Below are 67,192 nucleotides of genomic sequence, written 5' to 3' on the forward strand. Positions count from 1 at the left end.
CAGGTGCTGTCTGTGCGTTGTTTACACGTTCTCCCTTTGACTGTCTGGGTTTCTACTGAGTGCTTTGGCTTCCTCCGACATCTCAAAGCTGTGTGTGCTGGGAGGTATATACTTCAAGAGTGTAGATAAGTGGTAGCATCTGGGGAAGTTGAGGAAAATATAACAACAATAAAAATGGAGATTAGTATGAATGACTCATAGAATCAAAGAGTCTGTTTCCGTGCTGTGTGACTCTGTAAAACTCTGACTCTATTCAATATAAGTGGACTTGGAGTGGATTTGTTAATAGCAAAGGCTATCAGTGATATAAAGCAATCCAGCTAGGAATGTATAATTTATATAGTTTCATCTGTACAGTAATATTGTATCTTTTAAACAACAGCAAATCGAATTTTGATATAGCTTTTAATAGAATTTTAATGGTGAAACAGTGCCGGAAGTGGCGGCGCTGTTAACAGCTGCGGCTCACCTGCAGTCCGTCTGTCTTTACTTTTTTCTATTGTTTTTTTTGTCTTGTTTTGGTTAAGTTTTAGTTTGTTGGGTTGCCTTAGAGGGGGTGAAACATGTTCTCTGTCTCTTCCTTCGGGGCAATGCGACTTTTTTGTGTCGTATCCCCCTTCTCTGCCTCCGTCTGCGCTGAGGCCTAATGGCAGAGCTGGCGGCCTCCAACCTGCAACCAACCCCGAGGCTCCGGAGGCAGAGCCAGCCAGGACTTACCAATGAGAGGCTGGCCGTCTTTGGGGCTAAGGCAGCGGTGGCCCAACTTGCTGGTGCGGCGTTCTGGCTTCGGCGGTGGCTTGGAGCTGATGCAGCGGGGCTCGGAGCTGAGACTGCGGGACCCGGAGCCGGGGCAGCGGCCTGGAGCTGGGGCGGCTGCCCGGAGCTGGGGCGGGGCCCGGAGCGGAGACTGCGGAACCTGGAGCGGAGACTGCGGGTCCCGGAGCTGGGGCCGCGGCGTGGAGCTGGGGCGGCGGCCTGGAGCGGGGGCGGCGGTCCGGAGCTGGGGCGGGCGGCCTGGAGCTGATGCTGTGGCGGGCTGTCTCGGAGCAGAGATGGCGTTCAGGCTTTCAGCGGCGGCGACATCACCACGGAGGTCCGCTGGACTGGAGAGCGGCATCTTCGGCCTGGATCGATCGCCTCAGCGCAGAGGGAGAACAAGGAGGGAAGAGACGGAGATTAAGACTTTGCCTCCATCACAGTGAGAATGTTGTTGGTGAACTCACTGTGGTGGATGTTTAATTTGTGTTTATTGTATGTTTTGTTATTATTGATTCTGTGTATGACTGCAGGCAACATAATTTCGTTCAGACCAAAAGGTCTGAATGACAATAAAGGATCTATCTATCTATCTATCTATCTATCTATCTATCTATCTATCTATCTATCTATCTATCTATCTATCTATCTATCTATCTATCTATCTATCTATCTATCGATCTATCTATCTATCTATCTATCTATCTATCTATCTATCTATCTATCTATCTATCTATCTGAAACACGCCATTAAGAGCATCCATCACAGGTATTGTTGAGCAAACACAGAAACAAAGTGGAGACACAGTATACGACCATAAAACTCTCTTAACCAATCACAGGTCCAGGAATAGCATCAGTGCCTTCGAAGACCTACATAATCCCAGACTCTGTAGCAACAAGAGCTCAAGATTTTGCAACCTCTGCAACACCCAGACTTAGAGTCTCCGGTCTGTCACGTGGTTCTCCAGCAGCACTTTGCAAAGCATGGTCACCCATCTGCAAAGCCAAGTTTTCACAGAAACCTGCCATTGTCCAAAGCACCCAAATCCAGGCATTTCCACAGATGCTGCCTGACCTGCTGAGCTCCACCAGAACTTTATTTGTTGCTCAAGATTCTGCATCTGCAGTTTGTTGCATCTCCAATAATATCAAATTTTTAGATGAATGAAAAGAGATCTCATTGAAATCTACACAACCCATGCGGACTTAGTGAGTTGAATAGAGAAATAATGTTTATCTTGATTGAGGAACCTGAAGTCAGGATAATTTAGGACTGAAATGAGCAGAATTTCTTCCCTCAAAGGATGAGCAAAGTGTTGTGGCAGCACCTTCACTGACCATTCAAAACAGTGGTTAGATTTCTGCATCTGAAGGAAATCAAGGCAGGAAAATGGCAGAGATGGAGTCATGATTTTAATGCATAGCGGAGCAGGCTTGTTGGGCCAATAGCCTTATGAACACCTCTCAAGGCTCTGCTGCACCAGAATATCCTTCCTAATCCTATAATCCTCTTTATATTGTTTGTTCAAACCCTATGACCAATATTTTGCCATAACAATAGATTTGGGTGATCCATGCTCCTGTGATACACCTTCATTGTTAATAGAAAATAGGTGCAGGAGGAGGCCATTTGGCCCTTCAAGCCTGCATAGAAACGTAGAAACATAGAAATTAGGTGCAGGAGTAGGCCATTCGGCCCTTCGAGCCTGCACCGCCATTCAATATGATCATGGCTGATCATCCAACTCAGTATCCCGTACCTGCCTTCTCTCCATACCCCCTGATCCCCTTAGCCACAAGGGCCACATCTAACTCTTAAATATAGCCAATGAACTGGCCTCAACTACCCTCTGTGGCAGAGAGTTCCAGAGATTCACCATTCTCTGTGTGAAAAAAGTTCTTCTCATCTCGGTTTTAAAGGATTTCCCCCTTATCCTTAAGCTGCGACCCCTTGTCCTGGACTTCCCTAACATCGGGAACAATCTTCCTGCATCTAGCCTGTCCAACCCCTTAAGAATTTTGTAAGTTTCTATAAGATCCCCTCTCAATCTCCTAAATTCTAGAGAGTATAAACCAAGTCTATCCAGTCTTTCTTCATAAAACAGTCCTGATATCCCAGGAATCAGTCTGGTGAACCTTCTCTGCACTCCCTTTATGGCAATAATGTCCCTCAGATTTGGAGACCAAAACTGTACGCAATACTCCAGGTGTGGTCTCACCAAGACCCTGTACAACTGCAGTAGAACCTCCCTGCTCCTATACTCAATCCTTTTGCTATGAAAGCCAACATACCATTCGCTTTCTTTACTGCCTGCTGCACCTGCATGCCTACCTTCAATGACTGGTGTACCATGACACCCAGGTCTCGCTGCATCTCCCCCCTTTCCCAATCGGCCACCATTTAGATAATAGTCTGCTTTCCCGTTTTTGCCACCAAAATGGATAACCTCACATTTATCCACATTATACTGCATCTGCCAAACATTTTCCCACTCACCCAGCCTATCCAAGTCACCTTGCAGTCTCCTAGCATCCTCCTCACAGCTAACACTGCCCCCCAGCTTAGTGTCATCCGCACCGCCACTGATTGTGATTGTGATTGATCATCCACAATCAGTAACCCGTGCCTGCCTTCTCCACATTTCCCTTGATTCCACTTGCCCCTAGAGCTCTATCTAGCTCTCTTTTAAATTCATCCAGTGAATTGGCCTCCTTCTGTGGCATAGAATTCCACAAATTCACAACTCTCTTGATGAAAATGTTTTTCTCATCTCAGTCTTAAATGGCCTCCCCTTTATTCTTAGACTGTGGCCCCTGGTTCTGAACTCCCCCATCATTGGGAACATTTTTCCTGCATCTAGTTTATCGAGTCCTTTTATAATGTCATTCATTTCTATAAGATATCCTCTCATCCTTCTAAATTCCAGTGAATACAAGCCCACTCTTTCCAATCTTTCTTCATATGACAGTCCCGCCATCCCGGGGATTGAACCTACACTGCACTGCCTCAATAGCAAGGATATCCTTCCTTAAATTAGGAGACCAAACCTGCACACAATACTCCAGATGTGGTCTCACCAGGGCCCTGTACAACTGCAGTTGTTAAATTTATTGTGTATGAATTTCGGTGCTTCAGAACCATTTTATCTCAGTCACGAATAGAAGGGGAAAAGGATGCAAAGATTGGAGAGAAGATTGAGAAGGAAATTATTTCCGAGTAGATCTTCCGAGTAGCTCCCTAGTGGATCTTCAGGAAACACTTCACCTATCTGAATCGTGTGAGGGACCTATCTGAATCTTGTGAGGGACCTATCTGAATCTTGTGAGGGATAACTTAGAGATAGGCAACATGACCGCAGATATTTTGCAACAGATATTTTCAAGGCTGCACTATGTGACTTCAGTGATAACTCCTGTCTCACAGCCCTTCCTTGTATCAGGGAGAATACAAGAATTTGTCAAATAAATTGATTACGCACAATTGATACATTCTAGAAAAGTGGAATGGGCTGAAAGTGCTGAACTGCCTATTACTGTTCCTATGTCTCTATGTTTCTGATTCTAATGAAAGGTCATAGACCTCATAACTTTCATGTCCTTTCATAAACATTAGACCATAAAGAACGTTTTGTAAGACGGAGGAAAATGATGAATATTCCACAGAGAAAACCTGAATGAGATTTGGAGTCAATGGAATTATAAATATTTTAATGTTGATTGGAATGCACAATCTTACCTGTCTAGAATTTAGTTTGGAGTAATATTTTCCAATTCTTTTTGGCATATTTACACAGTGACGTGCACAGGAACATTGTGAAGAAGGAGATTTATACATTATTTAAATTACCTATCGGCATCAATGAAGAAGGCATTCTTATTATCATTTCTATCTTGTGCAGAGCATTGATTTGTGGAAGAGAGCAGGAGGAAAACAATATTTACATGGTTTAATAAAGGCAGAATACCAGTTGTATTTGTGCAGGGCTTTATTGTACTCATGCATCTTATAATAATAATAATATATTTTATTGTCATTGCACGTTAGTGCAACGAGATTTAGTATGCAATCCAACCGATGAAAAAGAAAGTAAAATAAATAAATAAGCTGTGTGTCGTGACCATCCGAGGGAGACAGTCCATGGGGGGTAGGGGGCTCTCAGCAGGGGTGGTTCAGAGCTGCTATAGCTCTTGGAATAAAGCTGTTTCTGAGTCTGGAGGTTCGGGCGTAGAAGGCCTTGTAACGTCTGCCGGAAGTAGTTCAAACAGTCCGTTACAGGGGTGTGATGAGTCTTTATGGATGCTGACGGCCTTCCTGAGGCACCGTGTGTGGTAGATGCCCTCCAAGGCTGGTAGCTCAGTCCCAATGATCCTCTGCGCTATGTGGACGACGCGCTGAAGAGCTCTCCTCTCCGCCTCCGTGCAGCTGAGATACCACACAGAGATGCCATACATTAATATGCTCTCTGTGGTGCAGTGGTAGAACGTTGTCAGCAGCTGTTGGGGCAGACCAGTCTTTTTTAATGTCCTCAGGAAGAACAGTCGTTGCTGTGCCTTCTTGACCAGCGCAGCGGTGTTGGTGGACCATGTGAGGTCCTCTGAAATGTGAGTGCCCAGAAACTTAAAGCTGGACACTCTCTCCACACTTTCCCCATAAATGGGACCTCCTGAAGTCAATATTCAGCTCCTTGTTCTTGGAGGTGTTTAGTGACAAGTCGTTACGTGTGCACCAGTCCGCCAGGTTCTGCACCTCCGCCCTGTATTTTATTTCATCACCGTTGGTGATCAGCCCAATCACTGTTGTGTCGTCTGCAAACTTCACGATGGTGTTGGTGTTGAATGCAGGAACACAGTCGTGAGTGAAGAGGGAGTAGAGCATGGGGCTTAGTACACAGCCCTGTGGTGTGCCGGTGCTCAGGGTTATAGTGGAGGACAGGTGCGGGCCCAGTCTCACTGCCTGCGGTCGCTCCGTTCAGTTCCATGGTACCACTGACCATCAGAGGGGACTGTGTAGAGAGGGTGGCGGATTTCCGCTTCCTGGGAATCCACATTGAGGAGGACCTGACGTGGAGCGTGAACACCACTGTGCTGCTGAAAAAGGTCCAGCAGAGACTGCACTTCCTGAGGGTGCTCAGGAAGAACAACATCACTCAGAGGCTGCTGCTGTCCTTTTATCGGTGCTCCATTGAGAGCATACTAACATACTGTGTATGCGTGTGGTACACCAGCTGCACAGCGGCTCAGAGGAAAGCGCTCCAGAGGGCCATTGACAACGCCCAGAGGATTGTCGGCTGCCCTCTCCTTACCTTGGAGGACCTACACAGTTCCCGCTGCACCAAAAAAACCCAGAATATAATAAAGGACATCTCCCACCCCGGACACTCCCTGTTTGAACTGTTGCCGTCAGGCAGACGGTACAGATCCACAAGGACAAATAGACTAAAAAACAGTTTTTACCCCACTGCTATAAAAGCACTAAATGTGGCCGCCAAGGAACGCAGGGGCGATACAGACTAAGGGACTGTGGTAACGGTGAAATCGACAGAAGGATGGAGGGTTGGGTGTGTATGCGTGCTTTGTCTGTGATTTTTATTTATTTGCTTATCTTTATTATTTTACCGTGGATGTTTCGTTAGCTTTAGACATGTTTGAATGCTGCACTGACTGGCTGACATTTTAAATTTCGTTGTACATGGCCCATGTTACAATGACAATAAAGAAACTATTCTATTCAGGATCCAATCGCATATCGGCGAGCTGAGGCCTAGCTGGTGGAGTTTGATGGTGAGCTTGGTGGGGATGACCGTATTGAATGCAGAGCTATAGTCAACGAAGAGCATCCTCACGTACGTGCCCTGTCTGTCCAGGTGAGTCAGGACAGTGTGAAGAGCCAGAGAGATGGCATGCTCTGTTGATCTATTTGCCCTGTATGCAAATTGATGAGAGTCCAGTGAGGCAGGGATGCTGGATTTGATATGGGAGAGGACCAGCCTTTCGAAGCACTTCATTGGGATTGGAGTTAGGGCAAACGGGCGGTAGTCGTTCAGGTTGGTGACTTTGGACTTTTTCGGCACCGGCACTATGATTTGACATAGCATGCAAACAAAGCTTTTCACTGACAATAATAAAGGAATACATTTAAATAGGCATAGCCAGTGCCCTACTTACAATACGATATGATAAAACTTTATTTATCCCAGAAGGGAAATTAATTTGCCAACAGTAAAACCCCCGGGGGGGGGGGGGGGGGGGGTCTCAGTCTCAGTCTCTGTCTACCCCATGACAGAAGGGGGAGGAGTTGTAAAGTTTGATAGCTGCAGGGAAGATGAGTCTCCTGTGGTGTTCTGTCCTTCATCTAATTGGTTCTATGTCGACATATTTTTCTGGAAAGAAATATGAGGAATTTGATATACTGCGGAGATGCATCGGAATTGGATTTGAACATTAATAGAAATCGAACTTGACGTGGTCTACATGGACTTCAGCAAGGCCAGCATGTACGTTTCAGTAAGGTTAAGCTTGATAAGCAAGCATGTTAAGCTTCTGAACGGGTTCAGCATGCTAGGCTACTCTGGAAGTTAAAATTGCATGGGGTCCAGGAAGAGCTAACTGACTGCATGGAAGCAGAGGGTGATTGTTTTTAGGTATGGAGGCCTGCAAGTAGTGGTGTACCTCAGGGGTCTGTGCTGGGCCCATTGCTGTTTGTGGTTTATATCAACAATTTGGATGAGAATGTACATTGCAAGATTGATAAGTTTGCAGATGACACTAAAATAAGGTGGTATCATCGACAGTGAGGATGGTTATCAAAAATTCCAACAGGATCTTAATCTGCCGGGCAAGAGGGCTACGGAATGGTGATGGAGTTTAATGAGATAAGTGCGAGGTGTTGCATTTTGGGAAGTCAAACCAGGGCAGGACCTTCACAGTGAATGGTAGGGATCTGGTAAATGTTCTTGAGCAGAGAGATCAAAGAGTACAGATACATAGTTCCCTGAGAGTGGTGTCACAGGGAGATAAGGTAGTAAATAAGGTTATTGGTACATTGGTCTTTATCAGTCATGGTATTGAGTACAAAAGGTGGAACATTATATTACAGTTGTACGGGACATTGGTGAGGCCCCAGTTTAAGTATTGTGTCCAATTTAGGTCACTCCTCTTTTAGAAGGATACGATCAAGCTGGAAAGGGTGCAGAGACGATTTATGAGGATGTTGCCAGGATTTGAAGGCCTTGGCACTAGGGAGAAGTCGGGCAGCTAGGGCATTCTTCCTTGGAGCACAGGAAGCTGAGGGCTGATCTTATAGAGATTAGTTTACTGTCACGTGTACCGAGGTACAGTGAAAAACTTTTTGTTGCGTGCTAACCAGTCAGCAGAAAGAGATGTATAAAATCAGGAGAGGAATTGATTAAGGTGAACTCATAAAATATTTTACACAGAGCAAGGCAATCAAGAACCAAGGAACATAGTTTTAAGATGAGAGAGGAAAGATTTGATAGGAACCTCAGGACAACCTTTCCACTTAGAGGGTGGTGGGGTAATGGAACGAGTTGCAAGAGGAGGTGGTCGAGGCAGGTACTATAATACATTTAAGAGACACTTGGATAGGAAATGTTTGGAGGGCTATGGGCCAAATGCTGGCAAATAGGATTAGATTTGATGGGGCATCTTGATCAGCATGAACGAGTTGGCCCAAAAGGCCTGCTTCCGTGCTGTATAACTTTATGACTATGACACTAATGGCAGTCAGGACACAATTGCAATGTTTGTGCCTGGTGGCGTGGCATAATTAGTGCAGGTGCATCAATTTAATGCAACATTTAACAGGACATTTAAATATAGATGAGAACATTTTCAGTCCATTTAATTTACTCTTAAATCTAACATTTAGCAGCATGGGCTTCCCAGGTCCCTGTGAACCCATTAGTGAAAGTGAGTTGAGTTTCAAGTGCAGATCATGAGGTTCGTTGTAATTCAGACTGATATTGCTGACTGTCGCTTTGTCAATACCCTCTGGTAGTTGTTTGACAGGGAATTCATAGTCGCTTGGAAGTGATTGATAAATTTACTGAGGTTACATATGTCACATCCAATCTGCAGGAGTTCATGTGATAGGAGCAGAATTAGGCCATTCGGCCCATCAAGCCTACTCCGCCATTCAATCATGGCTAATATATCTTCTCCTCCTAACCCCATTCTCCTGCCTTCTTTCCATAACTTCTGACACCTGTACTATTACCTAATTGATAGAATTCTGGAATAATAGCCAATTCATTCACTATTTGCTTTGTTACCTCCTATAGTTTGGCCATGTTCTTGTGGCTGAGAATCTCTCAGGTGTAGGGGGGCTGAAAGAAGAGAAGGGGTATGAGGTCATATGTGCATTGCTCTTTAGGGTGCCAGAAATTCCATTGAAGCCAGAAGTTTCAGTTAATTTTCCAAATGGGAACAAATGGGCAGCACAGTGGCACAGTGGTAGAGTTGCTACCTTACAGCGCCAGAGACCTATGTTCAATTCTGACTAAGAGTGCTGTGTGTATGGAATTTGTATTCTCCTTGTGACCACATGGGTTTTATCTGTTTTCCTCCCATATTCCAATGACAGGTTTGTTGCTTAATTGGCTTTAGTAAAATGTCCCTAGTGTGTAGGATAGGGCTACTGTACAGGGTGATCGCTGGTTAGCGCAGACTTGTTGGGCTGAAGGGCCTGTTTCTGCCTGGTATTTCCAATGTCTAAATTCTAAAATCTAAAGTATAACTCTCCAAAGCCTAAATAAATGAGAGCTGCCAGCACAAACTCTCACCATTGTGATAAATAATCCTTCAACTACATGTCCAGGCATTGCACATCCATGTAACGAGACTCGATAGTACTCGCTCTCATCATGAAACAAATGAAAGGCAGAGCTGGCGACCCATGGCTGCACCATAATATGCGGCTCCATATGCAATGTTACAGGGTCTGACTTGGCCTTTGTGAGATAATTATGTTTACTGCTAGAATCAGAGGACCAGGTGAGAATTGGTGCTTCTTTGAATGAGTTCCATTTCTCTTTCAGCATCATCTCTTTCCCAAAACAGCAACTCGCCCCTCCTATCATTCTGCTATAGACCAGCTTGGTGGAGATCAGATATACACAAGAAGAACTAGGATATGTTGCCAGTCATCGTGCTTGGAATAGCAGTTGAGCGATATCCAACTGTGATTGTGGCTTTGTTGAGCTATTTTGAGAGCTGGTGCCCGAATCTTCCTGGAGGTAATCCACTCTTCCATGACAAACATTCTCACATTTCCCTGCACTTTCTATCCAGTAAAGGTTTATTTGTACTCCTCCCACACCCTTGCTATTGTGCATTATGTACCTGTTGTGGTCACTGAGGTTCAATGCCTAAATCCATTTGGATTTTAGAGAAAAATGAGCAAACATCAAATTACTTTAAGAACTCAAAAGGCCAAGCAACATATGAAGAGAAATGCAACATTTTGGGTTGGAATCCCTTTTTCAGATTTGCCCTCTAATGTAGACACTCCACAGTCACCCCCACTGTCGGAATCTACTTGTGCTTATTTGTGAATTAAAATCAGATCTTTGAGGAGATTCCAAAAAGTTGCCAAATATCCTATGGAATTTCTACAGCTGTATGGTAAGGAGCATTCTGGTTGGTTGCATCACACGCTGGATTGGTAACTCGAATGCCCAAGAACAAAGGAGACTACAGAAGGAGACTACTATCATTGAAGGGTTCCTAATGAAGCGCTGCCTTGAGATGGCAGCTAATATCATCAAAGGCCCATACCTCCCACCCTCACATCTCACTGCTTCCATGGGGGAGAAGTACCTGAGAACCATGACCTGCAGGTTCAAGATCAAGTTCTTCCTATCAACCATTAGGGTCTTGAGCTGCCCTGCACAACCATACTTCAACAATGATCTGCAATGGGCTTTGTATACATTGCACTATGTATTTTGGTTTGCACCATTATGGCCTGGCAACCTCATATTATTGATCATTTATTTTATTATTGATTATTGTGTATTTATTTGTTGTGTTGTTGCATTAATGTGCCTGTCAACCTGCAGCAAGTAAGAATGTTGTTCTGTTACCGATGCCTATGACAATTAAACACTCTTGACTTGGCTTAATTGAATTGTGAAAAAAAAAATCCAACACTGCCTACTAATTACATGTATTTGCATTGTGGTTTGATTTTACATCCTGGGGTTGGGTACCCTTATGAAGCATTGATCATCCTTGTGCATCTCTGACTATATTTAACATACACCAAAAAAAACAGGTTCATAGTGCAGTCGTTTCAAAGCAGGCACGTGCCGTGAGTAATTACTCAGGGTAGGCAGTCATTCGGCTTTAAAAAAAAATCTTAAACCATGAATGTGCAGATTGTTCTCCTCTCCGTAAAAATCTATATTACTAAACGTTTCATCTTGACCACTTCCTGTTGCACTGTTTACTGATTTTAGAAAAATACGCTGCCACTTATGGCTGTGATTCTTGGCCATCTTACTCAGAGTCCCCCTCCGCTGTGCAGGATTTTTCCTATCGATGAAAAATAAAAGACATAATGTTTGAAAAATGTTGAGATTCTCTCCTGAAGGTCATGCCCCTTCTGGAGGGACTATAAAACCCGGAACTGTTGAGTGCCTCGGTCAGTCTCTGCAAGATGGGGGAGCGAGAGGGTCACGTCTCTCAGCCTGAGCTGTGAATAACACGGAACACATGTCTACTAAACTGTGAGTGCCCTTAATGTGGTTTAGTAATGCAAAAGTTGCCTTTGGTTTTAGAATGCTAAAGTTGCCATGCCAAATTAAAGTTGCCTTGCCAAATGCAACAGGTTTGTTTTGAAAATGCGCCTTTTAACTGTGCCTTATTGAAAAGTGTGCAACAGTTTTTGGGAGGAAAAACCATGAATTAACATTTTATCAGATCAGGACTGTGTTTAATGCAAAATTGCCCCTCATTACGTGACTTCCGCTTAGTGGAGAGGTGGTGCTGAGTGCATCATTTCCGCTTAGTGGAGAGGTGGCGCTGAGTGCTTCATTTCGGCTTAGTGGAGAGGTGGCGCTGAGTGCGGAAGGCCTAAAGTGGAGATGCCACCCTGAACCGTTTGAGCAATTCAGGAGAGCTTACTGCCATGTATATAATGACTGTGTTTGTTGAACGTTTTTTAAAGCATGTTTTTGTTGTAGCAGCAGCTGTTGAGGAGTGTTTCAGAATAAAAATGGCTTTAAACGTTTGAATCATTCTGTTTAGCCACACCTGTGTTCTTATTTTCAAACTTCTTACATAGAGTATATGGTTAGTAACAGGATTCAGTATGCTTATCATGTTTTGAAGTTACTTGGCATTTTAGTATTGGTGCTGTGCATGAGTGAGTGTGTGTGTGTCTGTGAGTGGAAGAGCCACTAAGAGAGCATGGGGGGAGGTTGAGGGGAGATGGACTGAATGCGTGGGGAAGAGGGGAATGGCAAGGAGCAGGGTCGGGGGGGGGGTGAAGGCAGGAGGGATGACTGAGTGAACTACCACCACACCAGCCATGGGTGACTGCACTGCCAGCCATATGTAACTGAACTGCCAGTCCACCAGCTGTAAGTGACTGAAGTGCCAGCCCACCCGCCATGACTTAGTGAACTGCCAGATCACCAGCCATGACTCACTGAGCTGCCAGCCCAATAATCCATTTGGCCCTCAATTTCCATACTAGCCCTCTGGAAACCAGTCCCTTTGGTCCACAAAACCCAATCTAGTACTCCAGAAAGCCTCCTCCCTCCTCCCCACTGGTCAGCAATATTGGAATTGATGAAGAGTTGGAATATTGCATTGGGGGACCAGCCCTCTTGTGTGAACATGGGGCTGTGTCCCACTTAGTCTAGTAAAGAATAAAATTAAATAAAGTAACAATTCAATTTGTCTCCAAATCTCCTTAATTCTGAATTACTGAATGGGTGGGGGGTGGAGGGTGATGGCAGGTGAAGAGATGGTGAGAAAAACTGGAGCATACCTGGACAACTTGAATCAGTTGTGATCTTATTGAATGACAATACTAGTTCAAGGGACCATTTTTTTGGGGGGGGGGGGGGGGGGGGGGGGGATGGAGAGCATGGTGAATCTGGCCAGGGGTAAAGTTGCAGGGAAAGCAGGAGCGTTGGGAAGGAGGGGGCTGGGGATCATGCCAGTAATCCACTTGCTGCGACGCTCCAGGAGCGGAGCCACCGCATTGTGGCCGGGGAGGAAAGCAGCTCGCATGGCTACGAGTGGCCGCCAGACGTCAGCGCCTTCTGTCGGCCCGCTCTCCTCTGGCAGTGCTCTCCATCTGAACAGTGAGGGGACCAATTTGAAAGCAAAGATCATAGTGCGGAGCGGGTCAGCGGGCGATGGATAACAGGATATCGGGCAGTGGACACTCCTGTGTCAGCGTGAACAAGGGACTAATTGAGGTTACTCGCACTGACACATGGAGTAACTCCACCGCCCGCTGTGCTGTTATCCATCGCCCGCTGACCCGCTCTTGAGCTGATTGCTGGCATGATCCCCGATACCTTCGTTCTCAACGTTCCTGCCCTCCCGCCAATTTGCCACTGGCCCGAGTCCCCAAACGCTGTGAAAGGAACTCTTTCCCTCCCTCCTCCCCTGCGCGCGGCGCTGTCCTTTTAAAGGTGCAACCCACTTTACAGCCACTTGCGCTGCACATGGGCAGTACACAGTCCACGCTGCAAAGGCAGAATTTCAGCTGCCTTCAGCTCTGCTTGAAATTGACGGCTTGAAGCAGCATGTGGAGCTGCATGGCACGTGGGCTGCACACACTTTCCCGTATTACATGTACTGCGCATGAAAGACACGGAGAATTATGCCCATGTAAGAGATCGATCTCTTCAAAACATAGAAAATAGATGCAGGAGGCCATTCGGCTCTTCGAGCCAGCACCGCCATTCATTGTGATCATGGCTGAACGTCCCCAATCAATAACCCGTGCCTGCCTTCTCCCCCTATCCCTTGATTCCACCAGCCCCGAGAGCTCTATCTAACCCTCTTAAATCCATCCAGTGATTTGGCCTCCACTGCCCCCTGTGGCAGGGAATTCCACAAATCTGCACATCCTACCACCAACCTATCCCCTTAGCATATTCTCCAGTTCCTTAAATTACACCCCTCACTTAACTGTCAAAAGCTTTGTTAGGAACTGAGGGATTGTTTTATTTGCTTGCGTGCATGTATAAAACCGATATCTTTGTACTATTTCTGTTGGTTTTGGTGAGAAATGAGCAATTAATGCCTCCTTACATTCCTCGTACGTTTTACTAGCAGGCTTCGCTGGCTGCAGCAACGCACATAGGCTGTGATAACCCTTGCTTCCTAAACCTGTAAAGACCTCTTTTCTTCTCTTCTGTAGTGATATCATTTGAAGTGAACCAAGTCTCTCATACTTCGGTCCATTCCTCAAAAGTATACCCAGATTCTAACTGGGGCACATTCCCTGCAATTGAATTAGCCATGGCTACACAATTGCTATTCAGGTACACTACGCGCTGTCCTCTTACACAGTGATCTCTGCAATGGACTTAATTCCTTTACACACTGAGCAGTTATCTAGTAAATTGGAAAGCGTTTCAGGTAAGCAGGCACCGTCGCTGTTCTGCTGGTTAGGCTTCTAGCTTCCAGCCGAGTTATTCGGTGAGCTGTGCTGTCCCGCTACAGCACTGCTTGTTGCCTGCCGATCTTACGTTCCCATTCCAACTTTTTCTTGCCGTTTTGCCTGGTGCCGTTCCAACTTGTTGCGCCAAATACAAATTCTTCCTTAACTTTCCTTTTGATCTTGGGAAAACCTCAAATCGATCGCTGTTCTGTTCCTGCTAACGGAATCGACATCCTCATCACCAAATTGTTGTGTATTTGCGCTTGAAACGGAATTAAAATAAGACTTGGACACAAGAGTAATTAACAACCTTCTTCTATTGCAATCGCCATCTTGTGTCTCCTCTGTGCATGCGTACAATTGCGCAAGACATTAAATATGCTAATCATAATTTCATACACAACAATTTTCTTAACAGCGGTACTTCCATGCCGGCCCCCTTTCTCCCCCCCCCCCCCCCCCCCATGCTCATAGACCACTGATCGACTGCGAGGCCCCACTGCTACTGAGGCTCCTGCCACCACCGCCATTGCTGCCGCCGCTCCTTCAGCCTGGTCAGGCCTCACCGTCCTGCTTCACCGCTGTCCCCTGGGAGGCATGGGGGGCGAGTCGGGCCTACCAAGGTGCGTTCCTGTCGGCAGAGAGGTTGTTCAGTGGGTGAATCGTGTTTGCGCGGCTCCCCGGGACATCAGCTGCCTCCGTGTTGTTTCCGTGCTCTATTGCCCCGTGCAAAGCACAAAATGTGAAGTAACTCAGCGGATTAGGCAGCATCCATGGACGAAATGGACAGGCAACGTTTTGGGTCAGGACTCTTCTTCAGTCTTCAAGATACTGCCGGACCCACTGAGTACCTTGTTTTTTGCTCTAAGTTGTATTTTTTGCTCAAAATTCACGCATCTGCAATTCCTTGTGTATCCAATTTTAGATTAGAGATTCAGCGCCGGAACAGGCCCTTCGACCCACCGACCCCCACACATTTACACACTATCCAACTCTAGGCCCAATTTTTACATATATACCAAGGAAAACAGAAGATCTCGGAGAAAACCCACGCATGTCACAGGGAGAACTTATAAACCCCGTACGAACAGCTCCCGTGCTCATGATCGAACCCGAGCCTCTGGTCCTGTTAGGCAGCAACTCTACCGCTGCGCCACTGTGCGGCCCTAATTGCGACCATTGTTCATTCGTTATGCTATTTCTTTGCACTTCCTGGCCGCTCACTGAGGGGGAGAGGGAGGGAGGGAGGGGAGAGAGGGGGGACACGACGCAGTTGCAGGCCATGTTTCCCAACACAACCGGGCTCAGGGCTGGAGCGGGAGAAGACTGGACTCCTTCAACCAGATTTCGCTCACCATGGGCGGCCTGTTCCCTCTGACCTGCAGTCAATTCCCGCTGAAACTGATAAATCGCTCGCTCACTCACTCACTGTCTCTCTCCCTCTCCCTTGTCTTTGCGGGCATTCTCGGGAGAAGCTACCAGAAGGCGCGGTGCCTGAGTTCGCCAGAAGGCGCGCGGGTGCAGCGAACGGCGTCGTCAAGCGCGGTTCTGTCTCGCCTAGTGCGCAGCCGCGGCGCCAGAAGTTTCCAGCAAAGACCATAGAGCGTAGATCACTGGAAACCAAAGATCATACGTTCTATGATCTTTGGTTCCAGCATCTTTGGTTTGGAGTGCCAGCAATCTCCAGTTTCCAGCAAAGATCCTCCGCTATAGCATCTTTGGTTTTCAGTGTCTGCACTCTCCTAATGCGCAGCGCCAGCAGTCTCCAGCAAAGGTCTCCAGAGCCGCAGCAGTCTGCAAGTGCGCAGGCGCATTGCCAGCAGTTTCTAGCGCCAGCAACAAGCTCCAAGTGCGCCTGCGTATTGCCAGCAGTCTCCAAACGCGCAGGCGCTGCAAAACGTGATCCTCGATCTTGCCAGTCGCGCAGGCGCAGTGAGTCAGGCTGTCGGGCGCTCAGACCAAAGATCCCATCGCAAGGGCTACCGGAGATGTCGGGCGCGCAGGCTCGGTGTGATGGGTCCTAGGGAGCGGCAGACTTTCTTCGGTTGCCGGGTGAGTGGCGGAGAGTCCCCCGGCCCGCCTCCCCCCCTCACTGAGCCCGGGCCCATTAACCTCAGGTTCCACTGGGCGGCCGCTCTCCCAGCATCTGGAGGGCCGCTGGCAGCATGTCTGAGAAAACACGCGTAGCGCACGCACATCTGAAATCTGTGCACTCACTCGCAACTTTATCCTTGCAACCACTTTTTTTTTCTCTTTCTGTTTACCACTGTCACATTTAAAGCACTTTGCATGGTGTTCGTTCATATTGCAACTTCTCAACCTCGGCCTCGCCCAGCTACGGATTTTGTTGGCTTCACGCTCGCATGTTCGACGCCGATCTGATCACATCGAGCAACCAGCTGTAACATTATCACGTGTAATGTCTGGAAAAGGGTCCCGACCCGAAGCGTCGCCTGTCCATTCTCTCTACATATGTCGCCTGACCAGCTGAGTTTCACCAGCACTTTTTATTTTGTTTAGGTTCTAACATCTTAAGTTCCCTGTGTCTCCGTGTGCAATAGTAGTTAGGAACAATATTCAATGTCACAGAGTGAGGAAAATTGGAGGAATAGCACATCATATTTAACTTGAGAAGCTTACAACCTAGGGGAGAATATGGAATTATCTAACTTCAAGTAATCCTTGTTTTCCCTCTCTCACTCCCCCACCCTAGTTATCTGACCAGTTTCACTGTCCTGATTAATTTCACTGTTCATATGTCTCCTTGTCACCTTCCCTTCAACATTTCCTTATCGTCGTCTGCTTTGATTATTTTCGCACCTTACCCCTCCATATTTCCTTATCGTCGTCTTCACCCATTCTTTGTCTCCAGAGATTCCTGTCCTGCTGAGTTGCTCCTGTATTTTGTGTCTATCTTTGGTGTAAAACCAGCATCTGCAGTTCCTTCCTACACATTAGTTAGGAACAGTTTTTAAGCTGTACTCCTTTAACGTTTGTATTAATTTAGTTATTAAATGTTGTTGCAACAACGTGAGGCTAAATAAATATGTTGTTTTCATCATCATTGACCAGGAGAATGTTATGTCTGGAAATATTTAAAAAAATTGAAGATTGTACAGTTAAAAGTCACGATGGGATCACAAATGGTTATAACTGATAGTTTCTGCATCCAATATTTGTAGTGCGTGTAGATGTTTTTCCCCCAAAGAATGTGGAAACCAGAGGGTGGATATCACCTGGTTCTTGATGAGAGCTGATTAATCATTTGTGGGTGCATATTCTAGTAGCTCACCAGGAGAAAAAGAGAACTGAACAGGAGAGACTAAAGCAGTCTGAGTAGCCCAAAGTAGATCCACCTACTCCCAGGAGAAATCAAGCTCAAGTCTGCTTGGATCCATAAGATGTTGATGGAGCTCTAAATACAGAAGATACTTTGCCAGGCTTGTCAAGGGAAAGTTAATTAATTGAAAACCAAACAAACTTGATGCTGGAAATGGAGTCATATTTGCCTGGAAACAGTGCATATGGTTCACTAACTCTAATCTAGTTATAAAGTACCCATTTTACACATCCTGTAGCAGTCACATTTTATTGACCCCCACATTCCTATCAATATTTCCTCAGCCCCTTTCATCTCTTTTCCTTTTATATCTTGACTTTCCAACACCAAGAGCACGTTACAGTGGCAAATTAACCTATGAACACGTGGATATTGGGAAAGAGGGAGGAATAAAAGTAGAAATTGCTATATTTTTCTCCAAATATTTTCAGTGTCTCAATACAATGATGTATTCTCTCAAAATTCTCACGGATGTATTCAAAGATGTATTCAGGCAAGAGAGCTTGATGAGATACTCTATATTTAACCTGTTTCAACATATATACCATTGGGATGGACACTGCTGGGAAAACACTGCTATTTGGAATTAACGCAAAATGAAAGAAGGTGTTTAGAAGAATTGCATGATTGGTTAAGAAGGAACTCCAGATGTTGGAAAATCGAAGGTAGACAAAAGTGCTGGAGATCCTCAGCATGTGCAGCAGCATCTATGGAGCGAAGGAAATAGGCAATGTTTTGGGCCAAAACCCTTCTTCAGACTGATGTAGGGGGGGGGGGGGGGGGGGGGGGGGGGGGGGGGGGGCGATGGGGAGAAGAAAGGTGAAAGGAAGAGGAGGAGCCCGAGGGCTGAGGGAGAGCTGAGAAGGGGAGGAGACAGCAAGGGCTATCAGAAATTGGCGAAGTCAATGTTTATGCCGCTAGGGTGCAAACTGCCCAAGCGGAATATGAGGTGCTACTCATCTAATTTCCGGTGGTGCTCACTCTGGACATGGAGGAGGCCCTGGACAGAAAGGTCGGATTCGGAATGGGAGGGGGAGTTGAAGTGCTGAGATCAGGTTGGTTAATGCGGACTGAGCGGAGGTGTTCGGCGAAACGATCGCCAATCCTATGCTTGGTCTCACCAATGTAGATCAGCTGACATCTAGAGCAGCAGATGCAATAGATGAGGTTGGAGGAGATGCAGGCGAACCTCTGTCGCACCTGGAACGACTGCTTGGGTCCTTGAATGGAGTCGAGGGGGGAGGTAAAGCGACAAGTGTAGCATCTCTTGTAGTTGCAAGGGAAAGTGCCCGGGGAGGGGGTGGAGCGGGAGGGAAGGGAAGAATTGACTAGGTAGTTACGTAGGGGGCGGTCTTTGCGGAAAGCAGACGGGGGAAGATGTGGCGAGTGGTGGGGTCACGTTGGAGGTCCAGCAGGGGGTTTGTGATATATTTCAGCTTGGCCAGCACAAGCCTTTCGAGTGTCTTCATGACTACAGAGGTCAGTGCGACAGGCCTGTAGTCATTAAGACAAGTAATCCTTCCCTTTTGGGTACATGGACAATAGTGGAGACTTTGAAATAGGCAGGGGCAGTACATGTTTGCAGGGACTGGTTAAAAATGTCGGTATAGACCGGTGCCAGCTGTTTGGCACAGAGCTTAAGAGCAAAGGGGGAAACATTGTCAGGTTCTGGAGATTTCCGTTTCTTTTTTGTCCTCTGAGAAGGCTCTCCACCTCCTCTATTTTTGTTGTCGATATTGGTTAAGTGATGTTGTGCAGACAGAGGGTGTGGGTGATTGGGTGTGAAGTGATGATTGGAGGGGGGTGGGTGTAGAAGGGCCTAGTCTTTGCAGAATTAGGTCAAGTTGTGAGTGGGTGTGAAGTGTTGGTTGGGGTGGGAAATGGTCCAGTCTTTTCATACTGGAATCTTGCCTTAAGTGGTGAATGGGAAGGAGAGGGTGCAGGGTCCATTCTTTGTAGCCTGGAACTTTGTAGATGGAACTGGGAACCTGCCTGAGGGCTCATTGGGATCCTCCCGAAGTACTGTCAGTCGACGGGGCCTCGCCCTAAGGTTCGGCGGTTGACGAGAACTCGCCCGAAGGCTTGGCGGTGGACAGGACTGGGAACCTGCCCGATGGCTTGTCTGTGCCCACTGAAGCCTTGTCAATTGAAGACTCATCCGACGGCGTGACCTGGTGCCCACCCGAAGGTTTGTCAATCGCCGGTAACCCACCTGAAAACTCATCAGGGCCTGCACGGACTCGTCAGTTGCCGGAGATCCCACCTGAAGGCCAAGGGTCAAGTCAAGAGAGTTTTATTGTCATGTGTCCCAGATAGGACAATGAAATTCTTGCTTGCTGCAGCACAACAGAATATTGTAAGCATAATACAGAACAGTTCAGTGTGTCTATATGCCATAGATCGTATATATACACATAAATAAACAGATAAGGTGCAATCGGCTGTTATAGTTCAGAGTTTGATGTCGTATTTATTAGCCTGATGGCTGTGGGAAGAAGCTGTTCCTGAACCTGGATGTTCCAGATTTCAAGCTCTTGTGCCTTCTTCCCGATGGCAACGGAGAGATGAGTGTGTGGCCAGGATGGTGTGGGTCCTTGATGACGTTGGCAACCTTTTTGAGGCAGCGACTGCGATAGCTCCCTTCATTGGTCCGGAGGTCAGAGCCGATGATGGACTGGGCAGTGGTCACAACTTTCTGCATTATTTTCCATTCCTGGCCGAATCAAGCTACGATGCAACCAGTCAGTATGCTCTCTACTGTGCACCTGTAGAAATTTGGGAGAGTCTTCCTTGACCTACTGACTCTCCGTAGTCTGCTCAGGAAGTGGTGGCGCCGATGTGCCTGCTTTACAATTGCATCAGTGTGCTGGGATCAGGAAAGATCTTCGGAAATATGCCTGTCCAGGAATTTGAAGTTCTTGACCCTTTCTACCATCGTCCCTTTGATATAAATGGGATTGTGGATCCCTAACCTACCCCTTCCAAAGTCCATAATCAGTTCCGTGGTTTTGCTGGTATTGAGAGCCAGGTTGTGCTGGCAGCATTTGGTCATTCGGTTGATCTCGCTTCTATTATGTGACTCGTCACCATCAGTGATTCGTCCCACAACAGTGGTGTCGGCAGCGAACTTGATGATGGAGTTCGCACTATGTCCGGCTACGCAGTCATGAGTATAGAGTGAGTACAGCAGGGGGCTGCGCACGCAGCCTTGAGGTGCTCTCACTTGCTGATTGTTATCGAGGATGACACATTACCACCAATGCGAACAGACTGTGGTATGTGGATGAGGAAGTCGAGGATCCAACTGCAGAGAGATGCGCAGAGACCCAGATCTGAGAGCTTGGTAAACCAGCTTGGAGGGGATGGTGGTATTAAACGCCGAGCTGTAGTCAATGAATAACAGCCTGGCATATGAGTTTCACCATACCAGTGGTCCAGAGCGGATTGGAGAGCCAATGAGATCGTGCCTGCTGTTGATCTGTTGTGGCAGTAAGCAAACTGCAGTTGGTCAAGGTGCTTCTCAAGGTAGGAGATGATATGTGCCATAATCGACCTCAAAGCACTTCATCACCACAGACATTAGTGCCACTGGTCGATAGTCATTGAGGCACGTCACCTTGCTCTTCTTGGTATTATTGATGCCCTATCAAAGCAGGTGGGAACCTCAGACCTGAGAAGTGAGAGGTTGAAAATGGCCATTAAAAACTCCAGCCAGTTGGTCCGCACAGGTTTTTAGAACACGACCGGGAATACCACCAGGTCCAGGCGCTTTCACAGGGTTCACCCCCCTGAAGGATCTTCTGACTGGCCTCTGTGACTGTGACTAAAATACCATCACGGCGAATGGGGGCTCTGGAAGGCACATTTGTGTTTATCACTATCAAAGCGTGCCTAGAACTCATTGAGCTTGTCAGGGAGTGATGCTTCACTGACAGCGGCGGACTGGCTTGCGATGCGAATAGGGCTGTTGAGCCAAAACCAAAAAGGCCTAAGGCAGGCAAGGCCATTGTAGTGGGAGACTCCATCGTGAGAGGTACGGACAGGGGTTTCTGCGGCAACAGACGGGATGCAAGGATGGTGTGCTGCCTTCCCGGTGCCAGGATCCAGGATGTCACGGACAGAGTGCAGAAAATCCTCAAGGGCGAAGTTGAACATCCGGAAGTGGTAGTGCATGTCGGCACAAACGATGTCGGAAAGAAGGGGATGAATATTCTGCAGCGTGACTTTAGAGAGCTCGGAAAAATGTTGCAAAGCAGGACCTCCAGGGTTGTTATCTCCGGTTTGCTTCCAGTTCCCCGTGCTGGCGAGAGCAGGAACAGGGAGATACGGCACCTGAACGTGTGGCTGAGGAACTGGTGCACAGGGCAGGGATTTAGATTCTTAGATCACTGAGATCTGTTTTGGGGTAAGGGGGAACTGTACAAAAGGGACGGATTGCATCTTAACAGGTGTGGGACCAGCATTCTGGCAGGCAGGTTTGCCACTGCTACACGGGTGGCTTTAAACTGAATAAGGGGGGTGGGGTGTTGAATGGGATAGTGGAGGATGGAGTTAAAGGGAAAGGGTTTCTTAAATGTGTGAGCGTAGAGACCGAGGGGTGTAAAATGAGGGTAGAAGCAATAGGTAGCAAGGTGAAAAGTAAAAGTGGCAGGCAGACAAAACCCGGGCAAAAATCAAAAAGGGCCACTTTTCAACATAATTGTATAAGGGGTAAGAGTGTTGTAAAAACAAGCCTGAAGGCTTTGTGTCTCAATGCAAGGAGCATTCGTAATAAGGTGGATGAGTTGAATGTGCAGATAGCTATTAATGACTATGATGTAGTTGGGATCACGGAGACATGGCTCCAGGGTGACCAAGGCTGGGAGCTGAACATCCAGGGATATTCAATATTCAGGAGGGATAGAGAGAAAGGAAAAGGAGGTGGGGTAGCGTTACTGATTAGAGAGGGGATTAATGCAATGGAAAGGAAGGACATTAGTTTGGAGGATGTGGAATCGGTATTGGTAGAGCTGCGAAACACTAAGGGGCAGAAAACGCTGGTGGGTGTTGTGTACAGGCCACCTAACAGTAGTAGTGAAGTCGGAGATGGTATCAAACAGGAAATTAGAAATGCGTGCGACAAAGGCTAAACAGTTATAATGGGTGACTTCAATCTACATATAGATTGGGTGAATCAAATTGGCAGGGGTGCTGAGGAAGAGGATTTCTTGGAATGTATGCGGGATAGTTATCTAAATCAACATGTAGAGGAACCAACGAGAGAGCAGGCTATTTTAGACTGGGTATTGAGTAATGAGGAAGGGTTAGTTAGCAATCTTGTTGTACGTGCCCCCTTGGGCAAGAGTGACCATAATATGGTTGAGTTCTTCATTAGGATGGAGAGTGACATTGTTAATTCAGAAACAATGGTTCTGAACTTAAAGAAAGGTAACTTTGAGGATATGAGACGTGAATTGGCCAAGATTGACTGGCAATTAATTCTAAAAGGGTTGACGGTGGATATGCAATGGAAGACATTTAAAGACTGCATGGATGAACTACAAAAATTGTTCATCCCAGTTTGGCAAAAGAATAAATCAGGGAAGGTAGTACAGGTGCACAACCTTTTATCCGAAAGCCTTGGGACCAGACACTTGTCGGATTTCGGACATTTTCGGATTTCCGAATGGAAGATTTTTAGCGTAGATTAGGTAGGTAGCGCGGGCGGCTTGAAAAGTCTGGAGCGACTGCCTCCTCCCCGGAGACCGGGGAATCATTGTAAATCATTGCATAAATGTTAGTCAGTTAGTTTGGAGGGATTTTATGTGGTGGGGTGGGTGGGTGAAGGGGTAAACTTTAATTCTTAGTCCCCTACCTGGTCGGCGACTCCCAACATCGCGGAGCTGGGGGCTCCGTCCGGCCGCGGGCAGCGCCGGTTGTAGCTCCGATCCCGGCAACTCGACCCCTGGCTGCGAGGCGCTCCAAATCCAGCGCCCCCTGCGGCCGGACGCCCGCAGCCCCAGCTCCGCGAACGTTGGGAGAAGGCGGCCTCAGCGCCCTGGAGCTTACCGCACAGCGACCCGGTAAGGCATTGCCCGCTTCCCGCTGGTATCCCAGCGCTGCGACGCCGCCGACTCCCAACATTGGCGGAGCTGGGGCTGCGGGCGTCCGGTCGCGGGCGGCGCTGGATTTGGAGCGCCTCGCAGCCAGGGGTAGAGTTGCCGGGGTCGGAGCTACAACCGGCGCCGCCCGCAGCCCCAGCTGGGAGTTGGCGGCCACAGCGCTGCGGAGCTTACTGCACGGCGACCCGGTAAGGCATTGACCGCCCCCCGCCTCTCCGGCCAGGTAGGGGGACTAAGAATTAAAGTTTACCCCTTCAACCCCCCCCCCCCTCCCCTCCCCCTACTTCACATAAAAGCCCTCTCCGGGGAGTAGGCAGCCGCTACAGTAGTACAGACCTGGGTTGACCGTGGGTCGTTTCGGGTCAGGTTTGGCGCCAAACGTGAGCTTTGGTGTGCAGACGACATCCTGGAAAAAATCAGTATCAGTCAGTATCAGTATCAGTATATCTTTATTGTTATTTCCTGAGTACTCACATACCCAGAGGAAACAAAAAAACGTTGCTCAACCAGTGTCCGTTCAGTGTGCAGTACAAATAACAACAAGTAAATAGAAATAAAAATACATATATCATGAACAAATTAGATTCAACACTCTACTCTCTACTAAACATCAACAGGCGTTCCGATCGACAGCTGCTGCAGTGTGTCCAGGTTGGTGGTTGGTGCGCGATACTTTGGCAGGGGGCTAAGTCCGTTTATCAGTCTTATGGCCTGCGGGAAGAAGCTGAGGAGCATCCTGCTGGTTTTGCAGCTAATGCTCCTGTACCTCTTCCCAGATGGCAGGATGGAGAATATGTGATGCGATGGGTGGTAGGGGTCTTTGATGATGGAGATGACTCTGCTGATACATCTCTTCCTGTATATGTCCAGCAAGAAAGGGAGTGGAGCACCAATAATCCTGCTGGCGGTCTTCACAATCCTGTCAAGTTGGTGCCATTTGTACGCCTTGCAGCTCCCGTACCAGGAAGTGATGCCGTTGGTTAATGTGCTCTCGACTGTCCCCCTATAAAAAGTTTGTAGATGTGTAATGGGGAGACCTGCTTTACGTAGTCTTCGGAGAGGGTGTAGTCGCTGCTGGGCTCTCTTGACCAGTGCTGTGGTGTTGGTTGTGGACATCAGGTCATCTGACAGGTGGAGTCCTAGGAACTTCACGCTGCTGACCCTTTCCACATCAGCTCCATCGATGTGCAGAGGTGTATGGTGTTGTTTTCCCGCCCTCCTGAAGTCAACCACCATCTCCTTAGTTTTTCCCACGTTGAGAATGAGGTTGTGGGATTTGCACCATCCTGTGAGCAGCTCCACCTCCATCCTGTACGCCGACTCATCATTGTCACTGATGAGACCCACCACTGTTGTGTCATCAGCGAACTTGTTGATGAAGTTGTTATTGAGTCTAGCAGTACAGTCGTGTGTAAGCAGACTAAACAACAGGGGGCTTAGGACACAGCCGTGGGGCGAGCCAGTGCTCACGGCTATGGTTTTTGATGTCCTACTGCCCACCCTGACTGTGCTGCCGTTTTGATAGAAAGTTCAGGACCCAGTTACATGTGCCAGCATCAACCCCCAATAGCTCAAACTTCTCCACCAGCTGCTGCAGAATGATTGTGTTAAACGCAGAGCTGAAGTCTATGAAGAGGATCCTGGCATAAGTATTTTTCCGATCGAGGTGTGACAGTACGAGGTTCAGTGTTGTTGAGACTGCGTCCTCTGTGGATCGGTTGGCTCTGTAGGCGAACTGCAGTGGGTCTAGGTCGGCAGGTAGACTATTTTTGATGTGCTGCATAACCAGTCGCTCAAAACACTTCATTACAATGGGTGTTAGAGCCACTGGTCGAAAGTCATTATGGCAGGCTGGGTTTGGTTTCTTCGGGACAGGGACGATGGTGGCACTCTTAAGACAGTTGGGCACTACTGCCTGGCTGAGTGAGATGTTAAAAATGTCTGTGAAGACATCTTTCAGTTGCTCGGCGCAGTCTCTTAAAACGAATCCAAAAATGGCCGGTTTTCGGAGTTTTTCGGTTTCCGGAACACCGGACAAAAGGTTGTGCACCTGTACATCCATGGATAACAAGGGAAATCAGGGATAGTATCAAAGCGAAGGATGATGCGTACAAATTAGCCAGAAAAAGCAGCATACCGGAGGACTGGGAGAAATTCAGAGACCAGCAGAGGAGGACAAAGGGCTTAATTAGGAAAGGAAAAATAGATTATGAAAGAAAACTGGCAGGGAACATAAAAACTGACTGCAAAAGTTTTTATAGATATGTGAAAAGAAAGAGATTAGTTAAAACAAATGTAGGTCCCTTGCAGTCAGAAACAGGTGAGTTGATCATGGGGAACAAGGATATGGCGGACCAATTGAATAACTACTTTGGTTCCGTCTTCATTAAGGAAGACATAAATAATTTGCCGGAAATAGCAGGGGACCGCGGGTCAAAGGAGTTGGAGGAATTGAGTGAAATCCAGGTTAGCCGGGAAGTGGTGTTGGGTAAATTGAATGGATTAAAGGCCGATAAATCCCCAGGGCCAGATAGGCTGCATCCCAGAGTACTTAAGGAAGTAGCTCCAGAAATAGTGGATGCATTAGTAATAATCTTTCAAAACTCGTTAGATTCTGGAGTAGTTCCTGAAGATTGGCAGGTAGCAAACGTAACCCCACTTTGTAAGAAGGGAGGGAGAGAGAAAATGGAGAATTACAGACCAGTTAGTCTAACATCGGTAGTGGGGAAACTGCTAGAGTCAGTTATTAAAGATGGGATAGCAGCACATTTGGAAAGTGGTGAAATCATTGGACAAAGTCAGCATGGATTTACGAAAGGTAAATCATGTCTGACGAATCTTATAGAATTTTTCGAGGATGTAACTAGTAGCGTGGATAGGGGAGAACCAGTGGATATGGTGTATCTGGACTTCCAGAAGGCTTTCGACAAGGTCCCACATAAGAGATTAGTATACAAACTTAAAGTACACGGCATTGGGGGTTCGGTATTGATGTGGATAGAGAACTGGCTGGCAAACAGGAAGCAAAGAGTAGGAGTAAACGGGTCCTTTTCACAATGGCAGGCAGTGACTAGTGGGGTACCGCAAGGCTCAGTGCTGGGACCCCAGCTATTTACAATATCTATTAATGATCTGGATGAGGGAATTGAAGGCAATATCTCCAAGTTTGCGGGTGACACTAAGCTGGGGGGCAGTGTTAGCTGTGAGGAGGATGTTATGAGACTGCAAGGTGACATGGATAGGCTGGGTGAGTGGGCAAATGTTTGGCAGATGCAGTATAATGTGGATAAATGTGAGGTTATCCATTTTGGTGGCAAAAACAGGAAAGCAGACTATTATCTAAATGGTGGCCGACTAGGAAAAGGGGAGATGCAGCAAGACCTGGGTGTCATGGTACACCAGTCATTGAAAGTAGGCATGCAGGTGCAGCAGGCAGTGAAGAAAGCGAATGGTATGTTAGCTTTCATGGCAAAAGGATTTGAGTATAGGAGCAGGGAGGTTCTACTGCAGTTGTACAGGGTCTTGGTGAGACCACACCTGGAGTATTGCGTACAGTTTTGGTCTCCAAATCTGAGGAAGGACATTATTGCCATAGAGGGAGTACAGAGAAGGTTCACCAGACTGATTCCTGGGATGTCAGGACTGTCTTATGAAGAAAAACTGGATAGACTTGGTTTATACTCTCTAGAATTTAGGAGATTGAGAGGGGATCTTATAGAAACTTACAAAATTCTTAAGGGGTTGGACAGGCTAGATGCAGGAAGATTGTTCCCGATGTTGGGGAAGTCCAGGACAAGGGGTCACAGCTTAAGGATACGGGGGAAATCCTTTAAAACCGAGATGAGAAGAACTTTTTTCACACAGAGAGTGGTGAATCTCTGGAACTCTCAGCCGCAGAGGGTAGTCGAGGCCAGTTCATTGGCTATATTTAAGAGGGTTAGATGTGGCCCTTATGGCTAAGGGGATCAGAGGGTATGGAGAGAAGGCAGGTACGGGATACTGAGTTTGGATGATCAGCCATGATCATATTGAATGGCGGTGCAGGCTCGAAGGACCGAATGGCCTACTCCTGCACCTAATTTCTATGTTTCTATGTTTCTATTTGAGCTGCCTCCTGATTTTGTCTTCAGATTCAGATTCAATTTAAATTGTCATTGTCAGTGTACAGTACAGAAACAACGAAATGCTTTTGGCATCTCCCTGGAAGAGCGACATAGCAAATGATTTGAATAAATAATAATAAGTGTCCGGGGGGGGGTGGTGATTGGCAGTCACCGAGGTACGTTGTTGAGTAGAGTGACAGCCGCCGGGAAGAAGCTGTTCCTCGACCTGCTGGTTCTTTAACGGAGAGACCTGTAGCGCCTCCCGGATGGTAGGATGGTAAACAGTCCATGGTTTGGGTGATAGCAGTCCTTGGCGATGCTGAGCGCCCTCCGCAGACAACGCTTGCTTTGGACAGACTCAATGGAGGGGAGCGAGGAACCGGTGATGCGTTGGGCAATTTTCACCACCCTCTGCAATGCCTTCCGGTCGGAGACAGCAGTTGCCATACCATACTGTGATGCAGTTGGTAAGGATGCTCTCGATGGTGCAGCGGTAGAAGTTTACCAGGATCTGAGGAGACAGATGGACCTTCTTCAGTCTCCTCAGGAAGAAGAGACGCTGGTGAGCCTTCTTGATCAGAGTTGAGGTATTGTGGGTCCAAGAGAGGTCATCGGAGATGTTGACTCCCAGGAACCTGAAGCTAGAAACACGTTCCACCTCCGTCCCGTTAATGTGGATGGGGGTGTGCGTGCCGCCTCTGGACTTCCTGAAGTCTACAATGAGCTCCTTGGTCTTCTTGGAGTTAAGGGCCCGGTTGTTGTCAGCGCACCATGCTGCTAAGTGCTGGACCTCATCCCTGTAGGCCAACTCATCGTTGTTGCTGATGAGGCCAATCACCGTTGTATCATCTGCATACTTAATGATGGTGTTAATACCATGTACAGGTGTGCAGTCATAGGTGAAGAGGGAGTAGAGGAGGGGGCTCACCACACAGCCCTGTGGAACGCCGGTGTTCAGGGTGAGGGTTGAAGAGGTGTGCTTGTCTATCCTAACAGACTGGGGTCTGTTGGTTAGAAAGTCCAGTATCCAGTTGCAGAGGGAGGGGTCGATGCCCAGGTTACCGAGTTTGGTGATCAGTTTTGATGGTATAATGGTGTTGAATGCTGAGCTGTAATCGATGAACAGCATTGTAGGATGTGATGGCATTCAAGCATTGCCACAGTTGCCGAACATCCGTCTTATCCTCCAGTTTGGAGCAGGTCCCATTTGGCCATTTTGATGCCCTTACCAAGGTCGTATCTGGACTTCTTGTTGACCTCTGTATCTACAGACTAGAATGCCCGGGATCTGGTCTTCAGAAGAATGCTGATCTCATGATACATCCAAGTCATCTGGTTAGGGAACACTCGGAAGGTATTTGTTGGAATTCAGTCCTCCATACATTTCTTTATGAAGTCCGTAACGACTGTGGCTTATTCATTCAGATCCGTTGCTGAGTACCTGAACATTGCCCAGACTACAGACTCCAAGCAGTCCTGGAGTTGTTCCTCTGGCTGGTCAGATGGCGGGACTGGGAAGGAGCAGGACTCTCCGGGCTTAGTTATTTAGTTTAGTTTAGAGATAGAGCATGCAAACAGGCCCTTTGGCCCACCGAGTCTGCATCGACCAGCGATCCCTGCACATTAACACAATCCTACATTCACTAGGAACAATTTACACTTACACCAAGCCAATTAACCTGCATCTTTGGAATGTGGGTGGAAACCGAAGATGTCGGAGAAATCCGGTCTCGGGCAGAACATACAAACTCTGTATAGGCAGCACCCGTAGTCGGGATTGAACCCGGGTCTCCGGCGCTACAAGCACTGTAAGGCAGCAACACTATCGCTGCGCCACCTGGGCGCTGGGAGTGTGCTGGAATGAGGGTGAACTAGGGTAATGCCTCCAGTGCCTTCAAGGTAAGAAGCAGAAGGTGCCCCTGGGACACAAAGATGGCCAGGAGGGGAGAGGGATGTCGGTTCTGGAACTGCTTCAGTACACTGAGTGCATTGGCCAGCTGGACTTTGGACTTTGAATAATGGCGCCAAAAATGGTGGTGCCAGCTTGTGTAATGTATGCAAAAAGAATTTCACTGTGCAGTTGCGTATCTGACAAAGCATCATTGAATCATAAAACAAAGAGACTTAACATTTAGTAGCAATGTTACAAAATTTTGAGATTTAAAAAATCAAGTCTGCAATTTATCCCATCAGATAAAGCATAAAAATAAGTTTAATTTGACACCTAATTCACTTTCATATCTCAAGTAATAAAAAGGTTATGGCCATTTTCATACTCGGAAATTAGTATCTTGTTCCCTATTGATTTTCTATGGACATAACAAAAAAGCTGTGATCGAGGACAGTCAAAAGCCCATAACCTTCTTAAAAATTAAGAGAACTGAATGAATTTTTCAGTTATCATAGATTGAACCATTCTGAAACAAATATAAAATAATCTTACTTGGATGACCTGAAATTAAAACATATAATTAGTTAGTTACCCAATTGTAGCTAATTTCAAACTTCAATTACTAGATCTAAACATTTATCCATTTCTTAATAAATGATTAACATTTTTAAATAGCCTAAGTGTCCAAATAATATTCACAAATAATTCACAATAAAACATGATTTTTAAATCTCATTTACATTAATTTATAGGCCAAATGGAAGGAATTTAGTGTTCAATTGCTGTAAATTAAAGTCCATTTTAAATCAGCTTTCTAGTGGGATCCTGTGAACGCGCTGGTTTAGATCGTTCACATTGCGCTGGATTTGTGCCCTCAAACGCCCAGAAAAATACTGCGGGATATAAAGAGCCCAAAATGAACTACTCGTTATAGTAAATCTTGTATAAAGGGGTCTTAAGAAGCCCCTTTTAATGTAAAAATAAGGTACATACCTTTAATTGTTTGCTTTATAAAACCCTGGGGCTGCGAGAGGTCGCGGGTTGAGAGAGTGATTTAAAAACTATTATAACTATTATTCGAGGCCTATAAAACTAATAATACCTTTTGCGACGGGGTCTTTCAGCGATTTTTCGTTAATGATTTACTAGGCTGAACATCTTCGATTGGAACAGCCTAGTAAAAATCGCGTTTTAAACCCGCACCCTCTAAACAGCGCCAAAATCGAGCACACGGGCTGGGACAGATTCTCAGCGACGATTCAGGTAGGTTTTGCAACATACCTACATTTAGGTACTTGGTTGAGGAATTAAAAGGAAGATGATGAAATATTCTGTATTCCCATTCAGGATGATGGGAGGTCAATACATTATTATCTTGGAAGGGTGGTAGAGACAGGAACTATTTTATTTAAATCAAAATATTGGCTTGAAAAATAGTGGTTTTCACTGTTATAGCGCTGGAAGTTGAGATTTGGCTGGATAACTCTTTTTTGACAGGCAAAAACTTAATATACCCAATGGTTTACATCTGGATTGTGAAAATCACATTATGTATTGCACCTGGTTATATTTGATGACAGTTGATTATTTGACGTGTGAGATAAATTTACTGACTGTCATTCATTGATGATCACGTCAAAAAGGACACTTAACCAGATATGACATTCCCAGATGCCTTGTGAATATTTCAAAGGTTCTTTGATCCTTAGGATATCAGTAAAGGTAGTCAAGCAACTGCTGAAGAAGGCTAGATCATCACACTGAGCTAATTTGAGTACATCGATTTTCTGTAATACCCCAACTCCAAGGGTGATGAATTGGTATATGCATAGACTTAAGAGATCACAAACTAGAACTAGATCACAAAACACAAAAAAGACTACTTCAACCACGAGTAGTAGAGTCAATTGGACGTGAGCAAAGGAAGACATGCATGCTCATATTAGAAACTTAGGTTTAAGTTTATTATTTTCATGAGTTTGAGGTATATATGGAAGGCTTTGTATTGCATGCTATCTAATCAGATAATACCATATAACAGGGGTCGCCAACCTACAGCCGCCGGGCCGAATGTGGCCCGTAACCCAAAATCATCTGGCCCGCAGTTGTATTTTTTTTCCCCATAATTATCCAGCCTGCAGACTTCCATCATTTCCGATGCTGACGACAAGCGCCGAGCACGGCTGAGTGCTGAGCTCTGGTGGTATTACATCCTACGCAAAGCCGCCAGCATGGGCGCGCACCTTCTGTGTCTGGGCTTCACTGTCAGGATCGGGGTTGTTAACAGGCCCGGGATGAGTGAGTGTGAGTATTTGAGCCACCACCTTCAAGACAGAGCCAAGTTAATGGTACACCATGTTTGTGAGCACCCGTAACTAGGGTCCAGTGCTCCAGGTGGTGTCCTCAAAGGGGCGGGATCTATGTGACCACGTGATTTGATGCCTTCCTTCGGGGACGGGATCCATGAGCACTCATGATGGATGTGGCCCACCATCCGCTCACAGACATGCGTCCTGGCCCCTATTCAGAACAAGGTTGCCGACCCCTGCCAAAAACTCAAGTACAATAGGTGGAGCAAAGGGGAAGATACAGGCTGCAGAATATTGTTATTGGTTTAGTAGCACATCAGTTCCATAAACAAAGTCCAATGTCTGCAATGGGGTAGAAGTGAATCAATCGTACAATGGGTTATGGAATGACCATTGAAAAGTTTATAAATAGAGGATAAGCAACTATTCCTGAGCCTGGTGGTACGCGTTTTCAAGCTTATGTACCTTGTGGATGGGAGCAAGGAAAAGTAGCAATGACCATGGTGGAACAAGCCAATACTCAGTGAGATAGTAACAATGAAGACCATATTAGACCAACACTACATGTGGCAATTTGCCGTAATTGGTCCATCTCATGAAGGCCACCAAAGATGTTTGCTTGAGAGAAGTGAGAGATGTTAGGGACTGTTTAGCAAGAACATTATTCCTTGATAGCAGACCCTTGGAGAACTGCAAACAGGACCAGAATTGAAAGGGCAGTTGAAAGATCATCATTAAAGTAAACAACAAAGAGACTAGTCTGTTTCTTTGGATATTTTATTTTGGGTTTTGTTTTTAACGTATGTTATTTGTAACATTTTCGACAAATAATTCTATTTTAAGGCTACACCAATTTTAGCATTCGCACCATTTGACCAAGGAAGACAATCTAATTGATGAACAGCGTCTAGGTAGAATGTGAGAGTACATTTCAAAAAACATAAAAAGGACTATAAGGAGTTCTATACGTATGTACAAACGGAACTCTATTGTGCACTTGAGTCTTGTGACTGTTGTGTACAGGCTCAGTGTGGTCCACTATCACAGACTCTCAAACTTATGTATGATTGCGCTTAATGTATAGCGGGATAGGCACTGAACTGTATGCAAAATAAAAATAATAAGGCAGTGAAGAGCTTAGTAACATGGTGTCAAGATGACAATCTCCCAATTAAGCAAAATGAAGGAACTCGTCATCAACTTCAGAAAGCGGGGTGAAATACAGGGTGTCAATGTCAATGGTGCTGAAGTGGAGAGGGTTGAGTGTTTCACCAAAAGTATGTCTTGGTCCAACTACTTTGATGTCACAGCCATGAAACCACCCCATCACCTTTGTCCTCGGAAGATGAAGGGAAATCTGGCACATCTCCAATAACTCTTGCAAATTTCTACAGATGCACGGTAGAAAGCATCCCATTTAGATGCATCACAGCTTGGTTTGGTAACTGCTCTGTCTGAGTGCAAGAAATTGCAGAGTTGTGGACCCCTTCCAGTACACCATATACACCGGCCCTACCCCCCATTTATATTTCACACTGCCACATCAAGTAGTAATGTTACCACATTTTGAGATTAAAAAAATCAAGTCTGCAATTTATCCCATCAGATAAAGCATAAAAATAAGTTTAATTTGACACCTAATTCACTTTGATATCTCCAGTATTAAAAAAATTTCATACTCGGAAATTAGCATCTTGTTCCCTATTGCTTTTCCATTGACTTAACACTAAAGCTGTGATCGAGGATAGTCAAAATCCCATAACTTTCTTGAAGATTAAGAGAACTGAAAGAAATGTTCAGTTATTATAGATTGAAGCATTCTGAAACAAATATGAAACAATCTTACTTGGATGACCTGAAATTAAAGCATATAATTAGTTAGTTACCTTATTGTAGCTAATTACAAAATTCAATTACTAGATTTAAACATCTATCCATTACTTAAGAAAAGATTAACATTTTAAATACCCCAAGTGTCCAAATACCATTCACACAAGAATTCACAATATAACATGATTTTTAAATCTCATTGTCATGAATTTATAGGCCAAATGGAAGGTATTTAATGTTTAATTCCCGTAAATTAATGGCCTTTTAAATCATTTTATGAGTGGGTTTTTGTGGAACGCAATCAATTGGAACGTTGCGGTTTGCGGTGAATTTGAACCCCATATCGGCAGGAAAAACACTGCCGGTTCGTATGGGGCCATATTCACATTTTTGCCAATGAAATTTGGATTAAAGTCATCCTAAGAAGCAAGTTTATATGTAAAATAAACGACTTGCCTTATGTTTTGTCCCCTACGTGAGATCTGTCCCATTGACGGCCTTATAGGTAGCTTTTTTATTTTACTCCAGCGATTAAATTGTCCCGCGATTGTTTTTAAAAACTTCCGAGAACGGAAGTCAGAACGATTTTTCGGCATCAGGTAGTAACCTGAGAAAATATATCTCGGACAGGCAGGAGGAAACGGCATCATCCACTGGGGATCGACCGACCAACTCACAGACTGACTGACTGACCCAAATCCTAATCCCCCTAGCTCTACATTTTTAATTATCATTTTTATTTAACAGTTCACATCATAACTTTACAAAGATAAATCAATTGTAAAACAAAATTATCAACAAGGTTAGCATTATCTTTATTCCTTCGAAACATTGCTACTGTGATAAATTTGTGTTAAATTTTGATTGTGTATTGTGTGTTCTTTATCATTGTACCGCTGCTGACAAATTCATTTCACTTGCACTTTATGTGCAATGTGACGAATAAAACCATTTTTATTTTACTGTTTTGATGTAATTAGGAGGTAGCCATGATCCCAGAGTGCTCGATGCCTAGCTACAATGAAACAAAGCGCATCGCCATCCCTCTCCTTTTTTATTTTCCACACACATTGTCTGTCCTGCTGATAATGTACTGCATTTTCTGTTTTATATCCTATTTCCAGTATCAGGATGTTTAAAAAAAAAAAATCTAAACATACGCGACCAAGTGGGATCCATTGGGTCCCGTCCCCTCAACGCGCGGGGCGGCCTGCGGCGTCACACACACACACTCACCATTGATATTATAGTAATATTCATTCACTCCTTTTACCCATCCCCACCCTATCCACTCACGCATAGCCCCCAACTCGCAGGTGCGGCTAGAGAGGGAGTGGGGTAGAGAGAGTGGGACACAGGCACAGAGAAGAACACAGGGCCACAGAGATGGAGACAGAGGCACAGAGACAGACATGGAGGCACAGAGAGGGACACGGGGACACAGAGAGGGACACGGGGACACAGAGAGGGACACGGGGACACAGAGAGGGACACGGGGACACAGAGAGGGACACGGGGACACAGGGAGGGACACGGAGGCAGGGGAGTTTACTTCCTTTTGGAGCTGGGGTTTCCGGGTGTCCACTGCCTTTTGAAGCTGGGGTTTCCGATTTGTGGCGTCTTTTGAGCGGTCGGCCCTGGGCGACCAGACTCGCAGCGCGTGAACACAACGTGCAACCATTGTCACGTCATCAGCCAAAGCCAGCGGATTTGGCGGTATCATTTTCTAAGTTATTTGTGGTTTTTCAACATTCTGCTTAATAACTTGAGAAATAATGCATTAATTTTTCAGATAAGGCGAATTTTTACTTCACGGGATAGATCTCTATAGGAATATGTAAAATTTTTACCGTTAGAGCATCGTTTTTTGAAGCAGATGTGATTATATGTACACACACACACAATTTAATAGTTATAAGATAAGATGGCATTTTGTAAATTCCATCGCCACCTCATTGCCACAACCTTGAGATTAATTTTTGGTTTTCATTGAATTTAAAAGCAGTCTAAGTGTTTGCATTGTTGTTGTTCTGGTTTCTTAGGACTTTTGCCCAATGGATTAACTCTTCATTTTGTGAGTACTGGCATCAGTTTTCCTTGCATTAAAATACTTCAATATTACTTGTATCCTGCAGGCAATTAAACTGAATCTGCAAATGAAGCTACAATTTTACTTCTACAAAATGCCTGCTGGTTTGATATTCAGTGTCTCTGTTTTTCTATTCCCATCTACTTTCACTCAAAGTAAGTGCCTTATATCCACCAATCACTTGCATGTTGTTTTACATCAGCATGTTTAACCAAATCGTACCAAGTTATGAGAAAATATGCAACGTCTTTGTTTCCACGTACCATTCCCTTAAATAAGATGGATTCTACAGGTTTCAACAGTGGAACAGTATGCCATTATGTTCCTTACTGCCCTTCAACTACATTTCCCACATTCCTTAGTCTCTTGAGCCACTAACTTATCCATTGACGTTGATATTGAGATTCCATCACAGAGAGGAGGCGTACTTCAAAATCTTGTACAGTTTCATTAGCCTTACAGGTTGTACCTAATTTAACAATATTTTACAGCTTACCTGGTTAAGTGTTAATGAAATGTTCAAATATTGAGATTAATTCTGTATGATTTTATTCAGAGAATAAGAGCAAGGCATTTTATTCAGAGAAGCTCAGAACATCGTGTTCTGACAGGGTCGGAAATAGAAAAATCTGGAAGGTGAAGAATATGTGCCTTTAAGTTAGTTGCTGAAGGGAAAAAGCAGAGAAAAGATATTCTGAAGAAGGGTTTCGGCCCGAAACGTTGCCTATTTCCTTCGCTACATAGATGCTGCCTCACCCGCTGAGCTTCTCCAGCACTTTTGTCTACCTTTGATTTTCCAGCATCTGCAGTTCCTTCTTAAAGAAAAAATATTTTCTCATCTTTGCATGAATTCAAAAGAGGGTGGTGGGGGAGAGAATAGATTAGAGAATGAAATGTACCAATAATTTTAATAAAGAATCCAGGAACTATATATTCGCTGCCAAAATACATTTAGAATGTGTGGATTTGCTCCCACGTGGAGTAGGAAGGGAAAATACCAATTTATACTCCAGGGGAAGCTGGCTTTGAGCACCTGGGTAAAAAAAAAAAGATATGTTTAAAAGATTACTTGAATAAGTGCAGAGGATATTAAAGATGATGAACTGGAATAATACAGGCCCTTTGTGATGTGTTCATATTCATAATAAGTTCATGTGATGGGTGCAGAACTAGGCCATTTGGCCCATCAAGTCTACTCTGCCATTCATTCGTGGCTGATCTATCTTTCCCCCACTCCCCTGCCTTCTCCCCATTACCCCAGTACTAATCAAGAATGTGGATAATGTGCAATTCTAGCTTCCTGTATGGCATCAGTCGAGAAACTCTAGTACATAACCTAGAGTTTTCATATATTCTGCATCATGTTTAGGTGAAAATTGATTTTTTAAAGCCATGGGAAACATCAAAATAGATCTTACATATTTTTTAATAACAGGGTACATGATTAAACATAATACCAATGCATGACTGGCATTGGCCTTTGCAGTATTCAAGTGGGGTTATTGTCCTCAAATCCAGTGCAAGTAGAGTTAAGATGTGCTGTTCTGCTTGGTACATGGACAGGATATGTTTAGAGGGATATATGGGCCAAATGAAGGCAGGTGGGACAAGAATAGATGGGGCATTTTGGTTGGTGTGGGCAAAGGGGTTGTTTCCACTCTGTTCTATTGCTATCACTGGACTGAAGGCACGCGATTATTCAAAGGTGAAATTGCAGTCTATTGGCAGGCAGTTGCAAGCTATTTAACTGAATCATGTGAATCATGATACCAGAGACCCAGTAGACATGGTCCCAAACACCCATAGTTGTCATCTTCATAAGAAAAATATACGTATTGGAAAGTGACTGGAAGTCTGTTATATAGACCCAGTATCCTGGTATCTTTATTAATCAGATAGGGGTGAGGGAACAAGAACTATTTGATTTCCACCTACTTTGGGGAAGGGACATTATGTGACAACAAAGAGGAGATTTAGCATAACTATTTGCTACATCAATTTTCTTCTGCCTGTTCCTGGCTGTTTTTGTACTGCCCATTCTTGTGCAAGAATCAGAGGGAAATTTGGAGCCTTTACTTTCTGTAACCTCTTAGTAATTTTCTTCTTTCATTGTAATTGTCTTGTTGCATTAATGTATGATGTAATAACTCTGGTAAACTATTTATCAAATGTATATTGGAAATGTTGTTTTTTGCTGTAGTCACGGTGATGCTATTAATTATAAAAGTATAACTAAGATAACTAAGAATATCACAATTGTTAATAATTCCAGATACAAAAACATGAGCAGTCTATTACTAAATTGTTGATATTGTTATTTTTTCACCAGACAACCCAAATCCCATTTACTTTTTGGATAAGAGAGGTGACATTCTTTTAGAAGGACCGGATATTCCTGAAAACAGATCTGTTGTCTGGGAATGGAAACCACATTCAGGAGAAGAAATTCAGCAGTTGGTTACATTAAGCAAAGATGATTCGGGTTCTTGGAGTGCTCAGTGGAGTGAGCATCTTGACAATTATTTGCAAAAGAAAATCAAATGGGATTATGCTACTCTAAATCTGAAAATTAGAAAACCCACATTTAAACTTGCCGGATTGTTCATTTTGACTCAAACACACCCAAAAAATAAAACGTTGAAATTGTATGAAATGTTTGGGATTAAAGGTGAGTGGACAACATCTTGAAAAGATCCAGGAATGATTTTGTAACAAATTGTTAATTTAACATGGAATTGCCAGAGTCATGTCTTATGTATATATAACTGTGCAGAATGAATATCTCATTGAAACAACCAGGAGAAAGATTTATTCTTGAATTTTGCTGAATTAGCAATAACAGGTTTGTAATTCCATGAGAAATAGCAAACCAAGAACAATCTAAAGAAGGAATGATTGTCTCCAAACTGACACTCATTTTCAGATAGATTGAAGTTTGATATAAAAAATAGAGCATCTGTCCTAATTTAAGCAAATAATAATAGGATAGGGATAAGCTTGGCCAGTGTCACAGTTCCTTATTGTTCCAATTGTGCCTGCAAGATATACTGCAGAAGTTAAGGCAATATTGATCTTGGATTCTTCAACAACATTAAAAAAACGTAAAGGGAATAAGTTCTGACAAGAAAGGAAGTTACTGAACTGTGAAAATCTATGTTTATTGAATTATTCTAAATCAGCAAGGATAATTTACAGTTCCAAACTGTTGTTGTAATCTTAATCTTAAAGGGCCTGTCCCACTTTCACGACCTAATTCACAACCTTTTTTACTCGTGGACATTTTTCATCATGCTAGAAAAAAACGCCCCGACCTACTTGATGCTACGAGTACCTACGACTAGCATCACTGCCTGCTACGACCTACCTACGACCTCCTACAACCTCATGACGACCATGCTGCGAGTATGAGTTAAGGACAAACTCGGCAGAGGTCATGAATTAGGTCGTGAAAGTGGGCCCTTTATTGTTCTGTCCTGGGACCATTTCTCCCGATTTGAAACCAGATATGAACAGCAACTGGAACCAATGGGGTTCATATTTCAGGTTATTAAGAGTTTCAATCTATCAGCAATTACCTGAAAAGTAATTCTAGTTTAGATTTCTATAGATTCAGCCTCATCTGCTTGTTATTTTTCAGTTCATTTTGTTTTTATTACAGATTCCAGCATCTGCCGTGTTTCATTCAATTTAGTTACATTTCATTATGAATAATATACAGCAGAAGGACAATATTGAATGGATTGGAGCACTTGAGCATTCTGCTCCAGCTCTATCCATTGCAAGATTTAATTATTACTGACAATATTGTAATTGGGACTAAAACGCCAATGTGGGCATGTTGACAAAATGTCTCTCCTTAAAATACATTCCCCATGAGGCTGAACGCTTTGGGTCCTCTGAGGAGAGCACGTTTAAATAACTTTGAGGCAGTGCTCACCCCTAATGTGGACTAAAGTGCATGTGTTTGTTGGCCTTAGTGAAGTGTGCCAGCAAATTGTGAACAGAGATTTTCTCCATATGGATCTACGTTTCTAACACATTCTCTGCTCAAACCCCTGCCCACTGTAATGGTGACAGAACAAATGTTATCCAACCCTTTTAACTGGGCTGAATCGTGACAGTCCACCAGATTCAGGGGAAAAGGTCAATAAATAGTAAGATGAAACGAGAACTTACCAGTTTGAAGTTTGATCGTTATTTTATGAGTAGTAACGTTGAGGGAATACGTGAAGAACCCCGCCTGGACGCATGAGTGTCATTCTTCAAAGCAGCGGTGTGAAATCACAGATAACTGTAATGACTAAACATAGTAAAATTAGAGAAGACGATACCAGTTGAGTATATGATCAAGGGTGGGAGCAGAGGGCACGTATTCCCTCAACGTTACTCCTCATAAAATAATGATCAAACTTCAAACTGGTAAGTTCTCGTTTAATCTTACTATTTTACTTCGTAGTCACGTGAGTGACTACGTGAATATTTTAAAGCTCTGTGATTCCATGCCGTGGAAACGAGTCCATGCATCACATCTGCCTTGATTATGGGGAGAATAGTGTTAACATCATTAGACATCAATACGATATTGAAAAAAACAATGATAACTTTATTAACACCAAATTATAGCCCCTATTTATGGGGTAAAATTATATTACAGAACTTAAAATTGTTTCTGCAAATGTTCCAGGTTCAATTACTGGTTTGTTATAAGTTTTCTCCGTTGACCATCCTGCTGTCTTGAGGATTTGGTCCATAGGAACATCCAACTTCATAGCTGCCGATGTAGCTGCAGCCCTGGTGGAGTGAGATTTAAAAATGTTAGTGTCTACTCCAGCCTTTATTAGGACCTGTTTCAGCCATCTCGAGATGGTCTGGACTGTCACTTTTTTGTGTGGCTGTTTGTAGCTGATGAAAAGTGCCATTTCTTTGCCTCGGGTGATCTTAGTATACTCCATATATAATAGCAAGTGTGTTACAATACAGAGACGATCATCTGTCGGGTAGGCCCTGAATTCTATTTATAGGCCTGCTGACCCCTGTCTGTTCTGTTTGACTAATTCATTGATGTGAAAAGCTAAATTTCCAGATGAAGTCATCATGTTGTCCAGCCTTAGTTTCTGTAGCGACTGGACCCTTTGTGCCGTGAGCAAGGCCATCAGCATGACTGTTTTCATAGTCAGTTTCTGTGGGGACAGCGCTGTAGCTGGAGACCAGTTTCTTAACATGGTCAGTAAAATGCTCACATCCCATATTTGGGGGTACCTGGTTCTTGGGGGATTAACATTAAAAATGCCCCTCATGAGTTTGGTTACCAGGGTGTGTCCCAACAGAATGCCGCTCTGTTCCTTGCCACAGGTATGTTGACAGAGCACTTCTGGCGCAGTTGATGGCACTATAACTGAGCCCCTCATCGTAATGGAGGCTTGCCAGGAATTCCAGAACAGACGGGATGTTCATAGATCTGTGGGTGATGTTATTGTTGTGACAGTACATTTCCCATTTCTTGATGTACACCAAGTACTGTTTTTTGGTGGACTGTCTGTGGGCCGCTGAAATAATATTCACTGTTCGGTCTGTCAGTCCCAGGTGTAGTAGAGGTGCTTTCAAACTCTACAAATTAATAGGTTTATATAATTATGACATGGATGACTTTCCTTTGTTACGGGATGAACCAGTAAATTAGGTCTATGATGGATGGTGATGCATGGTTCTAATACCATGTCGAGTATCACCGGGAACCATGGTTGAGTAGGCCAATCGGGTACTATCAAAATACCAGACGCAGAGTCTTGCTGTATTTTCCTTAATACCCGACTGATGAGGCAGAAAGGAGGGAATGCATAAATAAACAATTTCCCCCAATGCAGCGAAAATGCACCTGTTGCCGCTGCCCCAGGGTCTGCTGATAATGATTGGATTGGAACAATGCTTAATGTTATCTTTCCACCATTTTAGTTCCATTATGGCCTCTGTTGGTAGCTTCATTGGTCTGTCAAAATGACCACCATTAATTTTGAGTGCTCGTATTTTAGCCCTCTGTAAATTTCGATAATGTAAAGGTCCGAATTGTGTGGCTGGAAACGCAGCCACTATTTTGCCAATTATTCTTGCTACCAGTCTGATGGATGGTTTAGTGATGTCAATGATTTTGCTGCAAGCCTCTATTAAGGCTGTAACCTTTTCTTTCGGCAAAGTCACTGACATGTGAACTGAGTTAATGGTGAACCCCAGATAATTCATTGTGGTTGAATGCGTTAATTTAGATTTAACTGGATGGATGATAAACCCCAGTTTTTTCCCCAAATAATTGTTTTGTGGCTCTTACCGTTTGTTTAGCCAATTCCAAAGTTTTGCCCACAATAAGTATGTCATCTAGATATGCCATTACCATGTGTTTTTGTTTCCGCAGAAACGCTAGGGCTGGTTTCAAAATTTTAGTGAACAGCCTGGGGCTGATGTTAGTCATTAGGTATTGCCCTGTACTGCCAGTGCTGACCCATCCAGTTGAATTTTAAATAACATCTGTGGTCACCTCTGATGGGTACTGTATAGTAAGCATCTTTTAAATTGATGCTTGCGATGTAGTAACCTTAGGAAATCAATTGCTTAGTAGTAACAAAGGTTTCCATGTTGAAATAAATATATTGTACGAAAGTATTCAAATTAGTTAAATCTATGATGATGCGGCACCCACCATCTTTCTTGTTTTTCATAAAGATATTGGACACGAATTCCTGTGATTCGTGTTGGGTTTTCTCAATTACTCCTTTTTTATAAAGCCGCTGTAGTTCAGGGTGCGCTTTTGATTTTTCTTTGCCTGTGAGCACGAACATTCGGTTCGGTACGTGCTGAACTGGAGGGTTATGTTTTTGTATAAATTTTATGGTATAACCCTGGATACTGCTTAAAATATAAGTGTCGGTAGTTAACTTATTCCATGCATCCAGATAGAAGTGTAATCTCCCACCAACCTCCATGCTCCCTTCAATTCGTAAGGAACCAGACCCACCTACCTCCATGGTTACCAGTGGTAGGTTTATTACTATTTCGGTATCCTCCGTGGACGTTGAGGCGCCGGTGTCTGGGTCTGTAGTTGGGTCGGTGTTGAGGGTTCGCGCATTTTCCAGGAAGGCCGGTCTGGGCCATGGCCTAAAAAAGACCGATGTTGAGTGTACCTGGCCTTCGAGCTTTCACCAGTTTGTCTTGGCCGACTGGTGGGTGCGTAGGGGTGCTGTTTCTGGCCGAAGTAGTTTTTAGACGTTGCTTTAATGAGCCCCAGGGCTTTAGCCTCTTCGTTAAGTTCTTTTACCTGTTTGGGTAAGTCACCTCCAAATAGTAATATTGGTGGTTTGGAGGTTCCAGGTTTGCACAGGCCTGCAAATTTGGGGTCTAAAGCCGGTTGGATGGCATTCTTCCTATAATAATAATCTTATAATAATCTTATTTATATAGCACATTTTTAGTCAACTTGCATTGACCCCAAAGTGCTTCACATAATTACATTACATTTTACACACTGGCAAAGGTGGGTGAAGTGTCTTGCCCCAAGGACACAACGACAGTATGCACTCCAAGCGGGATTCGAACCGGCTACCTTCCGGTCGCCAGCCGAACACTTAGCCCATTGCGCCATCTGTCGTTCCTAATACAATTTAACTGGTATTGGGAGTTGCAAAATAAAGCCAGTGCATCCTGGTGATCTTGTGTCATGTCTTTTTTGTTGATTGTACGGGCGAAAGCCGTAATTCCCACTTTTAGGACTTTCAGAACTTTTTGTAGTTTCAAGTCCCTGGCTCTGATTGATGCTCCGACATGTTTCCAAATACACTGGTTGTCACTGGGAACATTCAGTGTTTTGCAGTTCCCTGGTGGTAAGTATCTTGCTGTGGTGTCCAGTAATGCCTGTCCTTGTAGCTGATTGAATGACATGTTGTCAATACTTGCAGCTATTTTAGGTTCCAGGTTTTGGCCAGTTTGGTCGGGTTGAATGAACTGGGACACCATATCCAATAGGTTTTGTTGCACCCCATCCACACTAGAAGTATGTTCTGCACACCCCTCTTCAGGGTCAGCCCAGAATTGACCCCCCGTACTCCCCTCTGATGAGGGAGAAACAATGTGCAGTCCTACAAGAGGTACTGCTGTAGCACTTACTAGCTGCCCTCTGTGACTAGTCTCCATCTCCCGGAGCCTGCCACTTTGGAGTATTTGCTCCAACAGCCGCTCCAACCGGCTCCAATGCTCTCGGGCACTGGCCGCTCGCGGCTGCTCCTTTTCCTCAAGCTGCTCCAACCGGCTCCAATGCTCACGGGCACTGGCGGCTCGTGGCTGTTCAAAGTCGGACTCATCGGAGTCAACGACTCAGTTTTTTGCTTCGCTTTACCGCCCGGCCGTGGTGTTGATTTGGTCGGTGCGGGAGCGAAGTCGGGCACAGCTGTTCCGATTACGGGAGATTGGTGTGCCGTTGGCTGCTGCTGGATGCCCGCAACTCCGCGGTTCTCCCCCGTCAGCTTTTTCGCAGCCTTCTTGTTTCTATTGGATCTGTCCATGCCTCCACCTGTGATAAAGTAAGTGGAAAGAACGCAGAGTCTCCTTACCTGCTGTTCCCGGCTTTTAAATTCTGCTGCTAAGGGGAACATCGTTCCACCTGCTGTGACTCGTTGCAATGCGTGTAGCGATATGGCACGCATGCGTCCTGGCGGGGTTCTTCACGTAGTCACTCACGTGACTCTGAAGTAAAATCAAGAATCTTTGGCTCCATTGTGTTAATCTATGGCTTGTGTAATCTGGGTTGACATTTTATGTGCGAACATTGATAATGAGCACATCCTGGGGTTGATTTGAACCTATTCATTGTATTTACATGCTACAATTCTCACTGTTTAATTTGTCTTTCACAGTTGAATCAAGCCCGCGGCAGCCTATGGTTGGCAGTGATGTCACACTCAGTTGTACCATCTCCAAACCATCTGATACTGTCAGTCTTCATTGGAAACAAATAGAAGCATCTCAGCAGAACAGAAGGAACATTGATCAAATCCGACTAAATCATACAATCTATCTGATAATTAAACATGTTACTGTAGAGGATAAAGAGATGTATGCTTGTGAAGTACAAGGAAATGGATCCATTATTCACAAAGCACGGACAGATTTTTCTGTGTCCTCATGTAAGCACAGTTTCCTCAGAATGCAGTGACTAGTGGGGTACTCTGCAAAGCTGGGTGCTGGGACCGCAATTATTTACAATATACATCAATGATTTTGATGAAGGGATTCAAAGTAACATTAACACATTTGCAGATGACACAAAGCTGGGTGGCAGTGTGAACTGTGAGGAGGATGCTAAGAGAATGCAGGGTGACTTGGACAGGTTGGGTGAGTGGGCAGATGCATGGCAGATGCAGTTTAATGTGGAAAAATGGGAGGTTAATCACTTTCGTAGCAAAAACGAAGACAGATTATTATCTAAATGGTGTCAAGTTGGGAAAAGGGGAAGTACAACGGGCTCTGGGGGTCCTTGTTCATCAGGTACGGCAGGCAGTGAAGAAAGCGAATGGCATGTTGGCTTTCATGGCAAGAGGAGTTGAGTATAGGAGCAGAGATGGTCCTTCTGCAGTTGTATAGGGCCCTAGTGAGACCACACTTGGAGTATTGTGTGCAGTTTTGTTCCTCTAATTTGAGGATTCTTGCTATTGAGGAAGTGCAGCCTAGGTTTACAAGGTTAATTCCCGGGATGGCGGGCTATCATATGCTGAGAGAATGGAGCGGCTGGGCTTTTATACTCTGGAGTTTAGAAGGATGAGAGGGATCTTATTGAAACAAGATTATTAAGGGTTTGGACAAGCTAGAGGCAGGAAACATGTTCCCGATGTTGGGGGAGTCCAGAACCAGGGGCAACAGTTTTCGAATAAGGGGTAAGCCATTTAGAACGGAGATGAGGAAACGCTTTTTTGCACAGAGAGTTGTGAGTCTGTGGAATTCTCTGCCTCGGAGGGCAGCAGAGGCCGGTTTTCTGGATACTTTCACGAGAGAGCTAGATATGGCTCTTAAAGATAGCGGAATTACGGGTTATGGGGAGAAAGCAGGAATGGGATACTGATCGGGGATGATCAGCCATGATCACATTGAATGGCGGTGCTGGCTCGAAGGGCTGAATGGCCTTCTGCACCTATTGTCTATTGTTAAATAAAGTGTTACACGTTCAGACTTGCATTTAAGATTAAGTTATGCACCTATGAGCACATTCTGGTTACAGTCAGCATGTTGGGAGCCTAGCATTCAACCATACAACAGCAGTGAACAATAACATTTCTCCTCTCAATGACCATTCTAACCAAGTTCCTGATAGATATGCTGGCTTAAAATTTGTATTAAACGGGAAATAGCCCCCCGTGTATAAGGAGAAAAGTGGGAATCACTAGCCATGAATAGCAAAGGGAAGGATACAAATGGAAATGAAAACAAAGATGGTGGGTGATAATAAAATAAGAGGAATTGGCTTATGGAAGGAAGCAGAGCTGGGGAGTGGGATTTGAGGGAAAGGAGGAAAACAAACTGAAAGGGCGGCTTTGATAGCGAAAGTATTTACTTGTGTAAATATAGAAAAGTAGACATTAAAATAACTATAAGGCCTTTTGATGTCCATCAAAACAAAATTAAAATTACTACTATAGTTACTGAAGTGGTTATATCACACATAAAATACAAGGAGAAAAGACAGCTTGGTGAAGGGGAAGGCAACAACCTGATAATGGAACTTTGCACTGAAAGGCAGGAATTGACATTTGTGGCAAAGTTAAAAACATATAAACAAAATTAACTTTGCTGAACAAGAATTAACTGCACATCAGTGTTAGTAAAAAACTGATGACTAAACTAAAAAGCTAGGTCAATGTAAGTTTTCAGTCTGTCCAAAGAAAGGGGAGAGCTTTGGGGAGGAGGCTCATGGATGAAGTGTTTAACTTCCAAGGAATGTTTCTGGCTTTTCCAATTTTATGATTGTGATGTTTCAATACTTGATAAAATAAAGCTGTGAATAAAAATAGAGTAAACACTGTGGGCAGGATTAATCCTTTTTCTCCATCTCATCCACTATTAAATTCTGACATGTTAATCAATATATTGCAGATTTAAATCTTAAGAGTTACCAACTCTATCGCCTGGCTACAGATCACAGTGAACTCCAGCTGATTTGCTTTCATTATTACAATATTGTTTACTCTGATTACGCTGCATGGACATGGAAGTCATCTCATCTTCAAAGTCAAGAGAAAGAAATAGTATCCGCGTCAAGATTTATGCCCTTCAATGTGAACAGGACCCATTTTGGGAATCGACTGGTACCTATAATGGCAAACTTTAATGGCTTGGATTTCAATGTGAGGATTACCCCTGTGCTTTTTGAAGATGCAGGAGTTTATTCGTGTTCTTTGGGTTCAGATAAATTCGTGACCATTAAATTAATTACTGTTAAAGGTAAGAAACAGGGTACTTTTCTTTCCAGTTAAATTAAAAATCAGTATTTAAAATCTAAATGTTTTGTTTTGTTTCCTCAGTTACTGCTGAACCATCAGATGCAATGACTGAAGGAGACAATGTTACTCTGACCTGCTCTGTTTCTGAGGTCACTGAATCAATGAGACTTGTGTGGATCAACAGTGAAGGTAAAACTGTTGAAGAGAAATGTTTTAAAGGCGGAGAGCCAGAAGAAAATTTTTTGCAGCTGATTACTCAGAAAGCAGATAGAGACATGGGAAGCTGGATGTGTGTTTTGTTTCATCAAAACACTCCGCAACATTTAGTTCTATATCAGAAGGTTTCCAGTAAGTACTCAATTCTTGCTCCTTGTGACTTCCACCAAATGTACTTGACACTTGCTTATTATTACTAACTGACATTTCATATCCATTGCACACTTTATTATTCTCAGGTTAATCATGACTGTTCACCTAAACAATATTTTTAGACCTTTGGGCTCCATTACACTCTTGTAGAAGATTTAAATGTCTCCCTGTGTACTTCACTAAATAGTTCTGCTCCTGACATCCAGTTTTGCTGGGATGGGTAAAAATGGAAAATCTGATTTGTATTTTATGACTAACAGCAATGCTTCTGCACAAATTGCTGAACTCAGTTTTGATTCCAATGGGGGCCGAAGTGGATGGTGGGTTTTGCAGGACGTTTAGCAGTGGGCGGGGGATGGGAGGGGTGTGGCTTCATGAGCCGAGCCGGCAATGAGGGGAAAACCTCTTCCGCGCGTGGGCACCGCTGACCCCGCGATCTGCAGAACAAAAATCCTATAGCGGAGCTGAGCTGTAGGATCTTTGCTGCAGAACCTTCTCGATCTTTCTGCACCTTTTGAAGAAGGGGGGGGCTAACGTACCTCGTGGAAATCTGCGCATGCACGTTGACAGCAGCTGCATTAATCCAGAGCGACGGGGGGGGGGGGGGGGGGATGAGGGGGGTTGGCACGAGGAACGGCATTGTGAGGTCAGCAGCTGGGCAACCTTAATATTTTTTTTAAATGTCAGTTTGGTGATAATTTTTGGTAAATAACTCGGGAAATAATGGACCAAATTTATAGAGGATTGGATTTTTGAAATCACAAGGATATTTTCTACCAGTAGATATAAAAATGTCACTGTTATTGTAACATCAGCATGATGGCAGCGGTCAGATTTTAAAAAAAAAGCTTGGATTGGTCAACAATTTTAATAAAAAAGTTGGGAAAATAATGTACCAAATGTACAGAGGAGTGGATTTCTAAAATCACACGGAAAATCTCTACTGAAATATGTAAAATTGTTCCCGTTTCGGCGTCTGCTTTTCGAGGAGCTGCGGTTCACAGGCAAAATCACACACACACGCACGCACACACACAGTTTTAAAAGTATGTAGATAATGACGTTTGCAAACATTAAATTAGTTGATTAAGTAAGTTAAAGTTGGTATAGAATTAAAAGAAAAGGCGATGATGTGAAGCTTGAAAAGGAAGTGGCATATACTTGAATAATGTCTTACTGTCTTTGTATATTTAACTTGAGTGGCTCCATTAACTGATGGCAAGCTCAGGTCAAGCTCAATTGTTGAGTGAAAGTACACAGATGACAAAGTCTTTGTGCACTTCAATAGACTAAGGTACAATCCATTGGTGATCCCTTTCACTGAAACTTGACAGAGGAAGACTTTTATATTTAATTTCAGAAAATTCATTGCGCATAACCAGCCTATCATCTCGCTCTCGTGCTCTCATTCTCTCTTTCTCTCATGCCCTCATTCTTTCTCGCATGCTCGTGCCCTCGCTCTTGCTCTCCCTCGGCCGTCACTTTTGCCCCCTCGCTCACAAAAACATCCTCAGGCAATCAAAATCCATGATGACACCATGATTGACACAGCTCACTTGGTAAGATGTCACTGAATAGCAAGGGAGGCTTGGGACTCCATGAAGCTAACTGTTTCTATTTCTTACGATCTTACGGTTTACCAGCATCCCGTTTGAAACCAGCAACTACAACATCCTGTGATTTATTTCCCTTTTCTGAACTGAAAACCGTTATAAAACTCCAACCTTTCCAAGTGAGGTCAATTAATTCATGAGTTTAAATCCTGATCCACTATTATGTTTGACTTAGAAAAAAAATAATTCAATGTAATTATCTACTGAGTTACTGGGTAACCATTTTGTAAACTAAAGGTTAAACATTTGCTTATTGTTCTGACAGATGATTACACTTTCAAACACACAAATGTGATTATTATCGGATGTCTGGCTCTACTAATCATCATTATGCTGCCACTAATATTATGCCTAAGAAAGCGCAAGGTTTCAGGTAAGTCAGAAACCTTAACACCGCATGTGTTAAAAAATTGATTGTGACAATTGCAGTGCCCTCCATAATGTTTGGGACAAAGACCCATCATTTATTCATTTGCCTCTGTACTTCACAATTTGAGATTTGTAATAGAAAAAAAATTAAGTGGTTAAAGTGCACATTGTCAGATTTTAATAAAGGTCATTTTTACACATTTTGGTTTCACAAAGTAGAAATTACAGCTGTGTTTATACATAGTCCCCCCATTTCAGGGCACCATAATGTTTGGAACAATGGCTTCACGGGTGTTTGTAATTGCTCAGGTGTGTTTAATTGCCTCCTTAAACATTTACTGCTGTTTATCAACATGAGGACCAAAGTTGTGCCAATGAAAGTCAAAGAAGCCATTAAGGGACTGAGAAACAAGAATAAAACTGTTACAGATATCGGCCAAACCTTAGCCTTACCAACATCGACTGTTTGGAACATTATTAAGAAGAAAGAGAGCCCTGGTGAGCTTACTAATCGCAAAGGGACTGGCAGGCCAAGGACTTCACAACTGCTGACAGAAGAATTCTCTCTATAATGAAGAAAAATCTCAACACCTGTCCGACAGATCAAAAACACTCTTCAGGTGTGGATTTGTCAATTACCACTGTCTGCAGAATACTTAATGAACAGAAAGACAGAGGCTACACTGCAAGATGCAAACCACTGGTTAGCTGCAAAAATAGGATGGCCAGGTTACAGTTTGCCAAGAAGTACTTAAAAAAGCAACCACAGTTCTGGAAAAAGGTCTTGTGGACAGATGAGACGAAGATTAACTTATATCAGAGTGATGGCAAGAGCAAAGTAAAGAGGATAGAAGGAACTGCCCAAGATCCAAAGCATACCACCTCATCTGTGAAACACGGTGGTGGGGTGTTATGGCATGGGCATGTATGGCTGCTGAAGGTACTGGCTCACTTATCTTCATTGATGCTACAACTGCTGATGGTAGTAACATAATGAGTTCTGAAGTGTATAGACACATCCTATCTGCTCGTTCAAATAAATACCTCAAAACTCATTGGCCAGCGGTTCATTCTACAGCAAGACAATGATCCCAAGCATACTGCTAAAGCAACAAATAAGTTTTTCAAAGCTAAAAAATGCTCAATTCATGAGCGGCCAATACAATTGCCCGATCTGAACCCAATTGAGCATGCCTTACATAAGCTGAAAAGAAAACAGAATGGGACTAGCCCCCAAAACAAGCATAAGCTAAAGATGGCTGCAATATAAGCCTGGCAGAACATCACCAGAGGAGACACCCAGCAATTGGTGATGTCCATGAATTGCCTGTGATTCTACTGCAAAAAGGATTTTTGTTACCCCTGCATCTCTCCGTACTTATGCACATGACAATAAACTCAACTTGACTTGTTCTTTAATATCGGTGGAGATATTGTATCTTTGTTTAATGTCTTCCCTGCTTTGAAAGAACAACTGCATTTTATTTTTAATTAGTTTGTTTGAATGCATAAAATATATAAGAAAAGCTGAATGGATTTTAACGTGACCTGCTCACACAGGTTTGGAAAAGCAAAGCAAGGATCCTCTTCAATCAAAAGAAGAGACTTCTCAACTTTTCTCAAATCACAAAGAAGTACAACAAATGCAAGGTACCACTGAAATATATAAAAAAATTAAAAGAGCATTTATAAATGTTCTAATCTATGTTCAATTTTAATGGTTACCCCTTTTAATTTTCATGTAAATAAGAAATCCTCAGAGACAGAAAAGTTCTGCAATTACCTCTAAATATCTGAAAAATCCATAGATTTTTAATCCTCCATTAGCAATTTCCATTTTCCCTGTTCCTTCACTCTCCCATCATTTCTGGAAGCACCTAATATCTAAGAATTCTATTATCTCAGAGTAAAGAATATTGTGAATAACAGTTCTCAAAGATCAAATTAATAACTGGCGAAACAGTGTGGCCATCCACTTCCATTCTGCATTATTATACGAGTCCATCAACGGGTCGTCTTAATTCGGAATGGCACAATTGCTGTTGGGAAATATGCAACTTCCCAAACAAAAATGTGATTTTTTTTCTTAACTTTACTATTGAAACTGCCGAGATTATTATTCTCAGCATTGTATTCCCGACTTTAAGCACTCAATTCACTGAAGTCATCAATGGAAGTAATACTCATTCTGTATCATTAAAGATTTTAAACGCCTCAATCAGATCTCTTCATAACCCCCATTGTTCCAATAAGAACAACCCCAACTTTTCCAGTAAATTAAAGGTTCCAGGCCTAAAACATTAACAGTTTCTCTTTCCACATGTGCTGCATGACCTGCTGAGTGTTTCGAGCAGTTTCACGTTATATCCCAGCTTCTGCAGTCTGTGCAAATGCCCAAAGTTGCTCATCTCTGGAATAATTTTGGTAAATTTGCTCTGCACCATTTCCTATTTTCTTAATGTATAGCTCCAAAAAAAGATACTCAAGTTTTTTAATAAAATGTTATTATTTCAAAAATATTTATTGCAACTTCCTTGTCTTGTTTTCTCTGCTTATCTTTAGAAAGCACTGGATCCCATGTGCATGAAACCACTTCCATTGAATTTTGCATAGGTATCAACAAACCTTCCTGTTCTCGTTCCCATTGTTAGATTGTGCTCTCTAATTTTTACTGCAGCAATATCCAAACTTAAATTTCAAATCCAACTTTTGATGCCACTTTGCCATTCCATCCCTCGTATGCATCTCCTTAAATTTCTTGTATTCCTCATGTATTTCATTACACTGCCCTTCACAAATATGGAAAATATGCTTTGTACATCAAAATCCAAATTATCTATATTTAATAAAAATGGCTAATTAGTTTTTTCTATGTTTATCTCTAAAATCTTTTTTTGACCAAGAGTAGCAATTGTAATTTTCCAGTCCTCCAGCGCTACTTAGAAATCTGTAGACGTTTGGAAAATTATAACCAAAATTTCTGCAATTTACTTCCCCGCTTCTGTCAGCAACCTAAATGTAATAAATCCAGGCCAGTTGGTTTATCTGCTTTAAGTTCAACACAGTTGCATCGTTTTTTGCTGAGACTCCAGCAGCATCCTTTAAGGAAGACTAATGCAAAATATCTTCTTGACTACCACATGATGAAGCTGTTACAAAAATCAAGGAAGATGGTGTAATGCAGGAAAGTGGTGCCGAAGTAAATGATCACATCCCATCTCATCAGTGACTAGTGGGGTACCGCAAGGCTTGGCGCTGGGACCACAGCTATTAACAGTATACATTAATTATTTAGATGAAGGGATTAAAAGTAACATTAGCAAATTTGCAGATGATACAAAGCTGGGTGGAAGTGTAAACTGAGGAGGATGCTATGAGGATGGAGGGTGACTTGGACAGGTTGGGTGAGTGGGCAGATGCATGGCAGATGCAATTTAATGTGGATAAATGTGAGGATATCCACTTTGGTGGCAAGAACAGGAAGGCAGATTATTATCTGAATGGTGTCAGGTTAGGGAAAGGGGAAGTACAATGAGATAGTGCGAACTCCATCATCAAGTTTGCCAACGACACCAATGTTGTGGGACGAATCACTGAGTCAGAGTATAAGAAGTTTGATCGACCAATTAACGAAATGGTGCCAGCACAACAACCTGGCTCTCAACACCAGGAAAACCAAGGAACTGATTGTGGACTTTGGAAGGGTAGGATAGGGACCCACAATCCCGTTTATATCAATGGTGGAAAGGTTCAAAAACTTCAAATTCCTGGGCGTACATGTTTGCAAATATCTTTCCTCGTCCCAGCACATTGATGCTATTATAAAGGAGGCACATCAGCGCCTCTACTTCCTGAGAAGATTACGGAGAGTCGGTATGTCAAGGAGGACTCTCTCAAACTTCTACAGGTGCACAGTAGAGAGCATATGACTGGCTGCATCGTGGCTTGATTCGGCAACTTGAATGGCCAGGAACGGAAAAAAATGCAGAAAGTTGTGATCACTGCCCAGTCCATCATCAGCTCTGACCTCCCCACCATTGAAGGGATGTATCGCAATCGCTGCCCCAAAAAGGCTGCCAACATCATCAAAGACCCACACCATCCTGGCCACACACTCATCTCTCCGTTGCCATCGGAGAGAAGGTACAGGAACTTGAAATCTGGAACATCCAGTTTCAGGAACAGCTACTTCCCCACAGCCATCAGGCTATTAAACACAACATCAAACAAGCTCTGAACAATAGCAGTCTATAATTACTATTGCACTTTATTTGTTTATTTATTGTGTATATATGGTCTATGGTACATAGACACACTGAACGTTTATCTCCTGTTCTGTATTATGTTTACATATTCTGTTGTGCTGCAGCAGCAAGAATTTCACTGTCCTATCTGGGACACATGACAATAAAACTCTCTTGACTCTTGAATCTAGATCTGGGTGTCCTTGTACATCAGTCACTGAAAGTAAGTAATGCAGATAGAGCAGGCAGTGAAGAAAGCAAATGGCAGGTTGACCTTCATAACAAGAGGAGTTGGGAATAGGAGCAAAGAGGTCCTTCTGCATTTGTACCACACCTGGAGTATTGTGTGCAGTTTTGGTCTCCAAATTTGCGGAAGGATATTCTTGCTATTGAGGGAGTGCAGCGTAGGTTCACAAAATTAATTCCCGGGATGGCGGGACTGTCATATGGTGAAAGAATGGAACGACTGGGCTTGTATACACTGGAATTTAGAGGGATGAGAGAGGATCTTAGTGAAACATAAAATTATTAAGGGATTTGACACGCTAGAGGCAGGAAACATGTTCCCGATGTTGGGGAGTCCAGAACCAGGGGCCACAGTTTAAGAATAAGGGGTAGGCCAATTAGAACGGAGCTGAGGAGAAACTTTTTCACCCAGAATGTTGTGAATCTGTGAAATCCTTTGCCTCAGATGGCAGTGGAGGACAATTCTCTGGATGCTTTCAAGAGAGTTAGATCGAACTGTTCAAAATAGCAGAGTCAAGGGATATAGGGTGAAGGCAGGAACGGGGTACTGATTGTGGATGATCTGCCATGATCAAAGTGAATGGCGGTGCTGGCTCGAAGGGCCGAATGGCATACTGCTGCACCTATTGTCTATTGTTTATCTAGTTGACACTAACTAACACGAGGTACTGAATGGTTTATTTCTGCTTTATCTCATGTCCTACTGGTTGCATGCTCTCTTCTTGACTACCTCATGCATTATTGGAGAGTCTAGATCCAGAGGTCATTGCCTCAAGGTCAAGGGCTGGCCATTTTGGTCTGAGATGTGAAGAAATGTTTTTACCCAAACGGCATTTACTGTCATAGAGGGCTTTGGAAAGTCATTTAAGAAAATCATGGAAGATGGGTTTAATGCAGGAAAGTGGTGCGAAATGATCACACCTCATCCAGTGGACCTAACTTACACAAGGAGCAGGTCTACCAGCTACACCGATGTGCTGCTCTTTATTTCATAGGTTATTGCAATACCAGTCCATATCCGGAGAATTGAGTTCCCCACTCGCCCTTCCTCCCCCCCCCCCCCCCCCCAAATCCCACCATTATAACTACGTCATGGTAATTGCACATCCCTGTGATTTCTGTCTAAAGACTCCACACTGTCCTTCCCACTTGTTAAAGGCCCATGGAATTCCTCGAGTAGTATTTGATATCACCACAACATTGTGATCTTGTGTGATTGCTTTATGTGCATGTGACGAATAAGACTTGACTTGACTAATTGTATCATCAAACATGTTAAAAGTGCTTCTTGTATTCGCGTACATGGAAACCTATTATAGACCTTCTTGGATACTTCCGGTTTGTAAAAAAATATACTTCATGTGCAGTGCCTATTTATCCCATCTAATCCCTTTAATGCATACTTTCCCATTAATATTACTTTTGTGGTCTTATCTCCTGCCATATTATCTCAAAATGTATCCTCAGCACCTCAGCAAGTCTTCCTATTCATTTACATTCCAGCTGTGCAATCCTTCCATCCTGTCTAGATCCTAAAATGTGGTCTAATACTTCGGGAATTTAAATTTCTTGCTGGTACATCCCGTTATTAATCATTAATAAAGTTTCAGTTCGTGCTTATAATACATTTTAAAAATTCAAACATATATATATTCTACATCGGTGAGACCAACCGTAGGCTTAGCGTTCATTTCATCGAACACCTCCGTTCGGTCCGCATTAACCAACCTGATCTCCCTGTGGCTCAGCACTTCAACTCCCCCTCCCATTCCAAATCCGACCTTTCTGTCCTGGGCCTCCTCCATTGCCAGAGTGAGCACCACCGGAAATTGGAGGAGCAGCACCTCGTATTCCACTTGGGCAGTCTGCACCCCAGCAGCCTTAACGTAGACTTCTCCAATTTCTGGTAGCCCTTGCTGTCTCCTCCCTTTTCAGCTCTCCCTCAGCCCTCTGGCTCCTCCTCTTCCTTTCTTCCCCCCCCCCCCCCTCCCTGCATCATCTGAAGAAGGGTTTTGGCCTGAAACGTTGCCTATTTCCTTCGCTCCATAGATGCTGCCGCACCCGCTGAGTTTCTCCAGCATTTTTGTCTACCTTATATATATTCAATGACTTTAGCCATTGCTTCTTATTTGGATTAGAAATGATCTTTGAAATTACAATAGACTTTGCAGCATTCAACCCATTCAAAACCAGCTGTCCATCCTGTTGACAACTCAAGTCAAGTCAAGTCAACTCTCGGCTATTTCAGAGGATTCGATGATGAAAGGAAAAGCAGGGCTGTGTTAAAATAGTCAGAACTGGGTATCGAGCATGGACAGATAGGGGTTTCAATTAAAAATTAGTTTGGGGAGGATAGAGTTGGGTAGCATTATGTTTTAACTACCAAAGTATAATGAATTAAAATTAAAGGCAGCAATTCCATTATGACACAAGAACAACAGCTTGAAAGTCAAGAGTTCAAAACGTTTGATGTTTCATATCCCATTTCTCGTGTTCTAATGGCAGAAAGTCTTTGGACAACCACTTGCTTGAATCTTTCATGGAATTTTTAATTTAGTGTGGTTAATTCTTGCTCTATCTGAGGTACATACTTGTTTCAACCAGCTCACCCACTACCTTTTTGGAGCAAGTAAGAATGAATAATGTGTGGCACTGCCCAGTACCATTCGCATCTTGAGGAACATACATAAAGACAGCATAATAGCCAAAATAGACAATAGTTATCTATTAGCAATAATGTACATTTTATTAATAGAATTGGTGGTTAATGCTTATTTTAGGGGAAAAATGGATGTTGGGGACAACTGCTTCGTTGTTTTTGAAGTAAAGGGCCTGTCCCACAGGCAATTTATTAGGCGACTGCAGTCAACTTGGCTGTCGCCACATGGTCGCCGGGGTGACGCCTGTATGGTCGTGAATAGTCTGCTCAGTCGCCCAAAGAGTCGTAGCGTTTTTCTGGTCGTCGCTGGATTTTGAAATTTAAAAATTTTTGGCGACCGTGGACATGGCGCCAATAGGTGTGGTCATCCTAATGGGTCACCGGTTGTCGGTAGCATGCCGTAGCTTGATGTCAACTAGGTGATAGATTGTTGTAGACATTGTCGTGGGGGGGGATCCAGTCGCCAGTTTTTCGGCAACCTGCTACGACTATGACAGTCGCCGACAGTTGTATATGTGCCAGCTTAACTCAGGATAACACCCTTTGAGGTTGGCATGGGGGAGAGGAAGTGAACGGAGGGGGAGGCCTGGGGCCATCCTTGAACCAGGCTTTGATTTCTATAATCCAAGCTGAGGTAGCTTGCATTATTGGAGATGTTGCTAACAAATACATGTGTAGAACATTTTCTGGTTCTGACTCGCACATATAGCGAACAGTTAATCAGCGTCTTGCTCATTAATTTCTGGATAGATTAAATGCAACAAGTTAAATGATATATCTTTGAAGTTTATTGTTGTCAATGTTATCCTTTAATTGTGTTGTTTGAAATTTACTACAGGACAGTAACCAGATTTGGTGCACCAAACATTATTCAAATGCTGTAAGTAAATTGATTCCTCTCAATGAAATGAATCGTCTTTCCTAACATTGTCAACAAATTTATAACGTTTCTTTCTGATGTCGAAGTGAAATAACATTTCACGGTGGTTAATTTCTCTTTGCAGATCCCGTTCATTTCAGAGGAAGACTATTCATCACTTATCTACATACAAGTAGCATAAGTTACGTATGAACAAGCTACAGAAAATAAAAGGAAGAGTTTAAAAATCGATATGTGGAATATAACATGTTCAAGAATTGGTGACTTTATCTGCAAACAGTTCTGTAGCTTTGGAAATAAAAAAAGACTACACTACAGGTGCTGGATCTGGAGCAAAAAAACAAATTGCCTGAGAATTCAGTGGGTCAAGCAGCATCTGGTGAGGATAAAGGATGGTCGAAATGCAGGGACTCAACCTGAAACATTGACTCTCCCTCTGCCTCCATAGATGCTGCCTAGCTTGCTGAGTTCCTCCAGCAATTTGTTTTTTGTTTTTTTTGCTCCTGTGGCTTTCTTCCTCCGATTGCACCAGGCTTTTCAAATTTGAACATCAATTAAAAATTGATATTTTCATTAGAAACCATATTGGCTTACCTAATATAACTTCAACAGCTCTTTCACGGCTTCTACAGTTACAATGTATAGATCAAATAACTGCATTATCAAAAATAAATTCCTGTATGTGTAAATGTAATCTTGCTGCTGATTAAATTATTTAATTACATTTAATTACATTTCCAAACCCCGCCCCTCCCACCATGGAGGTGGCCTCGCAGTTATTTTCAACCAGAATTTTCGGATCACTGAACTCGCCTTCCCCCCCCCCTAGTAGCATCATTTGAATTCCTCGCCTTCAAAACTGTCTTTCCTCCATGACAGTCATCCTCATTTACCGGCCACCTAAACCAAACCCCTCCTTCCTATCTGACTTCACCGAACTCCTCACACTTGCCTCATCCCTCTCCCCACGTCTGCTGCTACTTGGTGACTTAAATATTCACATGGACTCCCACACCTGCAAGCTCGCATCTGAATTTGCCTTCTTACTTGACAACTTCTCTCTCACTCAGCACGTCACCTTTCTCACCCATGACAAAGGTCACATCCTTGACCTGGTCTGCTCCACAAATCAACCGGTACTCAACCTCCATCCATGCCTCTTCCCCCTCTCTGATCATAAGCTTATACGGTTCACCATCCCTTCTCCGCCACCTCGCCCCCGCTTCCTCCGAGAAATCACCTTCCGTAATCTAAAATCCATTGATCCCCTCCAGCTCTCTGACCTCCTCTCCACCACTCTTCCCCCTGGAAAACACTATGGCCCCCCTCAAAACAAGAACCGTAACTTTCAACACATCTTCACCCTGGTACACACCTGCACTTCGTAAACTGAAACAGACTGGTCGCCGACTTGAACGACTCACAAATAAATCATCTCTCACAGTCCGCCTTGAAGCTTACAAACTTCACCTCACTGATTACAAAGATGCCCTCATTGCTGCAAAATCTGCATACCTCTCCTCCATATTCACTGATCCCTGCCTAAACCACAGAACCCTCTTCTCCACAGTGGGCAACCTCCTCAAGCCTCAAGCAAACACTCTCCCTACCTCTACTCCGGATCTCTACAACTCATTCCTCCACTTTTTCGCTGATAAAATCAGCACCATCTATCAATCTTTATCCCCTGTACCCGGCTCCCCAGCATCTACTCCACCACCTACCAAGGCCCCTCCTTTCAACATCTCCACTGACCTCCTTACCCCTCCTCCACACTGCTTCCTCTCCCAGTTTCACCTGGTCATCCCTATTGAAATCTCCAAACTCATCAGCTCTTCCAAACCCACTACCTGCTCCCTCGACCCTCTCCCCACTCCCCTGCTGAAGTCCTGCCTCCCCGTTCTCTGCCCCAACCTCACTAATCTCTTCAACTCCTCATTGTCCCAAGGAATTGTCCCCTCCGCTTTCAAAACTGCTGCTGTCACACCAATCTTAAAGAAACCTGGTCTTGATCCCTCCTCTCTCATTAACTACCACCCAACCTCAAACCTCCCCTTTCTTTCAAAAACCCTGGAGCGTATCGTTGCGTCGCAACTTCATTCCCACCTCCTTGCGTATAACCTACTTGAACCCCTCCAATCTGGCTTTCGCCCCCTCCATAGCACAGAAACTGCTCTCCTCAAAGTCCTCAACGACCTCCTCACCTGCCCGCTGAGTTAAAGAGTTCCCACAGTAGTAAGACGATGTTAGTTGCGCCCAAGTTTAAATTTCCAACGTGTGTTTCAGAGTAAAGAGTCAGCGCAGAATCCTTGATAATATAATACTGTCTGAATCAGCAAGTTAGACACAAAATGCTGGAGTAACTCAGCCGGCCAAGCAGCATCTCTGGAGAAAAGGAATAGATTCCATTTTTGGTCGGGACCCTTCTTCGGGATGATTGTAGGGGGGAACTGGAAGCAAGAAAAGACCGGGACAAATCAGGGCCAACAACAGATGACCTCAGCAGGGTATTTTGAAGAGGGGTCCCGACCCGAAATGTCGCACAACCCTTTCCTCCAGAGATGCTGCCTGACCCACTGAGTCACTCCAGCACTGTCTATATTTGGTTCCCTGATAGGCCAATTGTTGGCTAGGGATAATGTGATCCCAAGAGGGAACCATCGTTGCAAACCTTGGACTGGTTAACCGACATTTACTGCATGGGGGAGGGGTTGGGGGGGGGGGGGGGGGGGAAGGGGGGGGGCGGGGGAGAGAGAGAGAGTGTAAGTTACCTAAAATTAAATAATTCAATGTTCATAGTGAACACAGACACAAAATGTTGGAGTAACTCAATGGGTCAGGCAACATCTCTGGAGAAAATGAACAGGTGGCGTTTGTGTCTATCTTCGGTAAAAAACAGCATCCGCAGTTCCTTCCTGCACAATGGATCTCAGTGTCAAGTCTCTGACTCCCGTTGGCAGGCCATTCGGCCCACAGCCCGCCCAGCGATGTTTAACCCATGTCACAGGGGGATGGTGTGAAGGCGGAGTTAGACAGAGCTTGATTAATGTAACGGTTGGGGAATGGGCCATAATATGGCCAGGGAAATGCTGTTATTCGTGACGCCCCCTCCGCCCTTTCCCAGCTGTTCTCAATCGCACCCCTGGCCACACAAAAATTTATACTTTAAGAAGAAATACACGGAACATTTAAACTCAGAACGCTTCTAACAGAGTGAGCCATGTGAGCACTTTAATCATTCTCCCTGTGTTTGCATTTGACAAAATAGTTGGAAAAAAATGTTTAAAAGTGTTCATACCTTTTGCTATGCCTAATTGGCCCTTACCTCTGCGAAAATAGTCTGATATTCGCAGGTGAAATGTTACCAACAATAATTGATTATATTATTAATTGACTAATAATTGACTATTAGCGGAAAGATGCAATTCTGATCTAATATTATAAGTGCCTCTGTCTTTGGAAGTAACACCAACAATTCATTAAATCTGACTACATGCGGCACCGTGGTAGAGTTGCTGCCTCACAGCCCGGGGTTCGATCCTGACCATGGGTGCACCGATTTCCTCTCACACTCCAGAGATTACAGGTTTGTAAGTTAATCGGCTTCGGTAACATTGTAAAATTGTCCCTGGAGTGTATAAGAATAGGTGGTCGGCGCGGACTCGGTGGGCCGAAGAGCCTGTTTCCGTGCTATATCTCTAAAATCTGAAGTTGGGTAATGTCTAAAGGAACTGCAGATGCTGGTTAATACGCACAAAAGGACACAAAATGTTGGTGTAACTCAGCAGGTAAGTCAGATCTGGGAAGAAAAACATAAAAAGCTGGAGTAAGTCAGCGGGTCAGGCAGCATCTCTGGAGAAAAAGAATAGGTGGCGATTCGAATCGGAACCCTTCTTCAGACATCCTAATCGAAATTGAGTCTGAAGATGCGTCTCGTCCCGAAACATCACCTATTTTTCTCCAGAGATGCTGCTTGACTCGCTGAGTTACTCCAGCTTTTTGTGTCTGTCTTCGTTTTAAACCAGCATGTGCAGTTCACTCCTTTACATGGGTCTCTGGAGAACATTGATTGGTAGCGTTCCGGACCCTGCTTCGGAAAGGCATCGATCGCTGGTCGGCGAGGACTCAACAAGACAAGATACAAGATACATTTAATTGTCATTTGGACCCCTTGAGGTCCAAACGAAATGCCGTTTCTGCAGCCATACATTACAAACAAATAGACCCAAGACACAACATAATTAACATAAACATCCATCACATCGCTGTGATGGAAGGCCAAATAAACTTATCTCTCCACTGCACTCTCCACCCCCCCCCCCCCCGATGTCAAAGTCAAAGCCCCCGGCTGGCGATGGCGATTGTCCCGCGGCCATTAAAGCCACGCCGGGTGGTGCGAGGTCTTGCTGTTAGAGCCCCCGGCGTGCGCTCGCAGAGTCCTGCGGCCATTCCAAGCCGCGCGGGGCGGTGATGTCAGGCCCCGCTCCAGGAGCTCTTCAACCCCGCAACTCGGGCGGGAGAAGCCGCTGTTGCGAGAGTCCTGAAAAGCGGTCTCCCTCCAGGGACCCGCGGGCTCCCGGTGCCGCCGTCCACAGACCTGCCGTTGAAGCCTCCGACTCTCCGGTCGGGCCGCAGCAGCAGCAGCAGCGCTCCTCCACCGCTCCACCCGCTCCGGACTCAGCCAGCCCCGCGACGGCGACGGTGAGTCGTCAGCACCAGAGTCCCCGGTCTCTTCCTGTTGGAGGCCGCTCCTCGTTGCAGCCCCAACGATAACGGAAACCCAACGAGAAAAGGTCGGGTCTCCCGTGCAGGGAGAGATTTAAAAAGCACCCCCCCCCCCACACACACACCCCAACAAAAAATAACAAAAACTACATAAAAACATAGACAAAAAATAATAAAACGCGGACAGACTGCAGAGGCCGCTGCTGACGAGAGTCGCGCCGCCCACCGGAGCTGTATCTCTCAAAGAAGTACATGTGAAAAATTTCTCACGGACCATAAAAATGCGGGACCTTTCAGTAAAGTCCTTTTTAAAGATTATAGTTAATTTCTTGAATCTCATTAACATAACTCATGAATAAGTTGATGTCCATATGCAAATCTTTATTTTTTTAATTCAATCCCACAGAAGACAATTTTTACTCACCTTCTGTCCCCTCTGTCCAGCTTCCGGGTTCACCGTTCGCAGGAGTTCCCATGGTACACGCAAGAGTCAGTACGGCTATCGCACTGGCCACTACGTGCATATAATGTTGCAATGTTCAACCACAAGTGTACAAGTCACTCTTGGAGAAATTCAAGCTTGTTTGAATTTTCTCCCGAGTTTAATGTTGCAATGTTCAACCACAAGTGTACAAGTCACTCTTGGAGAAATTCAAGCTTGTTTGAATTTTCTCCCGAGTCACCAAGTTACACGAGTACCTGCCGTTAGCGCCACGGTGGTGCACGAATGCCGTACGGTTATCGCTTGAGGTTCCCACGATGTTCAACTCTTGCGTCAAGTTGCCCCATGAGAAAGGGGTTTAACAACTCACACCGTGTGTGAGACAGGTGTTTAGCTCTCTGGAAACCGGCAGCTGGGCGGGCGGGGTTTCACGAGCTGCACGGGCAGAGAGAAATCTTCCCTCGCTAGATGCATCGCTCGCTCACAGCCGGAGGAAACCGGCTTGCTTCTGCTTCCTGCCTCCAATCCTCTGGAACCTCTACTGTATTTAATGACAACTCATAAATTTCAACTAGGGCTCCCGCAATTTCCCCTCTAGTTTCCCGGATATATCTGATCAGGTGCCGGAAATTTGTCTACCTTCAATGAATTGAGTGCTCCAATTTCCTCCGTCCTATTGTCTTTCTCCTCGGTAAATACGGAGGGGAAATACTCATTGAAGACCTTGCCCATTTCCTATGACTCCACACAGAGGTGACCGCATTGATTCTGGAGAGGTCCCACTCTCTCTAGTTACCCTTTCGCCCCCTAATGTATTATATAATCTTTTGGGATTGGCTTTTATGCTAACTGCCAGAACTATCTCCTGGCACCTTTTTGCCCTTGTGATCCCTTTTTTAGTACGCTCCTTAGTTCCCGAAACGCCTCCAGGGATGCATGTGATCCCAGCTGCCTATACCCGTCCCATGCATCCTTCTTGTTTTTGACTGACGTCTCAATTTCCTTCCTCAGCCAAGCTTCCTTATGTTTGCCTGCTTTGCTTATCACTTTAATGTGGACGTACATATCCAGAGCTTCAGTACACTTTTAAAAACACTCCACTTGCCCAATGTTCCTTTCCCCTCAAATAACCTGCTCCAGTCAACTTGAACAAGACCCTCTCTCATACCCTCAAAGTTGGCCTTACCCCAGTTGGGCATTTTCACACATGGACCCTCTCCATCCCGATCCATAACCATCTTAAACCTAATCGAACTGTGGTCACTTGTAACACGAGGCTTCTCCACACACGTCATTAACTTGCCCTTCCCAATTTCCCAATGCTAGATCCAGCATTGCCCTCTCACATGTGGGGGCCTCCACATACTGTTTAAGAAAACTCTCCTGAACACGTTTTAAGAATTGCACCCCATCTAGACAAGACCCTTCACACTATGATTTTCCCAGTCTATATGGGGAAAGTTGAAATCCCCTGCTACAACAACCTTATTCGACCTGCAGCTGTCCGCAACCTCCCAGAATATTTGCTCTTCTAATTCCCGTTGACGAGTCGGGGGTCTGTAGTACACCTCCAACAAGGTGATCATCTCTTTCTTGTTCCTCAGCTCTACCCATATAGTCTCCCTGGACAAACGTGACATCCTCCTTAACCAACAATGCAACTCCCCTTCTCTTTTTTCCCTCACTCCTGGCTCTCCTGAAGCTCCTGTACCCTGGAACATTGAGTTGCCAGTCCTGTCCCTCCCTTGCCCAGGTTTCAGTCATGGCTACAATGTCCTAGTCGCCCATACCTATTCATGCCCCAAGCTCATCTTACCTGTCAAGCCGCCATTAAAATACATGCAGTTTAAACCAACCCTCCTTTCTTGCTCACCGGCTTTTTGCATATTCTGTCCATTAATCTTTCCCACACCACCCTCCATACCAACTAGCCTCTCCTGTGCATCGGTCCCATACCAGATCCCACCCCCCTGCCAATCTAGTTTAAACCCTCCTGTGTAGCATTTGCAAACCTTCCTACTAGGATGTTGATCTTCCTCCAGTTTAGGTGCAACCCATCCCTTTTATAAAGAAACCAGGGAGGCAACACACAATCCTGGAATCTTGCCTGTCACTGCAGAATCTCCTGTCTGTACCTCTGACGATGGAGTCTCCCACCACTACGGCTTTGCCTGACGTCACTCTTCCCCATTGAGCCTCAGCACCCGGGTTGGAATCACAGCCCTAACTACCACTCAATCTTGTGGTACCGTCCGCTTCCAAGAGGGCGTACCTGTTTTCAGTAGGTACAGACACCAGATCCTGCTGTACTCCACGTTTAGTTCTCATTCTCAGTCACCCACCTTCACTCTTCCTGGATTCTTGGTGTGAAAACCTCACTGACGGTCCTGTCCAGGAAATTTTTGTTTTCCAGGATGCTGCTCCAGTTCCCCAACACGTTCATTTAGGAGCTGCACTTTGACACAATTTCCGCAGGTGTGGTTTCCAGAAGTACCAGCCGTTTCCCTGACTTCCCACATCCTGCAGGAAACACACGGCACCAACCATTACTTCAATGGACAAACTTACCTGCCAATTCTTCCATGGATTAAAAAAAAATCACAGCTTTTGAATCAAGTGTAGCCTCCTTGCCAAAGACTCACCCTTTTCTCATGAGGCACTTCCCTCAACAAGGCCACTCCCCTAGAGCAAACCTTGCTTATATTGGCTGATAAATTGACTAATTTGCTTCACCTGCCACTCTTCTGCCGGCCTTGAAGGCATGTGTTACAGGTTGGCCCCGATCAGTTTTTAAATCAACTCGTACTGAAAACAACAGAACAAACTCCCAAGAGCTAATGATCTTAATGAATGACAGAATAGGCTTGGTGGGTTGGATAACCCACTCTTGCCCCTATTTCTTATGTTCCTATGCTGTAATTGATAATGACACAAACTATTTATTGCATCTGCTTGTGAATATTGAGCATTCCATTACTGTTTGCCATGTTGTGTAGCTTAGTTTAGATTAGGGATACAGTGCGGAAACAGACTATTCAGCCCACCAAGTCTGCACCGACCAACGATCACCTGTAAACTAATTCTATCCACACACTAGGGACAATTTGCAGAAGCCATTTAACCTACAAACCTGTAGGTCTTTGGAATGTGTGAGGAAACCGGAGCACCCGAAGTAAACCCACTCACAGGGACAACATACGAATTCCGTACAGACCTGAGTCAGGATCAAACCAGGGTCTCTGACACTGCAAGGCAGCATTTCTATTGCTGCACCACCGTCCTCCTTATCTATATTCAGCTGATAGATCAGTGATGTGAATGGCATGTTCATGCAATGAAGGGTAATAGTCAAGTCTGAGGAGTCAATAATGTCTTCACCACTTGGAAAATAAGAAAACAAAGTGGAATGCATACAACACATATAGTATCCTTCATTCACTGCAAACCCTTGGACTCACAGGCAGCAAATTATATCTGTTCTCTGTGGGACAGCCAGTAGAGTATTCTGCTGTGATCACACGAAAAAGGAAGTCGAATACTTGGTTCCCACTTGTCAGAGTGCAGCTGCTGCAAAGTTTCTATGCAGGCAAAACTCAGACGTTGCTCAGAAACAGGTGCTTGTATCACAATGCTGCGAGGACTGGTGATACCTTTCTTCATCCTGCTGCCTGGGGCTGTTTTCATACAAGGTAAGTTGCTGTTGGTTTCAGAAGAAGCATATCGTGGGCTTGGGCAGCACTGTTCTGGCATCTTTTCTCAGAGTAACGAGAGGTGCACTTATCTGCGAACTTGTGTCAAAAATCAGTCGCAGTGGATATGCGTCTGCTGCTGAATTAAAAGCTAACGCAAGTAAAAGCTAAACTATAAAAAACAACGCTGAAAGATATCACCAATAGAAATCCCCCACTGAGTTGACTTTTTCCAATAATTGGTACTTGTAGTAAACTTTCCATTTTGTGAATAAGTTTTCATTCATTTTAAACTTGCTAAAGTCTTTCACTTTCTTGTTGAAGAGCCCATTGCTATTTATGTTCCGGTGACGGAAAAACGTGTTGTCCTGAATGGATCAGATGTTCCAGCTGATGGCACTGCCAACTGGGA

At 44.4% G+C, this 67,192-nt stretch overlaps 1 protein-coding gene across 1 annotated transcript; it reads left to right on the forward strand.

Annotated features, from left to right (window-relative positions):
* The first annotated feature begins 16,262 nt into the window (after positions 1 to 16,262).
* Positions 16,263 to 58,618, forward strand: LOC129701490 (uncharacterized). The gene is made up of 10 exons (XM_055642714.1): positions 16,263 to 16,459; positions 36,117 to 36,225; positions 38,400 to 38,738; positions 44,968 to 45,237; positions 47,198 to 47,545; positions 47,626 to 47,892; positions 49,792 to 49,899; positions 51,456 to 51,545; positions 57,883 to 57,924; positions 58,049 to 58,618. Exons 1-9 carry the CDS (start codon positions 16,421 to 16,423, stop codon positions 57,888 to 57,890), a joined length of 1,578 nt encoding a protein of 525 aa, XP_055498689.1. The 5' UTR covers positions 16,263 to 16,420; the 3' UTR covers positions 57,891 to 57,924; positions 58,049 to 58,618.
* The last annotated feature ends 8,574 nt before the right edge of the window (positions 58,619 to 67,192 follow it).

This window comes from Leucoraja erinacea, chromosome 11, assembly GCF_028641065.1.
Source record: "Leucoraja erinacea ecotype New England chromosome 11, Leri_hhj_1, whole genome shotgun sequence".
NCBI lineage: Eukaryota > Metazoa > Chordata > Chondrichthyes > Rajiformes > Rajidae > Leucoraja > Leucoraja erinaceus.

Bases quoted from the DNA above. Each gene is read 5' to 3' on its own strand.
- LOC129701490 (XM_055642714.1), top strand. From the start codon at position 16,421: ATGGGTCCTAGGGAGCGGCAGACTTTCTTCGGTTGCCGG. The intron at 38,739-44,967 runs GTGAGTGGACAA...TGTCTTTCACAG, and splicing joins TGAAATGTTTGGGATTAAAG to TTGAATCAAGCCCGCGGCAG. The intron at 47,893-49,791 runs GTAAGTACTCAA...TTGTTCTGACAG, and splicing joins TCTATATCAGAAGGTTTCCA to ATGATTACACTTTCAAACAC.